Source organism: Lolium perenne, chromosome 6 (assembly GCF_019359855.2).
Source record: "Lolium perenne isolate Kyuss_39 chromosome 6, Kyuss_2.0, whole genome shotgun sequence".
Classification (NCBI taxonomy): Eukaryota; Viridiplantae; Streptophyta; class Magnoliopsida; order Poales; family Poaceae; genus Lolium; species Lolium perenne.
The window spans coordinates 69797749-69869837 of record NC_067249.2 but is presented as its reverse complement, the minus strand read 5'-3'; the positions used below and the strand labels follow the sequence as shown (position 1 = coordinate 69869837).

The 72089-nt window shown below is 41.5% G+C and overlaps 3 protein-coding genes and 1 long non-coding RNA gene across 5 annotated transcripts; 1 reads left to right on the top strand and 3 right to left on the bottom strand.

Annotated features, from left to right (window-relative positions):
- Nucleotides 1-33351: 33351 nt before the first annotated feature.
- LOC127307623 (uncharacterized) lies at nt 33352-35384 on the top strand. Its single transcript, XM_051338364.2, has 2 exons — nt 33352-33506; nt 34415-35384. The coding sequence occupies exon 2, from the start codon at nt 34482-34484 to the stop codon at nt 35058-35060; it is 579 nt and encodes a 192-aa protein (XP_051194324.1). The 5' UTR covers nt 33352-33506; nt 34415-34481; the 3' UTR covers nt 35061-35384.
- Nucleotides 35385-35486: 102 nt separating this feature from the next.
- On the bottom strand, nt 35487-37287 carry LOC127307622 (uncharacterized). Its single transcript, XM_051338363.2, has 2 exons — nt 36837-37287; nt 35487-36657 (listed from the first exon to the last, which is right to left on the bottom strand). The coding sequence occupies exon 2, from the start codon at nt 36517-36519 to the stop codon at nt 35584-35586; it is 936 nt and encodes a 311-aa protein (XP_051194323.1). The 5' UTR covers nt 36520-36657; nt 36837-37287; the 3' UTR covers nt 35487-35583.
- Nucleotides 37288-39597: 2310 nt separating this feature from the next.
- On the bottom strand, nt 39598-45285 carry LOC127307621 (subtilisin-like protease SBT5.3). The gene is made up of 8 exons (XM_051338362.1): nt 44997-45285; nt 44773-44870; nt 44517-44681; nt 43682-43790; nt 41281-41821; nt 41092-41189; nt 40747-40992; nt 39598-40638 (listed from the first exon to the last, which is right to left on the bottom strand). The coding sequence occupies exons 1-8, from the start codon at nt 45218-45220 to the stop codon at nt 39765-39767; spliced, it is 2355 nt and encodes a 784-aa protein (XP_051194322.1). The 5' UTR covers nt 45221-45285; the 3' UTR covers nt 39598-39764.
- A 17290-nt stretch (nt 45286-62575) lies between these two features.
- Nucleotides 62576-67476, bottom strand: LOC127307620 (uncharacterized). 2 transcript variants are annotated; one of them, XR_011746915.1, is made up of 4 exons: nt 66283-67476; nt 64004-64105; nt 63087-63267; nt 62576-63000 (listed from the first exon to the last, which is right to left on the bottom strand). It is a non-coding gene; the product is annotated as an uncharacterized lncRNA (long non-coding RNA). The 2 variants fall into 2 exon arrangements; XR_011746914.1 differs by having other exon boundaries at nt 64004-67471.
- Nucleotides 67477-72089: the final 4613 nt, after the last annotated feature.

Genomic DNA, 72089 nt, shown 5'->3' with positions numbered 1-72089 from the left:
GATTAAACTCACTCATACTCTAGCACCAAATATGTATTGGGGATAATTGGGGATTTGAAGTTTGGAGCGGATTATCCCCGCTAATCCCCACTAAAACTCTAGTACCAAACAAGCCCTTAGTGGAACAGAGGAAGGTCGGATTATTGAAATGAGAATCGTTAGTGAGCTTTCTCGAATTATTTTTTGATAGGCCAATTCAGATTATCCGAAAACCTTTTTATTTGTTTGTTTGTTGCCCAGAAAAACCCTTTGGTTTTGGATGCTCATTGCCATTCTAAAATGATTTGTTTTTTAGAATCGTGACCCCTTCTGAGTGGGTGCATGCCAAAGCAAAAGTACGTTACTCTATGTTAGAACATGGGTACTGAAATGGTGTATTCAGTGGAAGGGTCAGATGCTTCTACACATGACTCCTGCAAAGAGTATGTTTTCAAGAACCTCATCATATGTGTTATCTTGTGATTTATATTATTTGTTTAATGGTAAATAAAATATCGAGAAACATTGGCACATATTTTCTTGGGATTTCTATTTTCGTGCCCTCGGTTCCTTAGTTGTGCTCAGTTTTTCCCAGCTCCTTAGTTTTTCCTCAGTTTTCCCCAAGACCTTGTCTGAAACCATCACAGATGCTGTAACGGCCGGTTGCCCGACGGTTGACCGTTATCTTCTGACTAGTGGGGCCACGTAGAGCCCGCAAAGACACGTCAGACCATCCATCTTTGTTTGACCGTAAGCATCGATGTATCCCTGACCAAAACACGCACGAGTGGGGCTTCGGTATATCGAATGACAAGTGGGCCATGGCGCTGATACAAGGGGCAATACACGGGTAGGAATAGATTTTTAAACGGAGCTCTACAGCGATGGCACGGAGGAGGTGGCCTGCGGAGTGCCGAGATGAGATCGACGTCCACAAAGAACTGCATGAGGCGAGACCAGACGCATTAGATAGATATGAACTAGACGCGTTTAACCATGCAAAGAAGAGAAGAAATGGTCAACGACATCGACGACTACCTCAAAACTTTGACTGACCGTGTCCGACACGAACGCGAGCGATGTAGAGAAAACTAGTGTCTCTCCTTTCTGGCGTGTATAGATGGGTGCTAGAAGAGTGTGGTGGCGAAGGGAAAGACCTCGCAGTGGTCTGTGGCGTCCAACATAGCGGGGCGGCGTGGCCGTGCCCACATCGGCGTGGATGCATGTTCGGCATTGGCATCAGCATGTACGTTCGGCATTGGCCTCGGTGGTATCTCTGGTGTGTCAGTGATCGAATGAGGGGACGGGATTGAGGGTGCATCCCGACTGTGACCTAGCAGTGGCGTCGAGCATAGCCGTTCTGACCATGCCGATATCGGCATCGGCAAAGTTTGGAGACTGTGGTGCTCGAATCAAGGAGGGATTTGTTTCTTGTACGCCAAAAGTGATTTGAAACAAGTTTCGTGTTGAAGGTTAGGTAACGAAAGTTTGTAACTAAGCCCAAAATTATACTAGCGCCATGGTGAGGTTCTTTTTGATAGAGCTATACGGTTGGGCAAACTTTTTTGACACTTTTTAGATAGGGTTCCTTGTTGTTACACGTATGGTATCATGTATGGCAAATTTGGGATCATTTGGAGATGTTCGAAAAAATCACTTTGCTTAAACGCATGCCGTTTCGTCTCACTGAAACCAGCTTTTCTAACAAGGTGATTTATTCTACCTCCTCTAAATGACCTCAAATTTCATACAGCTGATCTTCTATACATAGATAGATAGATTGTTTCGTTTTTATATTTTTCGAACTTTTTATTTCCCTTTATAATATCTAATTGATTTTCAGGTCAAAACCTCGAAAAACAGCATCATGTATGGCATCATTTTCTCCATAAATTTCAAATTTTGTGAAACTTTCCCTTTTAGATATTCCTTGTTGTTATAGATATGGCATAATGTATGCCAAATTTGGTTAGGTCTCACTGAAACCAGCTTTTGTAACAAGTTAGGTTTTTTCGACCTTCTCAAAAGGGATTTTTTCTACCTTCTCTAAATGACCTCAAAAATCATACAGACGATCTTCTATACAAAGATAGGTAGATTGTTTCGTTTTTACATTTTTTGAACTTTTATTTCCCTTTATAATACCCATTTGTTTTCAGGTCAAAACCTCGAAAGTTAACATAACTAGATGGTGAACCCTTCCAAACTTCAAATACAGAGATAGATAGATTGGTTCGTTTATCATTTTTACCGTGAATAGTAATGACTACAAGAAATCGGTGATGGTCTATCATTTTTTGCGTGAAAAGTAATGGATACAACAAATCGGTGATGGTTTATCATTTTTTGCGTGAAAATTAATGGCTACAACAAATCGGTGATAGTTTATCATTTGGGATTTTCGTGAAAATTAATGGCTACAACAAATCGGTGACGGTTTATCATTTTTTGCGTGAAAATTTATGGCTACAACAAATCGGTGATGGTTTATCATTTTTTGCGTGAAAAGTAATGCCTAAAAAAGTTTATAATTTTTAGCGCGTGAAAATAAATACAGAAAACCGCCCTTTAGCATACTTAGAGAGTGGAAGGTAACCGCCGACAGAGAGAGAGAGAGAGGGGTTATCCTGCCCGTTAGATCATACGATCAACGGTCGGCGGGCACGATCCGCGTGACATGGGCTAGACCAATCAGGGCAATGTTGCACGTGTGAGAGAATTTGTGGAGGGAGAGGGCAAAACTGAGTAGTATCAAGAAACCAAGGGCACCTATGTAATAAACAGACTAAGGGATTCAAATATGAGATTTAAAAAATGGAAAATGTGTGTTTTGTAGAATAAAACCCATCTTGGCCTATCTCAAACTATTTGCAATACAAATATACATGAGTGTGAGAATTGTGGCCTCATTTAGACAAAGTATGTTTTGGGGAAAGCTGTTTTGGGAAGGGCTTATTGTGGAAAACCATGCACCTTCATAGCTACTAGGTGATTTGAGAAGGCCTTTGAGAAGTGGCAATTTGTGGTAAAACTTGATTTATCTATGACTTATCTATGTTTTGAGAACTGGCAATTTGTGGTGAAGACTCCATGAGTATGTGCCACTATTTTTCGGAATTTTTGCACATTAAATGACTCATTTAACTAGTTAATCCCATTTGTTGACTGTCTGTTGACCAGCTACTTGAGGGTAAAACTGAGCATATTGCACTAGCCAGTATTAGCACTCAAGGGGAAAACTGAGCACACAAAAAATGCTAGTATAATGCTCGAGGTTATACCTGAGTATATCTAAATTTCCAGGGTTAGACTCGAGGACGCGTGTTGCGGTGCAGAAATGAAAGACGTGCAATATTTGACGCGTAGACGCCGGTCGCGGTGCTTTAGTCGAAGACGTGCAATCGTGGACGCGTGGCGCATTGCAGAAGTCCAAGACGTGCAGACGTGCAGCGGTGGATGCGTAGGACGCGGGTCGCATTAACCACCCCTTGCCTTTATAGACGCCTCCTCCCACTATCTCTGTCACTCTCACTCGCCTACGCAACGCCGCCTCTCTCACATCCCATCATCTTCTCCAAAGCAAAAAACCCTCTCCCTCTCCCTCTCCTCTGCCGGCGAGATGGACAAGGAGAATGCCAATCCCATCGTCCACGGCGCCGTCGGCTCCAAGCACGACGCCTCCCTCTTCGACGCCGTCCCCTCAACGGACGTCGCCGCCGTCCCCTCAACGGACGTCGCCGCCGCCTCCGCCGGTGCATCGGAGGCTGCTGCCGCCGGTCGCGGTCAGATCCCGCCGGGATGGGACCCCTACGAGCCGGTGCCGTACGTCCCGCCCCCGAACCGCTACGACACCTCCATAGAGGACCCATGGAACGAGGTAACTACGGTTTGCTTCCTTTTTTGTTCCCCATTCCTTTTTGAACCCTATTTGTGCTGGTGTAGATGGATCTGTGGATGGATGAGTATTGGGCTAATATTTGCGCCGATTTTATTCCATTTTGCTTTGATCCCTCCTTGATTTCGTTCAAGATTTGGGTTTCGGCCGTTCGGTTAATTTATGCAAGTAATAATGGGATCTCAATCAGTTAATTTATGCAAGTAATCATAGGATCTCAATCAGTTATTTTATGCACGAATCAAAAGATATCAACCGTTTAATTTTGCAAATAATCTGGAATGTGTTCAAGTTCAGATCTGGAATCTGTTTCTTTGCCTATGATGAATCGGTGTGCACAGATTTTTACAGGGAGGGTTCAGCGAACCATTTCTGTGTACAAATCTGTTGTGCATGAGCTTTGGTTCGCTTACACCGTCCATGTAGACATATAATCGTGTCCACTCTAACTGAGGCTGCCTCTATTTTTCCTAACTTTGTTATCATGCACGTTTGCAACTCATTCACTAATAAATTCCCGTTTGATATGGATCAGCTGTCTGGCAGCGACGTCGGCAGCGACGAGCACCATGACGTCAAGACTCGCCAAAGTCGCGGAGGCTGCAGTCGGCCAAGATATGTCTCCTACCTCGACGTCGCCAAGGGTGTCTACAGGTGCCCCTTCTGCACTAGGAGGCTCGGCGGCACTGACTTCAACTGCGTCCTCACGCATTCCGAGAACATCGGCCACACCAACCCCAAGGTCGGCGCGTCGGTGAACCCCAACTCCTTCCGCGCCAAGCACTTGGCGCTCGGCATGCACCTCCGCAGCATCCAGCGGGTGGAGATCTTCGGCGGGCGCATGCCTCCGCTCAAGCCCAAGGCTCCCAAGGGGAGCAACAAGTGGAGGCAGAGGCAGATGGGGTAGGCGGAGTCCTGGACGTGTGCTGCTGCTGCCTCCTCCATTTTGTTGTTGGGATCCCTTTGTTGTTAGCTAGGGATCCCTCGTTGTTATGTTGTTAGTATGATGGTGCTGTACTGCTGTGAAGAACCTCGAACCCTACTATGTTTGGCTGCTGAATGCAGCTTATTATCTATATTATCTATCCCTATTCTACTATATGATCTTGTGAATTTATCGTACATTCCCTGTAGATTTGCTTCTAGATTTAACTACATACATATGGACCAGATGGAGTACTAGATTGAGCTCCTTACTAGATTTGATGCCATATTGGGAAAACAACCAGGGCCAAAAGGCACAAATAATAATTGAAGAAAGACAGAAATGCAAGCTTCTCTAGATTTGATACTAATTATGTGAAAAAAGGCAGAGAGAAGGAGGCAGAAAAGGTACTCTTAAAAGGGAAATGCCAATGGCCGAGAGAGACAAAACCCAGCTCCTGCTCACGTGCAACCAAACGCTATCTCGTCCTGTCCCACGCGGTCCCTTTCTACCAGCCCCACGCGACGCGGGCCCACACGACGTGGCCCCACACGTCAGCACGGAGCGGTCAACTTAACGGGAATCCTGCCGTCTGGGCTGCCTTCTGCGGGTTTGAAACAAGCACTTGGGGAAAACTGAGGAAAAACTAAGAAGCTGGGGAAAACTGAGCACAACTAAGGAACGGAGGGCACGAAAATAGAAATCCCTATTTTCTTTGCTATGAGATTTACAAGAGCCATATCTCCAGGGAGCCTTCGAACTGCAGACTTTGTGGTCAGCTTGAAGAGAAAACCGTCCAAAAACTTCCTGATATTTATTAATTTGGCGTTCATGTAATTTCTGTGATTGTCAGCAATGTAACTTGTGCGCATGTTTTTTTGTGTGTGCGTTGCCAGCATGTACTGCATAACCAAGTAGGGATCATTGATTCCTAGGTGATATTTGTTCCTACTTCCTGGTATAACAGTTTTCTTTATTATATATAAGCATCATTGTGCTTACATACTACATCAGTCTTGATAGCTCCACAACTGCTACGTGTTCTCTTTTCTACAAACTTTTGTAATTCTGAGATTTTGTGTCAATTTCTAAACTCGACTTGCCGGATTAAGAACATAACTTTTCATGTAATCAGTAGTATAGCCTCTGTATGCACCCACCAACTTCCTGACTGAATCTGACAATAGCGTTGCCTTAGTTGTTTCTTTGCATTTGGTAGTTTCAGTCCCTTCCTGATATTGTTCTTCATACGCCAGTGCTTTACCCCTGTTATACTGGCACCACTTATTAGTTTTAAAGCACATTGTGTGAGGGGTTTAGAAGCAAAGTCGTCATTATCATTTTGTCCGCCAATGAATATAACAATGCCAACCGCTAACAGTGAAGGCATGGGAACACTGAGACCACCCGCCTTAGCATGCTAATTTTTTTATTCACGCTAATTAGTTGATGTATACAGGTTCAGGTGGTACTTCTTAGGCAAGTCAATTTTATCACTTGTGTAATGAGACAAAATGTATATATGTTAGTGTCTCTAGCCAATGCTCCCTACGATGGATCTATCTTACCAACCATGCACTAAACTAGGAGTACATATATTGGTAAAAAGTTCAAGATTAGCCTGTTGAAGCTTTTTCGTAGTACATGAATTTTCCTCATTCATTCAGTATGTTTGAGATAAGGATATCACATAAATAAGCTTCATGTTCATAATCACCACCGTTGTACCACATCGTATATATCAGATGTAGACATGTAGATTCCCTAAAAGTGTTCACCGTTCATCGCCGCTGACTTCATCTCCCATGCGGTGAGCTCCGCCACCTTGACCGGTGCCTTCCCGTTGTTGAAGACGTGGAGGCGTGCTTTGTCGCCTCTGGCGAGGGAAGGGTAGACCCGGGAGAGGATACAAGTCCTCCCCCCCGGCCCCAAAGCTCTCGATGACCGAGCGGTCGATCTAGAGAGGAAGAAGAAAAAAACATGAAATTCCCCATCCATAGCTCCCTCCCACCGACGCTCTGCCCCCATTGCTCTCTGGCCCCATGCGTCGCCGCCGTCCTCTCTCGGCGGAGCGCCCGCCATCACTCTCTGGGACGGAGCCAGGAATGAAGAATACGTAGAGCAATCTTAGTATGAGGGGGCAGAACTAGCTAAAATCACAGAAATAAGGAGCTGCCATGGCTTCTGTTCAAAGGAAAATCATGAGCATGGGGGGGGGGGGGGGGGGCAGCCCCCCTCGTCCCCCCTTGTTTGAAGTATGGTGCAATCCATGATTCTTTTGTATGGAGATTTATGGGTAACACTCCTGCTGGTGTGCTCCTCGTATTTAAAAATTTCAATTACATCTTATTTTGAACTTAATTAACTTGAGCACATGTTGAACAAGCATAGAATTTTGTAAGTATGGTTTGCAACAAAGGAAAGATCCATGCAAGCAATACTAAGAATTGTAAGAAAAGCAAAAATACCTTGAAGTTGTGTTGGAGATGTGGTCTTGGAGAACAAATTAAGTATCAGTATAACTCAACCACCTACGTCTTACCACAGCGATTTCACGTTCCGAGCCGTCCGATCGACCTGTTGAACGGTCCAGATCGTCTGCTCCTTTACGCAGCATTGCGCACTTGTTGGCTTCGTCAAATCGCGTTCGTTAATCGGGCCGTGTAAGTTTTGTACGGGCCCTGAGGCCCAGATGAATAGACAACATCTTGTTCCTTTCCTTCCACTCTCTGCGCTGCACCGTCCTTTCGCCTCCGCTGCGGCTCGCCTGAGCGTGAGCGGCACCATGCTCCGTGTGCGGATGGAGCCGGCTAAAAAACCACTGACACCACGATCGTACAGGTGGATCCCTACTGGATACCGAGTTCGGTCGATTTGGTGAGAATTTCCAAGGCCACCTAATTGATACCCTCTTCTCAACCAGCGGCACCACTGAAGATCATTTGTAGTGTTTTTCACTGCAGATTTCACCAGGTCCAACCTCTTCACGTCAAACATTATCCATGCTCCTCCTATGAGACCTACACCTAGCCACCTCAACTGCAAGAAGAAATCAGGTTTGCCCGATCCAACAATGCACAGATTTGTCCTACTCACTTCCCTTCTGATCTTGGTCTGATTAGTCTATGATATTCAATTTTCTCTGATCTGTTGTTGCATGATTACGTCAATAATGCCCTGGATTTTGTGCCCTATTTTAATACTGATGGGTATGTCATTTAAATTTTCTCCAGCCCTATTGCCTATGACCTTCCTTATGATGTGATTCCTTTTGAGTTTCTCATATGCATCACAGTCTCAATATTTTACATGCTTATTCATATTACTTTATTCGATTGTATTAAGAATTTTAATATAGTTTACTTCAGCAGGGGAAAGGCAGAGTAGGTTACAGTGGGTCGCTGAGCCGGGTCAATCATCAGCACATCTCAGATGAACACCAGCATGTTTATGCAATACTTTGCACAAAATATTACATTGTATTTGTTGCGTTCACAATTACTTTTCTAACTGTGTACATAATTTTACTAAGAAGAAATATGTGGATTCTTATTTCCACTATACTTTCAGAGAATGAAAATCCTAATTACTTTTCTAGCTGTGTATATAACTTTAATCAATTAAATTTTCACACGTGTATGATTAGTTTGCATAATACATGATTGTAAGGTAAACCGTCAAGTACAATCTACTGGGACCTACAAGCATCTAGCTTTGCTATTGCAGTCTATATCAGAATAAGTTGAGTACTTCTGTTAATACTACAGATCGTGTTCTTCTAAACCATGTTATGTATTTTCAGGTATTAATATTCCTACTTGAAGATAGCATACTGTTGTTTCTCTCTAATTTCTGCGTGTGTGAAGTATCCACGGTTGTTGAAGCTCAACATTGAATTTTCATGCAGCGGCATCACAACTAGCTCATGACAATGTTACTGAACATTAACTGTTGTTTAAACACACAGGTTTATGTGCTTTCTTTCCTCTGTATCTTATATTACAAATTGATGCTTCTTATACACATTTATAACAGTGCTCATATTATCATCTTTTAATTCTCTACATGTGCTATTTACAGATTGCTCTAATCCTAGATGATACTGTTCAAGTATTCTCGATAAACGAATGTCATCTTTAGAACATCACATTTTGTATGGTTGGCAAAAGGCTGTGTACAATTAATGTTCCCCCTTTTTCTGATTAGTCTCACAAAGTTGAGAGGAGAGGAAGAGGAGAAGACACACATTCAACTGTTTCATGGTAACAAATTATGGCCGTAGAATGTCGCCCTATATTGTATAAAACCATAAGAGAAAAAGACATGGCAAGCAGCATCCAAGGACCTAGCTAGCACACATTTAAGTAACCCAGTTAGGGAGAGGTTATATGAAGGTGTGTGTTGCTGGAAGCTTAGCATGTAACACACTATCATATTTATCTTATACATTTAGTATTATTTTTAAGCAATTTTTTTGGCTTGAATTTCGTAGCAACGCGCAGGGTATCATTTGTGCACCCTCACTGTGCACCATTGGATAGGGTTGTTTGACACTCCCGATTTCCACAAGTTGCTGAAACATCACATGAATGGTGGAACCTGTTTCCGTGGGTGATTCATGTTAAATGGACATGCCACCGTTACAGGTTGCTACTCCGCGGCTCGAGTTTGGCATCTGTTTCTTAATTGGGCCGAGAATAATGCAAATGGGTCTATCCCTCTCTCCCAACAATGTAGCGCCGTTCCCGTTGACCCTCTACATTTATGCATGTACTTTCTTGGATGGGTGCTGAATTGACTTCAGCGCGCTGCCTCCGGCCTGAAAGCGGAGATCCTCTCTGCTGCGCCATCAAGGGAAAATACAAGACGGATCTGTCGTTCCACCTGGAAGGAACGGGGCGGTGTGCGGCACATGTAGGGTTCTCCGGTTCTTGGCGAGAGAGGAAATGTCGCGTTGGGAAATTGAGGGAGAGGGGATACAAAATCTGCAGGGAAGGTGAGGAGGACCCGCTGTAACACTGCATCCACGGGACGAAAGATAGTGATTTCGTCTTCGCCCAGCCACGGATGCTTCCCTCCTTCAATCCTTCTCCTGCCATTCCACCTGCTGGGCCACGAGTTCGTGGAGGTTCGTCATGTCCTTGCCACATGAACCTCTCGTCTCCTCTTCCCCTCGCTCTCACCGCTGTGGTGACCCGGCATACCACTGCATGGTGTAGTATGCAAGTCTGATACAACACCAATGAAACACCGTTCCACTGGTATTATATCGCTCAGAGTGGTACAACAGAAACATATGCGGGTCCAAGGCATGTCTATAGAATTACAACACTGACTCTGTTACATAAGATCATCACAGCCTCCTACTTTACAATGAGGTAAATCTGCAAATAAACTCCAAAAGAACGACTCGTAGTCTAATCCTATCACGAACTCTATTTGTAGAATATTTGACTAACTATAGAGGCTATGAATAGATTCTAGCTAAGTAGGAGCTAGGTATAGGAAGCTAGTTCCCTTCTATGGCTAAACTAGGTTTTCTCCTTGTTGGATGTGTAACTGACTCCTCTGACAGGGTCCTGTCTCTTGAAGTAGTTGTTGACTCCTCGGTCTTCGAGTTGCACTGTAGATCCTCCTTCGATGCCTCCATATCTAAGCAGGGGATTTAAGAGTGGGATGAGTACGAGCGTACTCAACAAGTTCATTATAGGAAAGAGGTGTTTAATGCACTAGCTACGGCATTAGACCAGAAAGTCTAATACCAATGCAGGTTTTCATAATCATTTCTTCAAAAGGTTACTTTTATTCAGAAGAACTATGTCCATCAGCCTTCACCGGTTTACTAGAACTTCATGGAGCTCCTTTCCGGCCGCGTTCGCAGTTCCATATCCCGGAACAGGGAGTGACAGGTCACGGTTCTTTACACTCTGCAGAGGTGTGTTGCTTTACCCATAAGAGATCTTAACCTTGGTGCCAACCGAGCCACGTGCTCGTCCACACTTCCTTTGGTGTGAGGCCCGGTATAAGGTCATAGCCAATCATATTCCTCCGCTGCCTCATACACCCACCCTTTGCTGCAAACTCCGACCCTGGGTCCTCGCCGGTGCTCTTATACCAATTAAGGACGGCCCCCGACCACGACAACAGTTCAGGTCTCTTCCATGAACTCCTTCGCCGGCAGCTGCAACCCATCATAGACCGCAATTACCGTGGGGACTTCATCGGGACCCCCACCCTACCACTTGTCCTCTCTTGGATCAAGGGTACCACTTGTCCTCTCTTGGATCAAGGGTCTACGGTAAAGCGCATCCGTTGATGTACAAGAGGTGGAAATACAATTGACTATTCCGTCCCACTCCAGATCTTATGGTTAACACGGGTATTACGGCACAAGAATCACTGGTGACATTTGTTGTTTAATCCTAGATGGATATAAACCCTTGCAATGGAACCTCCACCATATCAACACAATCCATGGTTCCATTGCCCACCACATAGTCATATTCATAGTTATGAAAATAGTGGTTTTGGTTTTTATGCAATAGTGATAATCATAGTACTTTGCAAGTAATTTGATAAAAGTACTCAAATGACATGAGCAAGTGATGAACTTGCCTTTCTTGGCTGCAAGATTATGCAGACAAGGTCTTCGATGCGTAATAACTCCAAATTCTGAAATAGCATCATCGTCCGGTAAGGACGATGTTTAAAAGATTGGCAAGGATGCAATAATGCATAAGAATGAGATGCAATCGCTCTAAGCGTGACCTAACCCCGATGATTTAGAATTAGTGAGTGGTAATGATTAGTTCAGGGTGTGTTGCCCTTTTAGAATGATTCTCATACAAGGTTCTTATTCAGGTGTGGTTACATGGTATCATAAACAAGTGCTACAATGTATTATAATAATAACACTAATAGCATACAACAATAGCATTGAGTATAATCCTAACATGTAATAAATGGTGGTTGGTTTTAGCACTATATGGCATGGTTAATGATTAATTATCATATACTTCAAAATAATAACTTTTGAAGAACATGTTCTTTAATAAAGAACAGGTATGATAATTAGGTTGGTGGGTTTCTATGGTTTAATATGGTTTCAACTAGTTCTGGAGTAAGTATTAGATGGATCACAACATAGTTGGATTCATCAGCAACTAGGCTTGATTGTTGAATTAAGCCTAAACATTTTATTTACCAATAGTTGCTATCAAGGTGGTATACCTTGTTGGTGATAGCTGGCTAGGGTTTATAGGTCCTTATAAGCAGGGTTGATGTTGGTTCCTTATTTTCTTCAAAAGAATAACTTTTGAAGAACATACTTCTTAAATATTAAGAAGTATTGCAATTAGGGTTGAGGTTGTCTAGGGTTTGGCTATTGGATCTACTAAGTAAGGAATGGTGATTTCCTAAATAGGATGGTTCATAGGTATCTCACACTAGTAGGGTTTAGTGGAACAGGGTTATGTAAAGTAAGATAGTAGGTATGGTTGCTGTTAGGGTTCATCACAATGGTGTGATGCTAGGCATGGATAATTAAAGATGAGGGTCTTGGTAATGGAAGCTAGGGTTTAGATTTGTTTGATCCTACTTGATCAACTAGGTTGAGTAGGTATGCATATATTAAATTATTGATAATAGGACTCCTAGATTATATGTGAACATACTAAGTATTAATTTGCTAATTATGGTTCTATGGATCAGAGGAAAAATATCATGATCACTTATCCTAACCTAGGGTTTAGGTTAGAAACAAATTAGAGTTCATATGAATAAATGGAGCTAGGTTGCCTAATGGTATTAGGGTTTTAGGGATCACATGAAATGATGAGGTTATCACTTTATTTATAATGGAACTAGGGTTTCCTAATTACCCTATAATTATTGGATTAATAACTTCATTATAAAGTTGAAGTTATTAATAACTTAGAAATAAAAATAATACTGAACTTGGCTTTTTATTATTTTTGTAATGGATTAATAATTAAGATAATTATTAATTAGGGTTTAAATCCGTCTAATAAGGATTTAATAAAATAAATAAAGAAAATTAGTTTTAATGTTTTCTTTATTTATTTACTGGCTTTTTAATTTTGGAGAATTTTCCTAATTATTGAATTTTAATTCAATAAAGAATAAAAGAAAAAGGCTTAATTATTAAGTATTAAATAATTAAATTTTTATTAAAAATAAAAATTTCATATTATATTTTTATTGGATAGAGTTTACTTTTCTAAGAATTTTGATATCCTATTTATAATTTTCTGAGTTATAATGGAATTTCTACATTTATTTAAAGTTGCAGCAATTAATTAGTATTTGAATTAAAGCAGAAATAACTATATACACCCGGTCAGTTCTACCCTTAGCCACTGACTAGTGGGCCAGTGGTCCATGTCAGCAGCCACGCGGACACGACATAGGCAGAGTTGACTGTGAGGTTTGACCCTACCGGCGTTTAAACGCCGGCGAGGGAACGCGCGGCGGCGCCGCCGATTTACGGCGCCCCAGGACGCGCGGCTAGGCTCTACCGAACCTCCGCGACACGCTGAGTACCGTGGTGGTGGTGGTTTTCCAAAACGGGCACCGGAGCATGGTCGGCGACAAACTTCCGCGGTGGCGCACTCCGGCCATCTAGCTACTGCTAGCTATGCGCATCTATAAATCGAAAGGATGAGCTCCAGCGATGCATCAGCTCACCGGGATGCTCCGTAGATGGTTGCCGTTGCTGATTGAGGGCGGAGGCGACCACAGTTTCGCCGATTCCGGCGATGGCCGGTGTCACAAATTCGGTTGATTGCGACGAGCTAAGGATCCCCTGCTCGATTCCTTTCGTTGGAAGGTTGCAGGCGACCAGGCGAAGCTCCACGGCTGCTTGTCGGAGCAAGGGAAGATCTTCTCTGATGATTTTCGAAAAAAATCCCCCCGGCAGTGACCGCCGGTCTGAGGAGAGAACAGAGAGAGTGGAAGACTGCTAGGGTGTGTAGATAAGGACGACGAAGGTAAAGGACTCTACGGCGCTCCTCTCTGCATTTTTATAGGGCGAGGGAAGGTTTGGGGACGATGCCAACTCGCCGGAGATGGCCGAGAGGCATTGGCGATGTCGGCACGACATCTGGGCGCGAATCTTGGCGTGAATAGGATGAGGACGGATGCGAGGTTGATAGGGCGAGGTTTAGAACGTCTCATTGACGTCCGGCTTGCACTTATCTCCGACGAGGAGGTGGCAGATGGTTGGCGTCGCGTTGTCGAGCTCCAGGAAGAAGAAGAAGACGGTTTTCTTCTATTTAATCGAACCGGTTCTGGGTCGAGCTGAGCTGGTGTTCGTGGGCTGCTGTTGGGCTTCGCGTGGGCTACGGTGGCTGGAAAAGTAAGCCAGGTAAGCCCCTTTCTCTCTCTCTTTTCTTTTCTATTTTCTTTTCTGTTTTTATTTCCTGGTTTCTATTTGTTATTTGGATTCAAATTTTGAATTCTATTTTGCTTTGCAGGTGCTAAAATATTCTATTATCAATATAATTTGAACATGAGGCTCACAACATAGTTGTGTTATTTAATAAACATTTAATATTGGATTAGATTGGGGTTTTAATGAGGTATAATTAAAATAGACATGGGTTTAAGTGTTAATCTCAATTCTTTTTATTTGAGAACCAAATCCATTTTAAGTGGTTTGAAATATCTTCATGAGGAACATGTTATTAAGGTTAGCTAGTGTTTTGTAGCAATATTGAGGTTCAAATTCATTTTATTATGACTAGTATTTAAAGTAGTAGTGAAAACAAGGATGGAAATGGGATCATGATTTTATGTGAAACATTATTCCTAAGGGTTCAAAAAAAGTGGTTGGATCAACACTATATTCACTAATCTTGCTTAGCAAATTCTGGCTTGAATTACTTAGGATAATTCCCATGCTTATCTTGGTTAATTCAATTGCTAAGGTGATGGTCCAAACTATAACATATTATTCCTATTGGTCAACTAATCAATTATTTGGAACATCAAGTAGGATTGGATATTGGTTTTACTCTACTCACAAAATGACATTTGGGCCCTAGGTATATATAGATTGGTTGATACTTGTGATCTATGATACACAAGTTAGGAGTAATATTTTATGTAGCTTAGTTCCATATGACAAGGTTTATGGTTTTGGGAATACTTCACTAAGTTTAAGTATAAATAGGCATGAGGTATGGTAGGGTTCTACTTATGTTCCCAAGTGGTACTTGGATTGAAATTCCAATGTGATCTAGGGTTTTAGTGGTGATCACCTGTGTGATACACAACTAGGATTAAGATATGGTATAAGCTTTGATCATGTTTTAGTGGCTAGGTTTGTCTCAAGTGTTTGGATAGGAAAGGTTTAAATACCATATCAATACTACACAAGGCATGAGTATTGGTCTGGATTAACTACGATTGATATATTTATCCTTTCATGTGAAGATGGAGATCTATTGATCACATATATAAGTTTAACTTATCATCTCAATTTATAAGGTAAGATCATGCCTTAGACATGATCCACTTATTCCTCACTAGTCTCCCTTCTTTAATACTTCTCTCAACACACTCACTTAGATTCTTAGGGTTTATGATCCTCACCCAATTTGTAATGATCAAAGTATTGGCCTCATAACAATTCATTGGGGAATTATGGTTCTCTCTCCAAGTTCAAGTATAAGTCCATATACTTGAGTATACCTCTTTAGGTTGAGCTCTATTGAGTAGGTAGGGTTTATGATCATTACCAAGTTGTAATGAATACAACACTTGCCTCTTTATAATTACTAGAAGAATAGGTTCTTACTTCCCATCAAGTGTGAGCTAGGTCAAGTAAGGTTTAACACTTGACTTTTATCTCTTGTGTCATTGGTTAGTATCAACAAGTACCTCACTTGGATAAGGTTAAATATTAAACTAGGTTCTATTGAATGCATAATATAAGCATATGAATGGTGTTCTCCTTTCTCTAAGGTTTAATGGAATAATTGGGAAACAAGGTTGGAATGGTTAAGGTTAATGAAGGATGAATATGAGTGTTCTTGACTTGGTTCAAGTATTATAGTTGAAAAGATATACCATGTGACTCATGGTAGGAACATTTATTTAGTAGAAGACATGGATAAGATAAGTGAAGAATAGTTTCTCCAATTATTGTTACTTGATTTCCAAATAAATGGATGTTCATATGTTATGGCAATGAATTCCATATTATGATCTTTTATAAGATCAAGCAATTGATCATTGAGTAAAGTGTTGTTGTGTTGATTATTAGTTCCATTTGATCTAACCCCTTAGATCAAATCATCTTTACCCAAAATAAGGTTTTAACAAAGTCACATTGAGGTTTATAGCGCTTGACTTGATGAGCTACTTCAATTCCACCAAGGTCAAGTGAAACTTCGCCATCGTGGACTGTTTTACTTTAAAGCGCGAAAATTCCCCAGATTTTCTATGCATGAATGCAATGCACACATCTGTTTCCTCTATTTTTGTAACCCCAATACCTGGGATATTACAGTCTCTACCCCTTAAACTAAACTTCGTCCTCGAAGTTTGATCTCTCTCACGTTTCGGAATGTGGATCTGGCTTGTGCAGACTACTTCTTTTCTCGAACTCCGTGGTGATCTTATTGGATATAATTGAATATATCCCTTGTTCAGATTCTTCCTGGAATCCATTATGGTTTGTCTTTGAACATTAGTTTCTAACTCCAGTTCTATGATTTTCTTCCGGGAATCTAATAATACCTGTCTCTGAGCCATGGCTTCTAACTTGAATTATTTGATTTCTTTCAATATCATAATCTTGTTTCCTTTCTCATTGAAGAATCAATGATTGGGACTTCTTCTTGTCCTGACAGTCTTAATGGAGGATTAATTGGATAACATTCTCCTATTTGATAAAATAGGTCTTTGTTTTTCCCTTGCTAACAAATCTGCAATAATGGTACTTGGTAAGGTACTAATCATGGAATGATCGTGATGGTTTATTTTCCTAAGGATGGATTATAATCATTTAGTCCATCCAATCATGGTTTATAGTTGATACCTATAACTATTTTGGGTTATTTAGGTTCCATGAAAGGAATCATTCTATTAGTCTGTGGTTCTGGTATGGTCAATTTCCTTCGGTCTTTGGCTTTCTAGGGCTGTATTTTATCTACGGTATTTCCTTCGTCCAACTTCATTATGCTTGACTTACTTGAGCTTTCGTACTTCTGAGTAAATATTACTTACTTGCTCAAGTTATAATCCACTTCTTACGTCCTCGAGGTATGAACCTCGGCTTCTTGTCTGACCTCCTTCTGAAGGTATTGTTCAACAATCTTATGAAAATAAGATCGAACATCCTCTCAATTCAGACCTTCTTCTTCTATCTTGCTTAAAGTATTGAGTCATTGTACAGTCAACTCAATCTTTACTCTACCCCTTAGAGTTTTCTTATGGTCTTCAATTCCTTTCCCTACCAACTATTGAACTTATGGTTGGATTATGGGTCTTGTTCTAACTTATGGGTTTTACTTCTCCTAAGGTCTCGCGAAGAATGTTCGTGGTATATCCACTCAGTTGTGGACATCCAATGTGAATCCTTTGACTAAATGTTTATAAATCTAGCTATTTGGCTGACAAGATTTTTATTTGTTCACAAACTTTTATTACAACTAATTAAATCATGGACTATTTGTAATACCAACTGATACCAGCTGTGGTTATTATACCAACTGTGGCTATTTGATATCTAAAAATGGATTCTATTATAGGTTCTGATTAACTGGACGAGACATCCTTTACTTTATCTCGCAGTATTGATCCTATACCAATTGTGGTCTTCTGATATCAACTATGGTCTTCTTATATCTTCTATGGTTTCATAAGTCATCTTCCTTTTTCGAGGGTTTATTGTTGCAAGAAAACCACTAGCTAGTTGACACTATGATTATAGTATTCGAAGTGATTTCCCATGCATTCCCTCTTCTATGTGGACTATGGATCTGCTTCAGCTTCACCATAATCACCAGATTTCTCACCTTCATGCTTCTTATGTACTAAAGTACTCCTCTGTTGAGGTAAAGCATGAGTTTTGATTGGTACTTCCTTCTGAATATTGTGGTTGCTTCCCACAACTTTACTTCTTTCTTCTGATGAACCTTCATCTTGTCTTCAGAATCTTCAGAATTCGTCACTTCCTCACACGAATACCATTACCCTCTAGATCCATAGCATCAAGAAAGGACTTGATATAGCAACATGCATTTGCATATCAAAGTCAAACTTCATGTATGGATCTAGTCAAACAATGAAAATCCAATAAAATTCAAGAAGATTCAGCTTTGTGCTTATAATACACACCATCGTAGGCCTGAATATACTAGTTGAGTAAGACATCTCTAAACATCAGGCTCTGATGTGTAGTATATAACACCACATAAGATAGGTTTATATCGTGATACTTAGCACGAATATAGGGATTTCTACTATTTATCTCTACATTTACCGTAATTGCACATTTGCAATGTGATAAACTTGAAATAAAGTGGTTTGGGATGGTTAAGGTTAACCTAATTTTCTTTGGGAAGTACTAACTTAGCTTCCATTGTGTTGAGGACTACTTCATATGGTATAACTGGATTCTAACATCACTACTCTAAATACATAACTATTGGAATATAGCTCCTATACTTCCAAGTGTTTGTACTTATCATGAGACTATGGTCATGATGTGCTTAGCACACTTCCCATATTTTTTTGGAACACAGCTCTTGCACTATTTGTTTAGCACTTGGCTTCTTATTGTTCTTTTCCTAAATACTTAAGATGTTTATCACATAATGATTCTCAGGTGAATCATATATGATTAGCAACTCTACCATGTAAGTAGACATATATTATTCCTATCACTCTTCCTTATTTCCCGTGATTGACTCGTCATGGTCTATACTACCTCATATCACTTGTTTTTTATCACTTACTATCAGTTGTTTTACAAGTTTGGATAATTTACTTACTCATTACTTAACTTAGTCTACATTTTCTATTAGGATTTCTTAATTATCTTCATCACTTGATTTACTCCTATTACATGTCTGAATAATTCTTACTTAATCATAACTTGAGTTGGTACACATCTTCCAATAGGATAGTTTCCTTATGGTTGTATCCTCTCTTTGGACTAACATGTATTGTATACCAACTGTGATCTACTCATCTATTGTTTTAAGGACTTAATGGTATACTACATATTTGGGATTAGCTGACTAACTTTACTTTGGAAAGATAGGTAGGAAATGTTGACTCAAGTGTGTCAGGATTATTCTCAAGTGAATATCCATCTCAAGTCATAAGAATATTTGGTCTAACTAAGACAACTTCCTATAAACACTACCAATCCTATAGGTCTCCTTTAAAGGGTTTTAATCCTAGGGTCAAAGCATTTGCTCTGATACCAACTGTGGTGACCCGGCATACCACTGCATGGTGTAGTATGCAAGTCTGATACAACACCAATGAAACACCGTTCCACTGGTATTATATCGCTCAGAGTGGTACAACAGAAACATATGCGGGTCCAAGGCATGTCTATAGAATTACAACACTGACTCTGTTACATAAGATCATCACAGCCTCCTACTTTACAATGAGGTAAATCTGCAAATAAACTCCAAAAGAACAACTCGTAGTCTAATCCTATCACGAACTCTATTTGTAGAATATTTGACTAACTATAGAGGGTATGAATAGATTCTAGCTAAGTAGGAGCTAGGTATAGGAAGCTAGTTCCCTTCTATGGCTAAACTAGGTTTTCTCCTTGTTGGATGTGTAACTGACTCCTCTGACAGGGTCCTGTCTCTTGAAGTAGTTGTTGACTCCTCGGTCTTCGAGTTGCACTGTAGATCCTCCTTCGATGCCTCCATATCTAAGCAGGGGATTTAAGAGTGGGATGAGTACGAGCGTACTCAACAAGTTCATTATAGGAAAGAGGTGTTTAATGCACTAGCTACGGCATTAGACCAGAAAGTCTAATACCAATGCAGGTTTTCATAATCATTTCTTCAAAAGGTTACTTTTATTCAGAAGAACTATGTCCATCAGCCTTCACCGGTTTACTAGAACTTCATGGAGCTCCTTTCCGCCGCGTCATAGCCCATATCCCGGAACAGGGAGTGACAGGTCACGGTTCTTTACACTCTGCAGAGGTGTGTTGCTTTACCCATAAGAGATCTTAACCTTGGTGCCAACCGAGCCACGTGCTCGTCCACACTTCCTTTGGTGTGAGGCCCGGTATAAGGTCATAGCCAATCATATTCCTCCGCTGCCTCATACACCCACCCTTTGCTGCAAACTCCGACCCTGGGTCCTCGCCGGTGCTCTTATACCAATTAAGGACGGCCCCCGACCACGACAACAGTTCAGGTCTCTTCCATGAACTCCTTCACCGGCAGCTGCAACCCATCATAGACCGCAATTACCGTGGGGACTTCATCGGGACCCCCACCCTACCACTTGTCCTCTCTTGGATCAAGGGTACCACTTGTCCTCTCTTGGATCAAGGGTCTACGGTAAAGCGCATCCGTTGATGTACAAGAGGTGGAAATACAATTGACTATTCCGTCCCACTCCAGATCTTATGGTTAACACGGGTATTACGGCACAAGAATCACTGGCGACATTTGTTGTTTAATCCTAGATGGATATAAACCCTTGCAATGGAACCTCCACCATATCAACACAATCCATGGTTCCATTGCCCACCACATAGTCATATTCATAGTTATGAAAATAGTGGTTTTGGTTTTTATGCAATAGTGATAATCATAGTACTTTGCAAGTAATTTGATAAAAGTACTCAAATGACATGAGCAAGTGATGAACTTGCCTTTCTTGGCTGCAAGATTATGCAGACAAGGTCTTCGATGCGTAATAACTCCAAATTCTGAAATAGCATCATCGTCCGGTAAGGACGATGTTTAAAAGATTGGCAAGGATGCAATAATGCATAAGAATGAGATGCAATCGCTCTAAGCGTGACCTAACCCCGATGATTTAGAATTAGTGAGTGGTAATGATTAGTTCAGGGTGTGTTGCCCTTTTAGAATGATTCTCATACAAGGTTCTTATTCAGGTGTGGTTACATGGTATCATAAACAAGTGCTACAATGTATTATAATAATAACACTAATAGCATACAACAATAACATTGAGTATAATCCTAACATGTAATAAATGGTGGTTGGTTTTAGCACTATATGGCATGGTTAATGATTAATTATCATATACTTCAAAATAATAACTTTTGAAGAACATGTTCTTTAATAAAGAACAGGTATGATAATTAGGTTGGTGGGTTTCTATGGTTTGATATGGTTTCAACTAGTTCTGGAGTAAGTATTAGATGGATCACAACATAGTTGGATTCATCAGCAACTAGGCTTGATTGTTGAATTAAGCCTAAACATTTTATTTACCAATAGTTGCTATCAAGGTGGTATACCTTGTTGGTGATAGCTGGCTAGGGTTTATAGGTCCTTATAAGCAGGGTTGATGTTGGTTCCTTATTTTCTTCAAAAGAATAACTTTTGAAGAACATACTTCTTAAATATTAAGAAGTATTGCAATTTAGGGTTGAGGTTGTCTAGGGTTTGGCTATTGGATCTACTAAGTAAGGAATGGTGATTTCCTAAATAGGATGGTTCATAGGTATCTCACACTAGTAGGGTTTAGTGGAACAGGGTTATGTAAAGTAAGATAGTAGGTATGGTTGCTGTTAGGGTTCATCACAATGGTGTGATGCTAGGCATGGATAATTAAAGATGAGGGTCTTGGTAATGGAAGCTAGGGTTTAGATTTGTTTGATCCTACTTGATCAACTAGGTTGAGTAGGTATGCATATATTAAATTATTGATAATAGGACTCCTAGATTATATGTGAACATAGCAAGTATTAATTTGCTAATTATGGTTCTATGGATCAGAGGAAAAATATCATGATCACTTATCCTAACCTAGGGTTTAGGTTAGAAACAAATTAGAGTTCATATGAATAAATGGAGCTAGGTTGCCTAATGGTATTAGGGTTTTAGGGATCACATGAAATGATGAGGTTATCACTTTATTTATAATGGAACTAGGGTTTCCTAATTACCCTATAATTATTGGATTAATAACTTCATTATAAAGTTGAAGTTATTAATAACTTAGAAATAAAAATAATACTGAACTTGGCTTTTTATTATTTTTGTAATGGATTAATAATTAAGATAATTATTAATTAGGGTTTAAATCCGTCTAATAAGGATTTAATAAAATAAATAAAGAAAATTAGTTTTAATGTTTTCTTTATTTATTTACTGGCTTTTTAATTTTGGAGAATTTTCCTAATTATTGAATTTTAATTCAATAAAGAATAAAAGAAAAAGGCTTAATTATTAAGTATTAAATAATTAAATTTTTATTAAAAATAAAAATTTCATATTATATTTTTATTGGATAGAGTTTACTTTTCTAAGAATTTTGATATCCTATTTATAATTTTCTGAGTTATAATGGAATTTCTACATTTATTTAAAGTTGCAGCAATTAATTAGTATTTGAATTAAAGCAGAAATAACTATATACACCCGGTCAGTTCTACCCTTAGCCACTGACTAGTGGGCCAGTGGTCCATGTCAGCAGCCACGCGGACACGACATAGGTAGAGTTGACTGTGAGGTTTGACCCTACCGGCGTTTAAACGCCGGCGAGGGAACGCGCGGCGGCGCCGCCGATTTACGGCGCCCCAGGACGCGCGGCTAGGCTCTACCGAACCTCCGCGACACGCTGAGTACCGTGGTGGTGGTGGTTTTCCAAAACGGGCACCGGAGCATGGCCGGCGACAAACTTCCGCGGTGGCGCACTCCGGCCATCTAGCTACTGCTAGCTATGCGCATCTATAAATCGAAAGGATGAGCTCCAGCGATGCATCAGCTCACCGGGATGCTCCGTAGATGGTTGCCGTTGCTGATTGAGGGCGGAGGCGACCACAGTTTCGCCGATTCCGGCGATGGCCGGTGTCACAAATTCGGTTGATTGCGACGAGCTAAGGATCCCCTGCTCGATTCCTTTCGTTGGAAGGTTGCAGGCGACCAGGCGAAGCTCCACGGCTGCTTGTCGGAGCAAGGGAAGATCTTCTCTGATGATTTTCGAAAAAAATCCCCCCGGCAGTGACCGCCGGTCTGAGGAGAGAACAGAGAGAGTGGAAGACTGCTAGGGTGTGTAGATAAGGACGACGAAGGTAAAGGACTCTACGGCGCTCCTCTCTGCATTTTTATAGGGCGAGGGAAGGTTTGGGGACGATGCCAACTCGCCGGAGATGGCCGAGATGCATTGGCGATGTCGGCACGACATCTGGGCGCGAATCTTGGCGTGAATAGGATGAGGACGGATGCGAGGTTGATAGGGCGAGGTTTAGAACGTCTCATTGACGTCCGGCTTGCACTTATCTCCGACGAGGAGGTGGCAGATGGTTGGCGTCGCGTTGTCGAGCTCCAGGAAGAAGAAGAAGACGGTTTTCTTCTATTTAATCGAACCGGTTCTGGGTCGAGCTGAGCTGGTGTTCGTGGGCTGCTGTTGGGCTTCGCGTGGGCTACGGTGGCTGGAAAAGTAAGCCAGGTAAGCCCCTTTCTCTCTCTCTTTTCTTTTCTATTTTCTTTTCTGTTTTTATTTCCTGGTTTCTATTTGTTATTTGGATTCAAATTTTGAATTCTATTTTGCTTTGCAGGTGCTAAAATATTCTATTATCAATATAATTTGAACATGAGGCTCACAACATAGTTGTGTTATTTAATAAACATTTAATATTGGATTAGATTGGGGTTTTAATGAGGTATAATTAAAATAGACATGGGTTTAAGTGTTAATCTCAATTCTTTTTATTTGAGAACCAAATCCATTTTAAGTGGTTTGAAATATCTTCATGAGGAACATGTTATTAAGTTTAGCTAGTGTTTTGTAGCAATTTTGAGGTTCAAATTCATTTTATTATGACTAGTATTTAAAGTAGTAGTGAAAACAAGGATGGAAATGGGATCATGATTTTATGTGAAACATTATTCCTAAGGGTTCAAGAAAAGTGGTTGGATCAACACTATATTCACTAATCTTGCTTAGCAAATTCTGGCTTGAATTACTTAGGATAATTCCCATGCTTATCTTGGTTAATTCAATTGCTAAGGTGATGGTCCAAACTATAACATATTATTCCTATTGGTCAACTAATCAATTATTTGGAACATCAAGTAGGATTGGATATTGGTTTTACTCTACTCACAAAATGACATTTGGGCCCTAGGTATATATAGATTGGTTGATACTTGTGATCTATGATACACAAGTTAGGAGTAATATTTTATGTAGCTTAGTTCCATATGACAAGGTTTATGGTTTTGGGAATACTTCACTAAGTTTAAGTATAAATAGGCATGAGGTATGGTAGGGTTCTACTTATGTTCCCAAGTGGTACTTGGATTGAAATTCCAATGTGATCTAGGGTTTTAGTGGTGATCACCTGTGTGATACACAACTAGGATTAAGATATGGTATAAGCTTTGATCATGTTTTAGTGGCTAGGTTTGTCTCAAGTGTTTGGATAGGAAAGGTTTAAATACCATATCAATACTACACAAGGCATGAGTATTGGTCTGGATTAACTACGATTGATATATTTATCCTTTCATGTGAAGATGGAGATCTATTGATCACATATATAAGTTTAACTTATCATCTCAATTTATAAGGTAAGATCATGCCTTAGACATGATCCACTTATTCCTCACTAGTCTCCCTTCTTTAATACTTCTCTCAACACACTCACTTAGATTCTTAGGGTTTATGATCCTCACCCAATTTGTAATGATCAAAGTATTGGCCTCATAACAATTCATTGGGGAATTATGGTTCTCTCTCCAAGTTCAAGTATAAGTCCATATACTTGAGTATACCTCTTTAGGTTGAGCTCTATTGAGTAGGTAGGGTTTATGATCATTACCAAGTTGTAATGAACACAACACTTGCCTCTTTATAATTACTAGAAGAATAGGTTCTTACTTCCCATCAAGTGTGAGCTAGGTCAAGTAAGGTTTAACACTTGACTTTTATCTCTTGTGTCATTGGTTAGTATCAACAAGTACCTCACTTGGATAAGGTTAAATATTAAACTAGGTTCTATTGAATGCATAATATAAGCATATGAATGGTGTTCTCCTTTCTCTAAGGTTTAATGGAATAATTGGGAAACAAGGTTGGAATGGTTAAGGTTAATGAAGAATGAATATGAGTGTTCTTGACTTGGTTCAAGTATTATAGTTGAAAAGATATACCATGTGACTCATGGTAGGAACATTTATTTAGTAGAAGACATGGATAAGATAAGTGAAGAATAGTTTCTCCAATTATTGTTACTTGATTTCCAAATAAATGGATGTTCATATGTTATGGCAAGGAATTCCATATTATGATCTTTTATAAGATCAAGCAATTGATCATTGAGTAAAGTGTTGTTGTGTTGATTATTAGTTCCATTTGATCTAACCCCTTAGATCAAATCATCTTTACCCAAAATAAGGTTTTAACAAAGTCACATTGAGGTTTATAGCGCTTGACTTGATGAGCTACTTCAATTCCACCAAGGTCAAGTGAAACTTCAGTTACTGTGACTGTTTTACTTTAAAGCGCGAAAATTCCCCAGATTTTCTATGCATGAATGCAATGCACATATCTGTTTCCTCTATTTTTGTAACCCCAATACCTGGGATATTACAACCGCCCTCCCATTTCAAACCCTAACATAATCGCCTCATGTAGTTCTTGCTGACAGGGACAGAAGGGCAGCCATTCATCTCATCATTAAGTCTTCACCTTAATAGTCAATGGCACAATCAGTTATTATGGAGAGTTTGAGAAAATACCAAAAAGGTTTGCTTTAAACAATATTTTGGATGGACGCACTAGCACCGAGTGCAATGTTAGTATTGATTGTTGCATACCATGGAATTTGTGTGTCGGGTAACTCCTAGATCAAAGCCAATTCGCATGTATTTTTATGTTTATGTGTTAGTTAAATTTCTTCAACAGTTTTCAGATGCTGGTGATTATTGCTGATTAATATTCTTCTCATGAACTCTCACTGTAACTGGTTTCTTCTTTTTTGGCAATCGCTTCTTTTAATACTAACCCTTAGATATGTCCACATGCTACCTCTCTTACTTTAATTATGTTTTACAATTTGCTGATGTTTTTAATTTAGTCAATATAATAGATTTAGACCAATTCATATTACGCATACGGAGACTACATTACATTGGTTAAGTACTTATGATAATAATTTTATTAATTGGCACCAATATGAAGTTACACTGTATATATTGATTAAATTTACATCTTGCATCCCATGAAAAAAGACAACTCGATGGCATCTATAAATATAACATAGCATATGCGGCAGTAAGATTGGTGCCATCTAACAACGTCGTTCACTCCTCTGTTAATGACTCCTCTTTGTGTCCCCAAGGCAGTGTATGATTTCCTTATAATTATACACCTCACATCACTATATACTGATCAGGTGAATGTAGGTGCCTAACATTTGACCTGCTTGCTAGTTAATGTATTTAGTAGTCTCGGACAATGAACAGAGCTTGTTTTGATGATTTTGATAAACCCCTCGGTGATGCATGATACACATGCTTTAGCTACTTCTGAGTTGAGTTGGTTATGTGCATTTGAGAGAAAATATATCTTTTTGACCTCAGTTCTGTCTAAAGGTCCCCTATTCATCACAAAGTTATCATCCTTACTTGATTTTTTCTGAATAAGCGCTTTTTCATGTGGGTTATTTTACTGTGCAGATAGGAACATGAAAACCAATGAGGTCACGATTCAACTTGTGAGTTTCCTCAGTTTTCTTTGTCCTGTTTGTTTTTATTAGCTTGGTAATGTACGGAGGTGAGTTATCGAATTAATCTCAAGTGTCGGATAAGCAAATATAACTGACTTCCCTTGTACACCTACATTGGTAATGCATGGAGGTGAGTTATCCGATTGATTTGATAATGTTGCTATGATGCTTTTCTGTGTTATACACTTTCTTTCCATAGGATGCTGACAACTGTAATGCAAATAATGTGATGTGGACAAGAAAATGATGTCCATTTTGTTGGTCTAACTTCAATTGTTTAAGTTGAAAGGGTCATCTTATATGAATGCTAATTTATAATCTTACATTACGTATATCTTAAATAACTTCGCTCCTACAATCACAGGCTGTGTTTTGGGTATCAACCTATCACGTCAATTAAGGTACTCCTCCAACAATTATTAGTTGTCTGCATAAGTACTGTTTGCAGATTTGCTTGATTTTGCTGCTATGCATACAAAGGTAATATGGTTGTTGCTTTATTTTATTGAAGTAAAGGATTTTCTGAACCAATAATGTTAAATATGCCAAATAATTTGCTTAATGATCAATCATCAATTACTAGGTATGATTCATCCGACAAGTGGCTGGTGCTATTGGAAAAGCATCTGCTCCTCCATAGTTATGGTCGTCATGATCTTCTCTTAATAATTATGGTCATAGAAGGCTTTAGAAGGAGACATTGTGTCATTGGTGCTTTTATTATGTGTTTCTATAATATTTATGAGCTTTATTTTCACATATCAATATGTTAGGTACTTCGCGGTAAGCCTAAACTGGTTATAAATTTTGTTTCACTTGTAGTTATAAACAGTCTCGGCTTCCCCTGGCTAGGTTACTACCAATGAGGCATCATCCACCTTCATGTATTTCGCCTAGAAGGAAAGTTGTTCTGGTGTCATTCTTAGCATCATGTTTTTCTTTTGAGTCATTCCAATGTATCTAGGATTTGATTTATGATTTATTTTTCCATGGTTCTTTCTACATAAAGTGGATTTAAAGTTTGAAATCTGAACACGAGTGCTGGTCATAATTTGTGCTCAATATGGTTTATTCATATTCTTGCATACTATAAGTTTTATGCAATTTGTAAATAGTGACTTGTTTTCACCGCAGTGATGTAAGGAAGTAAATAATGGGTCATGCTTCTGGTCCAGAATAAGAAAACATGATAGGTGATGTCATAAATGGTGTTCTCTATTTAGAGGCTACTGTAAATTGTCAAAATAGCATGGCACACATACGAGTAAACTGTATATGGTTTGATAGTTTGTCTTTGTTATAAAAAATCAATACTGCCCATGTTATATAAAAAAGTTTGAGATTTAACTTAATTTAGAAGTATCTAGACACTGTTTACTATTTACATCCGAATTTTGACAAATCCAAGACATCTTTTATGGAGCGGAGGGAGTAGTTAGAATTTCCAAGTGTGTCTGCTGGCATCCACTTTCATCCACTTTCTACATTGCAATTTTTATTGTTCAAACTTTAAATCATTTTCCATTGAGATGGACGGGCGCGGCAATGCACGTATTCATGATCTAGTAGTTAAGAAGAGGAGATGACAAGGAGGGATGAGACACTCTTATGTGCTACTTGGTAATTAATGGGTAAACTGATTCTCATGGATATTTCAATACATATGCTCAAAAAAGTTTGTGAATGAAAAGATCGGCACCCGAGGATTCGGTTAGCCATGGAAAGTGAAAGGCAAAGATGGATGTAGAGCATATGACATGATTGAAAGATCCATGAATAAGGTTTATACTGGTTACTAGGGGGCAATACTATTAACTGATCCCATCAAGAAAATGGCAAAGTGTTCGGTAAACATCAAACTTCATGTTAATCTTGTCATTTAAGAATTTCTCTACTTGTAACTAGTTGCTCTATGAAAGTTTATCTTCAGTACAAAGGCAAAGTAAAAGAGAAAATAAAGCTGGTAAAAATCCAAGCATAGAAGTGATCTATACTTATAGACACATCAAACATTGTTCAATTGTCCAACATGCAATGGTTAGTCTTGTTTAAATGGTAAGAGGTAATTGCTAGATTTCTATTATAAGAAGTTCATGTTTGTATGATTGTTGGTTCAGAGATTTGACATTACAATTGAATATTCATAAGTTGATGATGTCATGATCGTATTTCTTTTATCAACCATAAGCTCATTGATACATGATATGATCTAGTCGCTTATTTTCTCGAGGACGAGCAAATGTTTAAACTTGGGGGAGTTCATGCATGCATTTTACAACATCATTATTTCTACATATATGTTTAGTTTTCATTGTTATATCCAATCATACACCTTTATTTATGAATTTTTAGTTGTTTTCCGAGACTTTCCTACAAAGTCCCATTCATTGGTATTTAATTCCTGGGAGACAAAAAACCTTTTTTCGTATTTTATTTGTTTTAGGGCCTTCTAGATCGCTAAAAATTGAGGCAAAAAATACATGATCAGTTTTTTTACCCGGAGAAGAACCATGAGCGAAAGAAGCACGCGAGGGGAGCCACAGAGGCCAAACAGCACCAAGTGGCGCACCCTACATTTCTAGGCTCGCCACCTAGGTCTGTTTGCACCTCGGGTATATCCTCGGGCCCCCTTTATACCGGAGCCTACGTTTCGCCTAAAAACCTAAGCCATATTTTTCCGAGATTTATTGAGGCAGCGGCGGAGGCGAAAGTCCGCTCCTACTTCGGGAGAGGGCAGATCCTGCTGCACCGGTGCCTCCGGTGAAGGGGAAATCGACATCCCCACTCCTCCTTGGCTTGGGAGGAGGCATCTCCATCAACATCTTCACTAGAACCATCATCACCACCATCTCCATCTACGAGATCGACGTAATCCCCCTCATAGTTTGTGTTAAATTGAACCCCGAATATTATTTTTAATGATATTGCATGTTTGTGATTGGTACTGTGTCGTTATTTGGTCGGGAGATTATATATTCAGATTGTGTTGTAATCATTATGCCTCTGGTCCATATCATGTTTGACACTTGTGAATACTTGTCCATGATCCTGAGGGCATAGGATGATTTGACTATGATTTTATATGATGTGCAGTGAGTATTTGGTCAAGTTTTTTATCTTTTATGTTGTTCTATGATGGTTTTATGCAAACTTCGACTACATATTACTTCACCTATATGGGCTCATAGGACTGCACTTTAATGTAATGCATTAGTGTTGACAGAAATCGTTTTCCAATACTATGTGTTGCATTAGAGGAATTTATGTCGGGAATCAATGATCTTATTGCTATGGTGGGACATTTATGTCTTAATGATTTCTATAATTGCACATGAAAATGACTCTAGGGCCCATCATAAGGGGTGTGTTTGCACATATCTATGGTTGCACCTAATTTAGGCTCCGCCCCTAACTGAATAAAGTTTGACAAAATATTTACCATGTTGTGTATAACTCAGTTGCTAGTAAATTCATGCCGCCCTCGAGAAATTTAGCCTCGTATAAGCACGCACACTTAAGCTTGTCCTCTTGTTGCATAGAGGATTGAGCTTTTCTCTCATCGAGAGCTTTTACTTATTTGCTATTTACTTTCTGCAGTTTAAAAACTATACACCCAAAATACCAAAACCGGTACTTTATTATTATTATTATTATTATTATTATTGTTGTTGTTGTTGTTATTATTATTTTCTTATCAATTCTGCTAACCAATACCTTCAGCTCCTCGTGGGTTCGACACCCTTTCTTATTAAAAAGTACTACAATTGATCTCCTACACTTGGGAGCCATCAAACACCCCTCTCTATTTTTGTTGTTTTCCATCACTATCTTTTCCCTTCCGTTTTTTTCGAAGACAGAGGCTGCTCTTTTCCGCCCACTCCAACCGATGTCACCTCCTCCCCTAGAGCACGATGGAACGCCACATCGAGTTGTATTAAAGCCCCTCCACCTCACCATCCGCCGGCGCAATGCCTGGAGAGGGCGGACGACATCGTGCGGTCCGCGGGGGAAACATACCGGGATGGGAAGGAGGCGCGGCGTCCGCCGTTGGCCGGGATGGGGGAGGGAGCTCCGTGCTCGACCTTGGTCGGGAGGAGAGGGAGCGTGGCGCCCGATACTGTACGGAACGGGGAGGTAGCGTCGACTTCCAACATGGGTAGGCGGTAGTGCTCACGCCCTGTTGGGAGAGATGTCTGGGTGTGTAGGGGCGATGGGGATTTTTGGGTCATGGGCCTCTTTGTGTTTCCGTGGGTGGAGGGATGAGGGCACTTAGGTTTTCTTTTCTCAATTCATTTTTTTCATGTATTAATGTAGCACGATGTAATCTTTTAATAAAAAGATCAAGTTACTTTAGCTTTTTTTACAATGCCCTTTCTGCGCCATTGTTATTCTATTTTATAAATTCCCTTTCTTTTGTTATTTGGTATACAAATTCATGTTTTTTTTGGACTAATTGTTATAATTCCCTTTATCGGGCTAGTGGTTTTTTAGGGGGGAAATAACTGGTGGGGGAATCACTTGCAACTCATAAGAACTACCACTTGCTAATTAAATTAAATATTATTTTTATCAAGGTTTCTCATGTTCTTGGGGAAATAACGGCCATATGGTTGATATTTTAGAGTCAGTAAATTTTCATATTTTTACCACTGATAAATAGTGCAGAGGGTTCATAACTTATGAGCTAAAACAAGTCGCCAGAAATTCTAAAAGAAATTAATCTTTTAGGTCGGTAACTTTTCATATTTATGGTTGATAAAATCTGGCAGTTGATTTGATAAATTATGAGCTAAAAAAGACCCTAAATTATTTTAAATGAAATTGGCTTCTCGGGTCGGCAACTTTTCAAATTTACCATTTATAAACAACACGGTAGAGCGTTGATATATTTGTGAGCTAGAAAAGTTACCAAAATATTGAAAATAAATTAGCTTCTCGGGCAGGTAATTTTTCACATTTACCGTTGATAAAAAACGAACAAGTTGTTTGATAAATTATGAGTTAAAAAATTCTCTAAAATATTCTAAATTAAATTTCCTTTTTTGATTGGTAAGTTTACACATTTACTATTGATAAATAACATGACAGATGGTTGATAAATTATTGAAAATAAAATTAGATTCGCGGGTAGGGAAATTTTATAACGGGAAGATGGTTGATAACTTATGAGTTAAATAAGTCACCAAAATATGTTAAATGAAAATAATTTTTTAGGTTGGAAACTTTTTATATTTATCGTTAATAAATAACAGACACATGGTTGATAAATTATGAGCTAAAAAATTTGGCATATAATTTTGAATGAATTTATCTTTTTCGAGTTAGTAAATTTTCATATTTACCATTCATGAATAATGGGGCAAAGGGTTGTTAAATTTTGTGTGCTAAAAAAGTTGTCAAAATATTGTACATGAAATTAGCTTTTTTTGGGTTGATACCTTTTCGCTTTTACTGTTGATAAATAACGGGCAAATGGGTTGATAAATTGTGAGCCAAAAAGGTTCCTAAAATACTCTAAATAAAATTGGGGCCGATAACCTTTTCACATTTACCATTGATAAATAACGGACATAGAGTTGATAACATCAGAGCTGAAATAGGCCACCACAATATTCTAAATGAAATTAGCTTTTTCAGATTGGTAATTTTTCGCATTTACCGTTGATAATTAATGAGCATTAGGGTTGATAAATTTGGAGCTAATAAAATTACCAAAATATTATAAATAAAATTAGCTTTTTCGAGCCGATAACTTTTCGCATTTATCGTTGATAAATACCAGGTAGAAGGTTGATAACTACAGAGATAAAAAAAAGTCGCTAAAATATTCTAAATGAATTAGCTTTTTCGGATCGATAAATTTTCGTACTCACCGTTAGTAAATAACGAGAAGAGGGTTGATAACTTGTGACTTAAAAAGTTCCCCAAATATTCTAGTAAATAAAATTAGCTTTTGCCATCGATAACTTTTCGCATTTACGGATGATAAATAACGAGCAGAGGGTTCATAACTTGTGAGAAAAAATTGTCAAAATATTACATATGAATTAAGTTTTCGACATGGGTAAAAATGAACCTTGAGAGTTGATAGCTTTCAGCTAAAAGAAAAGTTATTAGGACATATCAATATGGGTACTAGTTTTAAAGATCGTGTCGAGACCGATTTATTGGTAAAAATAGATCTTAAATCAGAATTGTCGTTTAAAAGATAAAAATAATATAAATTTTTATCCAAACAAAATTTCATATTTTTGGTCTAAAATTTCCCATTTTCGTGTCCACTAATCTGTCGGGACCGGTGACTCGGTGACGAGTCATTCAGATTCATATGGTTTGTTTTGCTAGGTTTTCTTAAAGGGTGCATTAAATATCTGGCGGACCCAGTTCAGTTTGTAATTAAAAAATTCATATTTTTACCTTTATAACATGTAAATTATATAATACAAAATATTAGTTCTCCAGTTGTCGAGATTGACCGCTTCAGCGATCGACCGCCTAACAGGGGCGCCCTCTACTCCCTGTCTTTTGTTTGCCAGAATTTCGTTCAGTATATGCATATATCTCGGATACCCCGTCCGGCCCAAAAGCGCATTCCGAGCCCATACTTGAACAGCCCAACAAGCAACGCACACCCCGTTTCTTCTCCCCTCCGTTCTCCGTCTCGCCCGAGCGAGCGGCCGCCAGGACCAGCCGCCACAGACCTCCTCTTCTCTTCGTCTCCGCCGCTAGGCAGATCTCGTACCGCTTCTCCGGCGGCCGGCGCGGTGAGCTCTCTCCCCCTTCTCCCGTTACCGCCCTCTGCATCCTCCTCTCCTCCGGCTTGCCGCCCGCGCGGCGAGCTCCAGCCGGAGATCCCCCGTCGATGTCCTCGTTGCGGGGTATCAGTCCATTCCGTTTGTTGCTAGTTAGTTTGCTGCGTGGTGGAGTAGTAATACCGAAATCAGTTCATTTTCCAGAATTTTGGTTTCGTACGCCTCTGGGTTAACTGATTGAGACTTTCGGAGTGTGAGGTAGATGCGATGATTGACACTGGATGAAGTTGTAGTTGAGGTGGTTTAAGAGATGTCCCGCTGCCTAGGGCCATGCCTCGGGTTAGGATTTTAGAGCTGAATAGAGGGGCATGTGTTGCTCTGCCCCCTATTGTTTCAAGTCATTTGATTAGCAGATGGATTGTTTTGTTGATCTGGTTCATGAACTTGATCTGTGAGACTCATCTAGCGATTTACAAAGGATGAGCAATTAGTGTTTCGCCTTATAGGAACTGCCTGCTTAGAAGAGTTCTTGTACCTCGCTAATAGATTTATAGATCTTTGAAGCACTGATCCCCTTCTCAAAGAATAGAGAAACTTATGTTGCTTGCCCTTGCCTATTGCTATGCGGGCATTTTAGAACTTGGAGAAACTAAGCAATGTAGTTCTGTGGATAATGGGAAAGGATTTTTTGGGGGGAAAGCAACCATCTTTTTGGCAGCTGAGTTATGCTGCACTCCAGTGTCCATTTTCTCTAAATCGTTGTAACAGTGCCTTCTAAATTTTGATAGTTACCATGAATTGTCCACTTTCCTATAGCTGGTGCATGTTTCTTGTGTACTAGGGGTTATTTATTGATTCAAAATGCATTTAGTCACACAGGATGGCAGGAGATATTCACGGTTATTTCTGTTCTTGTGCAGGTTAGATCATCTTTAGAGTCTTCTCCTTCCCTGGTTATTCCTGCCAACTCAGGTAGCTGGCAGTAGGATGAGTCTGTCTACCGTAGCAAGACGACTATGTTCTTCGAGATCATCATCCACAAGTCGACTTTCAGTCGTTTCGGCACGTCTGTACAGCGCTGAGCCTGCGAAAGATACGGGTGCTAAGAGATACAAGTATCCTGAAGTCTATGATCCATATGGTCCTATGCCACCACCATCAGAGAAAGTTGTGGGTCTAGCTGACCGCATTGCTGCTCTCCCTCCTGAAGAGATCAAACAGATCGCTCCAGCTCTCCTTCTCAGACTGAACCAGCCAGCACCACAGGCAATTTCTGGCCAGGGTTTCAGTGTTGGTTCTCAAGGTGGTGCTGGGGCTGGTGCCGGTAAGTCTGAAGAGAAGAAGGCCGAGAAGACAGTATTCGATGTCAAGCTGGAGAAATTTGAGGCTGCTGCGAAGATCAAGATTATCAAGGAGATCAGAACATTTACGGATTTGGGTCTGAAGGAAGCAAAGGAGCTGGTGGAGAAGGCCCCTGTCATTCTGAAGCAGTCACTCACGAAGGAGGAAGCAGAGGCGATCATAGCGAAGATAAAGACAGCAGGTGGTGTTGCTGTGATGGAGTGAATGATCAAAGCCTGTACACAGCCAACCTTTTTATTCTTCTGATTTTGTTACCATGGTCGGGCATTTGAGGTCAGAGGATCTCTTCACTGATGGAGGAAATGGTTCACCTGACAGGTAACCAGAGTGGGATGCGAACTAGATATTTAGTTGCTATGATGGCGCCTTTATTATTTGTCCTAGAATAAGCCTTTCTTTGTGCATCACATATCTTTTCTGATGGAACACTGGCATTGGGTGTAAGAAATGTCGACACCATTGTTATGAATGTGATGCTGATACCTTTTGTTTGCCTTGTTGGTATCTATTCTGTATCACTTTTAACCACGCCATTTTGATATTTGATTTGAAATGCTTTCCAATCGCACAGTGAAACCAACTGCAAGGAAATGTTCTTACCATATTCTCGTTCATCCTGTGATGATACTAGTGATTAGAAGTTCCTGTTGAACAATCTATCAATTCCATATATACGAATCAATGTTGTTCTTACATGAAAACAAGAAGATGAAATGTCCCAGCCGCGTCACTCCGTCTTCCATGCGTGAAGAAAGAAACTGTAATCAGCCGGGTCGCCATGAATACCACTGCCGTGCTCCCACCCAGTGGTGCTGTCATCGACCCCTGGCGGAGCACCTGGCTTGAAGATGAAGACCGCCTGCGCTCCCGGCCCGGCGAAGATCCAATCGTGCACGTCCCAGAGCACCTGCACCGGCGCCTCCTCCACGAGCACCGTCTCGTTGCCCCGGAACTTCCACTGCAGGTTCTTGACCTGCACCAGGACGCGGCCGTCCACCGCGATGGACATCTCCGGCTCCCTGGGACCGGCCAGCATGCTCTCGATTACGATGTCGTGGTTTGGCTTCCCGGCGTCCAGCCACGCCCGCGCCGTGAAGCTGCGCCTGCCGAGGACGACCTCACGGCGGCACACCGGCATGGCCTCCTCCAGCGTCGGCCGGCACTTGGTCCGCTTGTACGCGTCCTTCTTGAGGTCGCCGAGCGTGAGCACGACCTCGTCCTGGCTCACCAGCGCGACGTAGTACCCGCAGGCGGGCTCCGGGCTGCTCGTCGCAAACTTGGCCGACCGGAGGTCCCAGAAGACGTCGAGGCGGTGGCCGTCGAGGAAGAGGCTCTTCAGGCCCTTCTTGCTCCAGAACGGCCACGGCTTCAGCTCCACCTTGAGGCTGAGCGTCTCGTCGTCGCTGCCGTCGCCGGGGCGGTCGATGGAGATGGTGAAGGACTGGTTGATGATGCTCTTGTGCCACACGACGGTGACGAGGCGCTGGACGCCATTGATCTTGGTGAGGTACACCGTCACCGTGGAGCACTGCGCCGTCGCCGAGGAAGACGATGCCGCTTTGCCCGTGATGGAGTCGTCGGAGGCCGTGACCCCATTGATGCCGGCGCGCTGCTCGTCCATCTGTCTGGACGGCTCGCAGGATTTGGATCGCTTATGAATCATGGCGAATCAGATCAGGTCGATCTCTTTCCCTATACTACAAGAAGACGAAACACATCGGCGTGGAACAAGCCGCTCGTCGCGTCAACAACAATGGCGATTGATCAAGAAGTAGACTCCGCCATGCTCGATCGTCATGGGCTGCATGCATGTATGCGACGCATGATGAGCATGGAACAAATTAAAACAAAGAGAAAAATCAAGAGGTAACAAAATACTAGAATCCGGTGATCGATTCTTATGGGTCGTATGCAAGAACAATCGACAAAGGCACATTCTAAATCGAACAAAACAAGAACAAAATCTGCCTTGACGCTTACAATCGGATGCGCGCGCCAATAGTCTCTTCGCGAGAATATGCAAATAATCGATCGTGTGGGAAATACAAACTCCGGTATAGAGAAAGGATGTTGACGGGAACGAAGATTAATTGGACGGTTTTGCCGAAAAAGATAAGAAGCCCAACGATCGCGCGATGTTGTCAGCTGAGTGCTATTTATGTCCACCAGAAAGGAGGTGGCATGCCATGCACTATATCCGCCATGAAAATAGATCAGGAAGCGAACACGAGCTAAGAAAAGGACGATGTCCATATAGTCATGCAGAGGGAGTAAGAGATCCATCGTCTCCTACGCGAGTGTCATTTGAAAGAAGTGTGCGTTTGCAACACATTTTCTTCTCGTGGTATGGAAAATATATAGAAAAATATTGTAACATCTGGAACACACCAATTTTTGTTTGGTTTTGCAGCAAATGCCCCATTTGCTGCAGAAGTTCACGGAGAAAATCATCGCACATATGCAACATGGAAACTAGTATTTGCACCATTAAAACAATATTTAAAACATGCGCCCAAGATAATCACAGCATGTCACCCATACGTGTGCAACAAATAGAAACAATCTTGTATCATGTTAAATGGATGTTTGCAAACATATATGTATTCACAAATGTGTTAGGCCCCTCACCGCCAGCATTAGGTGACCGTGGACCCAGTCCCGTCTACCCGATGTCCAACGGAGCACACTGGTATGAACATGAGCTCCACCGTGACACATCGACAGAGCTGTATGTTTCACAATTGAGTTTGATACATACATTTTGCAGCATAAATTTAGATGGTAAACATGTTTTCCTAAGTTATTTTTTTCATCTTTATTGGCCATATTTTATCAACAATTTACATTTTACTATAGAATTGCATCCGGCTGGGTTGTTGCACCCTCGAAAATGATCCATAATTAGGCATTCCCTAGAATGAGTAAACATACAAGATACATAAGATACGAATTTTATACGAAGACAGAGCCAACACCAAAAGGGTGTCAGCCACAAAAGGATTGTTAGCCATGCGTGGCCAGGTGGTGTGCTAGACCCCAAGGAGGTCACCGGCGGTAGCCCTTTCTACCAGATGGTCACTCGTGTTGACATACACAGAGTTTTGAGTGTTTTTTTAGGCGACGGAAAATTGAGGAACCCTTCCTTCGCCAAAGAGGGTGGCTGGATTCTGTTGTTCTCATAATTCCTCCCCGAAAAAATGAAACACCATCGTCATCACCGACACCATGGGGCGTCCTCTTCACCACCACCATCATGAACAACACTATCTCCATATTCGATGTCTCCATGAAATTATTTAGATTGAAGCTTCTAATGAATTTTTGATGTTGTCTCTTTATTACTGATCGGCGCCACGTGTTTGTCAATGGATTATTTATACATTCAAATTGTAGACTATGTAATTATGTCCCTACACATACCTATATTTGTGATTTTTAAGTAGTCCATTATGTTCTTGATAATATATATTTATAGTAGATCCCTAGTTATTGCAATAAATTTGTTTAATTCTCTTGCTATAATCCCTAGTAGTAATATTTTTTCGAAATGGAGGATGAGACCCCCGGCCTCTACATCGAAAACGACCTTCTTTATTAATTTATTCAACAAAGAACAGCCAAAGAGCATACATAAAAAAATTCGAAGTCACCACACAATGCCTCGAGACCCTACCATGGGTGAAGATCATGTCAACATGGCCTTATGACCAGAATACAACGAAATCTCCCCATCGGCTAGGATCCAGTAACATATCCATAACCCGAGACATCCTCTAAGAAAAACAGGAGCGTCGAACAATCTTTATGGTAATTATCTGAATATACTTCGATATTCCTGCCGTCGATGCCACCACGACGTCAGACATCACCAACTCCCTATGTGTGTCCATCGTCACACGCCCGCCGTCAAGACCCCGCTGCACCATGCCACCAAGACTCCTCGTTGTAGAAGGTAGATGCCACACCGCTCCACCTTGCTCCCCATGCGATGGACATTCGGATCTTACTTCGTCAGATTGATTTTGGACCTTTTCTCATGGTTGCCGTGAGGAGGATTATCCTTGCAGCTTTTGCCCCCTTCTACGTCCTCGACAATGGTGATTCGTACATACGTCGACAAAGTTGGTCGGTTTTTATCCACTGACATACGTATTGATTCTCTTGCCCATAGTGGTTGACTACTTTAATGGTTATACACGTGCACGCAGCCTTGGCATAGCGGCTCAAATTAAAATTATAGGAGAACCTTCGCTGGTATTTATAGATCTATGATTTCTTATCTATCTTTGGATACCTTCACGAAAGTATAAAATAGTATCTTGGAAGAAAAGGAGTTTAAAAACCTCGAAAATTTGTTAGTATCTTTAGACTTTATTTTGTAATCGTTGGAGAGAGCTCATGTATCTCTACCATGTACTATTTGTTACTACTATAAATGTACATATATTTGGTATTTTGTAAAAGAAGGCTTTAAATATTTTATTTTTTAAGAAACACTCAGGCTTTAAATATTTGTCGCAGGTTCTATAAACGAGACAGGTTTTAGCAAAAATATTTTCTCTAAATTTAAGCTAAATATTTAAGGCCGGAGGGGGTATAATGTTCGATAGTTCTAGTGATTGTTTCGCTAGTTTGCAGTGAGATGGAATAGCTTCAGTTCGTGAAGTACGGTAGCGTGAACCAACTGAGAGAGCTGCGTTATACAGTACTCTAGCTGTTAAAAAGAAAAGAGGTGGTGACAGAGCGGCGTTACTATTGGGTTTTGGATTAACGATGTATTTGTGGACAAGTACTAGATTCACTTATTAATCCAGATGCACCATACCAACAAAACGTTTCTGTTTCTCTCTACAATCGCGTAATTAATTCCTACACTAACCTGCGTCGATTCTATCCCCAGTTGCTCGATCATGCCGCCGTCTGCACAACGATGGGGCTCTTGACAAACTGCTTCCCGTTGGTCCAGACGAGCGAGCCGAACGCGTAGTGCTTTGCAAGTTTGGCACTCTTGACCTCAAACCTGACCTCGAACGTCTTCTCCTCCCCCTTCTTCTTGAACTCCATCACGTCTGGGCTCACGGTCACGTGCATTCCGGCCGGCTGGTGGACCAACGACTTGTATATCCCCGGCCACCCTACGTTCTTCACTGTGCGCTTCACCGTCGTACCAGTGGCAGTGACATTGACGACGGTGATGGATGGGTAGTTCAGGTCTTGGAGCTTGGGCAGCTTCTCAGGGCACTTGTATGGCACGCCGTTGAACATCGCCAGGACGCTAGCGTTGTACTTGAGGGAACAGAGGAAGTCAAGGTATTGCTCTGGGCCGAGGTCGTAGACTAGGCCCGGGTTCATGGCGCGGCTGGGCCACACATGCCCGGCGCCATGGCCGAAGGGTCCCGCCGGCACAAAGGAAGCATTGAGGATGGACTCTCCCTTGTTATCCACGTCGATGGCCGTCGTCATAATCGCTGATTTTACCGCGGCAGGGCTCCACCCAGGGTGCAGTGCCTTGATGAGTCCCACGATGCCGGACACGTGCGGGCATGACATTGATGTGCCAGACTGCGTGGCATAGGCCACGCGGCGCTCGTCGAAGGTGAGCTCTGTGGGCGACACGGCGCGCGTCCAAGCCGCGATCACACTCACCCCGGGCGCCGTGATGTCCGGCTTTAGAATCTCTGGGTTCACCGGGTTGGGACCTTGGGATGAGAAGGCGGCCATGTAGGGTGCCGGCTTCGTCAACAAGCTGGTCACCGGCTTCTCCACGAAGCCTACCGGAGACCTTCATCACACAATTCATATGTCAATATATGTTCATCATTACATGATATGAGCTGAATAACATTGACGAAATTAAAATGTAGTTTTTTGGATGGTTTGGGTTGCTTACTTGGTAGAATTGAGGTAGGAGTATAGGAGAAGGCCGTCGCTGAACTTGATGTGCGTGGCCGGGAGCACGTGCGCGTCGGCGATAACTTCGTTTCCAGAGCTGGCGTCGTTGGCGAGCACCATCCCGGCGCCACCGGCAAGCAGCACCGTCGCGCCCTTGGCCACACGCGCGTTCGACCCTCTTAGGCACACCACGATCTTCCCCTTCACCTTCTTCGGATCCAGAGACCCCTGCAAGCAAATCTGCCTGCACTCGCATAAACACACACATGCATTAATCATCATCACCATATAGCCTACAGTAGTAGTCATCTAATTTAGATTCTGGAGATGGAGATGCACGTACGCCTCCTCTTGCGACTTTCCGGGAGCTGCGGCTTGGGCGGAGTCGATCAAGGGGTAAGGTTTCTTCCCACTGAGCGCCGTCTCCGAAAGGCTCTGGCCCTGCATTGATCGAAACAATTTGTTGGTTAATTAATTTCCAGAAAGAATAGTTCTACATAATACCGTTTTATTGAGGACTGAAGATACGGGCCTCGATCCTTTTGCCATTGAAGACAACGTAAGACGGGAACTCGCGGTCCATTGTGCTGGCGCCGACGGTGAACATCCACGGCGCGACGTTGGAAATGGATCCAGGCTTGGGCCCTGAGTTGCCGGCAGAGAGAACGACGGAGATGTTGCGCCGAACGGCATGGAAAGATCCGATGGCAATGCCATCCTCAAAATAGTCATAGGCACCACCATCGCCACCAAGTGAGACAGACAGGATGTGCACACCGTCGTGGATGGCAGCGTCGAAGGCCGCAAGGATGTCCGCGTCGTAGCATGAGCTGCCGTTCACTGGCTTGTAGCACACGCGGTATGCCGCCACGTGCGCACGGGGTGAGCCACCAGTGGCTGTGCCGTTGCCGTAGCCAAACACACTTGCGCCGGGCGCGGGGGAGCCCCCAGCCGTGGATAGCGTGTGCGTGCCATGGCCCTCGCTGTCTCGTGGAGTGTAGTACTCTTGGCCATCAAGCTCGCCACCGCCCGATATGTACCCCTTGTTGAAGAAGCGCGCGCCGATCAGCTTCCTGCATGTTCGCCAAAATTTGAAAATTTATATATACGAAACTGAAAGTATGCATAATAAACATAAACATTTTAGAAAAAAACATGTGCTAAATAGTGACTCGGTTTGACGACAGGAAGACTGTCCATTAATAACAGAAAGGTTTCAAAAGCAAAATGGATTTATATGAGTAAATTTGGATGTGTCTATTCCTAGAATTTTGGACAAACCGCAACATGTCTAAGGAGAGCTCTAATGGACCAACATATGTTCAGTATGAGAAGAAACCTCCCTTTTCCTTCCAAAAAGAAGATACCCTTATGAGGAATGTGTAACTATATATCCCTTTCACAAATCATTGAGCATATTAACAAAAAATCATTTTCTTTTCATTTTTCGATGGGCACTAGCTAACTACATTTACTCTCTTCAGTAAAATAAGAAACTTCAGATAATTCAGCATCGTGTTTGATGTCTAGATGATCCATGTTATTTATGACCCTGGTATTTGCAACTTATCAGAAAAAACATATGCATATAGGATAAGTAGTTACATGTACATGTGAAATTTTCATTCCAGGTCCGTGGTTACCGTGGCTTTAGAATTTATTCTTACAAGTTATGCTGAACAACAGCTAAATTTGTACTTCAGAGGACAGAGACTAAGGCCATGCTTAGAACGTAGTGATGTTGACTTGATTTGAGGCATTGTTTCTCCTACACAAGTTTTCTTGATGTTTGTGGACTTATTTTGGTTTGTATAAACTGTTGTGATTCCAGTGTAGCAAATGGGAGAGTGACCTTCCATTTCTACACAAGCGTATTTAATTATGTCCGAAAATTTTGATAAAAATGACTAAACCGTACTATCCGTTCCAATGAATGAGACGAATATTTTTTTTGAAAGGTCAAACTATTTAAACTTCGAAAAATTATTTGTAAAAACCTATGAAAAACTTAATATTATATATATCATATGAAAATATATGCATTTCATTTTTATTTTGTGTTTCCCAATACCTCGTTGGTAAGAGCATCAGACTATAAGTGTACACAGATATTATTCATACTAAGGTACGCAACTTTAGTTTATTTTCTTCCATAATTAAATGAATTTGATCAGTAGACATGTGTTCCAAAAATTGGAATACTCAATCACATGAATTATGGAAATGGGAAAGTGACCTTCCATTTTCTACAAGAATGTATTTATGTCTAAAATTTTAGATTAAGTGATAAAGCCTATTTTTTGTAGGAAGATACCTGAATTTCATTTTCCTTTTGTGCTGCTTCTTGCCTCATTGGTAGACAGGGACATCAGACTATTAAGTGTACTCGGATATCATTCATACTAAGACATACAACTTTAATTTGTTTTCGTCAGTAAATGAATTTGACCAGAACATGTGTGTTTGAAAAATATCTGAATTAATTTTTCTTGATCATTGCCTCAAGCACATCATACTATTAAGTGAGCCCTGATATTATTTCAGACTGAAATATAAGTTTTAATTTTATTTCTCTGGCTGTTCTTTTTTCCCGGAAGCCTTGTGTCGCTGTTGAGTGGGGCCAAGAGTTCAATATCCATCATCATGCAATGCAGGCATGCCTATCTATTATTGCCACGATGCGACATTGTAAGCATCAGCTGGTGGTGGTCTCGGCTCCCAACCGACTTGCTAGTGCTACACTACACAAAAGCACATCAACTTTTTGGCATTGAACACACACACGCACTACATATGCATCAAACATAAACACGCCTAGCATGGCTCTGAAATTACACATGCATTACTCAAAAATGAACAAAGTTAAATGATTAATTATTAGCAGAACAATGCATGCGTTTAGAATATAACTTCATGTTAGTTCGTTAAATTACCCGTTGCAGTGGAATTTATCATCTTTGCCTTTGTCGCATGTTCCTTTCCAGTTCTTGGGGACAGGTCCTAGTCCATGATCCCGAAAGCTCTCTGATTCTGGCCACACACCTTCACATCCATACAGCACAAAGAGTACACATCATATCGGCATCAGGCATAAAATCCGAGTCAATTAGAACGACAAACTCCAAGACAAACAAATAAACCATCAACAGTATGTGGTCCACCAAATAGTTCATCGATGCCCTCTTTTTGAGGGCAGGAATTTCAAGAAAATAATTGTTCATTCCTTGCGTGAGAATAGTAAGAAAAATCCGGCGCTCTAAAGAGAAATTCCTGCTTGGAGACAATGATCGTTTGGCTGCATCTGAACTGTCAAGACCATGTCAAGGGAAGTATGGAGAAATGCAGGGTAGGATAGGATAGCATCTAGCATGGTTGCACTTCATGTGTACAGACGGGAAGCCACTATCGAATCATTGGATGGTCCTTCGATCTATCAACGACCAGCCATACATGCATGGACATAATGGGCTGATCAGTGCATTGGCAAAGTCAACAGCACACTGCGATATAGCATCCTCCACGTTTCCTATAATCAGTTGGAGGTATATACTTGTGTAATCAAGTTTGTGGCCAGCGACAGTCTCGTAAGAAAATAGTTTAGGATAAAGAGCTAATATTTATTTTGTTGACTGTATATGTATTTATCTCGTGTAGGATAGGGTAAGTTACTATACAAGAAATATTAATTGCATGTACAAACTGTACTGGTTACCGCTAATACAGCGCGAAGATATTCTTAAATACTGTATTTGTGCACCTGGTACATACCTGTATCGAGGTTGCCGATGATGACGCCCTCCCCGAACTTGGCCTTCCGCCACGACGCGCCGCGCGGGACTCCGCCGGGGCCGGCGAGGCCGAGGAACTGCCACGACCGCGTCGTGTGCAGCTTGTGCCCTCTGTTCGGGAACACAGACACTACCTCAGGAAGCCCTGGAGATCAGATCACAGCATGCATGCGGTTAATTAATCGGCAACATTCAGGATCCACGAATTGAGCGGCCGCGTAGGGATCGGAACTCACTGGCGATCTCGGCGGCCTCGGCGGCGTCGAGGTTGGCGGCGAAGCCGTTGATGTGCTTGGTGTATGAGTAGAAGATCGCGTCCTGCGCCTTCGCCTTGCTGCATTGCGACAAGGAAAACAGATCGATCACACGTACGTTCTCAGCCCAACTATCATTTCCTTCGAACCGATCGCGTACGCATCTACACATGCAGTTCAAGAAACGGCGGCGATCAGTAGCTTACTCTCCGAGGACGGTGGCGAGGAGTTCGGAGTGCGAGTCGGCGGCCTTCTCCTCGAGCGCCGCCAGGTCGACGGCGGCGAGGTCGTGCAGCTGCGAGCCATGGGCGTGGTCGCCGAGGTACACGACGTAGGACCGCTTCTCGGCCGCGGAGGGCTGGACGAGCAGCAGCGCGCAGAGGAGGAAGGGGACGACGCCCAAGGAAGCCATGGATCTCACGGCCGCCATGGATCGATCCTCGCTCGCGATCTGTCTAGGGAATTCTGGTAGCGGGTGGACTGAGGGAGGGAGGGGCGCGTATTTATATGCGGCGATGGCCACGGCGGGTTTAGCAGTCCACGAGACGAGGACTCGTCCCTCGATCTGTGGCTGTGATGGAGGCGCCGCCGTAAACGTCGCAGATACTGTTTAAAACCTTGGATCTGGTATGAGTATGAGTTAGTTACCGGCCCGCCGATGAATATTGTATCCACGGATCGAAAGGATTTATCACGTCGAAGATCGGTTTTTAGATAAAAGGCGTCCCCGCCCCGTTCCATTTCATTGAAATAAACCAAGTTCGCAGAGGTTTTAAAGCTCCAACTTATTATAAAATCCCTAAAGAGGCAAAATCTGTCCAGAAAATGAAACTACCAACAATAGAGTATGTATCAGGGCTAAAGAAGCTAAAGAATCTTCATGCGGATTTCATTGCATGCCTTAGGTGTACCAACAAATGAGTATGTAAAACATGCAAAGAAGCTAAAGAATCTTCATGCGGATTTCATTGCATGGTGTACCAGGCCCCTCCAGCAACTTCCTTGTCTTCATCGCCATCTTAGATGGGGAGTTTCGGAGGCTCTTGTTGAGTCTAGCGCTATGACCCAACCTTCCACCATTGATTTTGCCTCGGAAGGGCACAACGGCATCCACTTCGATCCGGAGCAGATGAGCTATCCGCCTCCATAGAATCTGTAAACCACTCCAAATTAGTCTTCCAAAGTATTTCATTTCTCATTTTCCATGAATTGCACATAATAGGAAAATTCAACATATTATTCCACAATTTTTTTATAACTATAATCCATAATCTAGCCACAATTTCATATGAGTCACCAGTTTAAACTTTAGTGGTGACAACAATTCCTGCCAAATCAACTAAATAATATCACATGGAAAACATAGATGTTTTGCACTTCCATTCTCAACACAAGAAAAGACATCTTACGTCCTGCAAGTATTGTCGTTTCGTTAGGTTATCTCTAGTAAGCAATTTATTATGAGACACCAACCATAGGAAAACTTGCACCCTAGGAGGCAAATTTAACTTGCATACAACATGCACAAACACTAGGGTAATCCCTATGTAATTGATCACTCCATATAACTATAGACCCCTAAGCTATTCAATTTACAGACCATCTGATCATCCTTATCAAACAACACCCGGTCTTGGACAATTACTACCAAATCTTCCCACATCCAAAACATCCTTTGATTAAAATTTCTCTTAAAGGAAAGTTTAAGCTCTCCATCAACCCAAAATGTCACTAATTGGTTTATTTTGTTTATTGCAAATAATATATAGTTCCTAGAAGTGGATGACAAGGCTAGTGCCTCGAAACCACCGATCCTCCAAAAATTTCACACTTCTCCCATTACCAACCATCCATAGATAGCTAAATTTGGCAACTTTAAACGTCCACATCACGTATTTCCAAATAGGAGATGCCTATGTATCCCTACAAGCTAAAAATATTTGAATTTTGTGTATTATACTTGTGTTGAATAGTACTCTTCCACATTTTATGATTATCCAAATTATACATCTTTATCCAAGAGCATAATAAGGAAATGTTTAGATCTCTAATATTGAGAGTACCTAAACCACCAAACATGTTTATACTCAAAATATCCCAATTTGCCAGGTGGTATTTGTGGTGACTGATACGTCCATTTTGCATCACTATTTTATATCATAATTTACTGTTATTCATTGATATATTTCATATTTAGAGATGATACTTATGTTATTTCATCTATTTTGCATGTTTCATGATTATTGGAGAATCGCGCACCGGAGTCAGGATTCTGCTGGAAAAAGCACCGTCAGAATGCAATATTTCGGAAGATCAGAAATTGACGGAAATTATACGAAAAATCCTATTTTTCCAGAAGACGAAGGGAGCCAGAAGGGGGAGCCGAGGAGGGCCGCCATGGGCCCACCTCATAGGCCGGCGCGGGCCCTTCCCTGGCCGCGCCGCCCTATGAGGAGGGGGCCCACAGCCCCCTCTGGCCGCCTCTCTTTCGCGTACTTCTTCGCCCCGAAAACCTAAGCCCCAGGAGATAGTCGCGAAGAGTCACAGCCGCCTCTGCGGGGCGGAAAACACCAGAGAGAAAAGAGCTCTCCGGCGGACAGGAATCCGCCGGGGAAATTCCCTCCCGGAGGGGGAAATCGACGCCATCGTCACCGTCATCGAGCTGGACATCATCTCCATCACCATCGTCATCATCTCCATCATCATCACCGCCATCTCCACCGCTGCACCTCGTCACCGCTGTAACAATTCGGGTTGGATCTTGATTGTTTGATAGGGGAAACTCTCCCGGTGTTGATTTCTACTTGTTATTGATGCTATTGAGTGAAACCGTTGAACCAAGATTTATGTTCAGATTGTTATTCATCATCATATCACCTCTGATCATGTTCCATATGATGTCTCGTGAGTAGTTCGTTTAGTTCTGGAGGACATGGGTGAAGTCTAAATGTTAGTAGTGAATTATGGTTGAGTAATATTCAATGTTATGATATTTAAGTTGTGGTGTTATTCTTCTAGTGGTGTCATGTGAACGTCGACTACATGATACTTCACCTTTATGGGCCTAGGGGAATACATCTTGTACTCGTTTGCCAATTGCGGGGTTGCCGGAGTGACAGAAACCTAAACCCCCGTTGGTATATCGATGCAGGAGGGATAGCAGGATCTTAGAGTTTAAGGCTGTGGTTAGATTTATCTTAATTACTTTCTTGTATTTGCGGATGCTTGCAAGGGGTATAATCACAAGTATGTATTAGTCCTAGGAAGGGCGGTGCATTAGCATAGGTTCACCCACACAACACTTATCAAAACAATGAAGATTAATCAGCTGTATGAAGCGAAAGCACTAGACTAAATTCCCGTGTGTCCTCAAGAACGTTTGGTCATTATAAGTAAACAAACCGGCTTGTCCTTTGTGCTAAAAAGGATTGGGCCACTCGCTGCAATTATTTCTCTCGCATTTTACTTACTCGTATTTTATTTATCTGCTACATCAAAACCCCCTGAATACTTGTCTGTGAGCATTTACAGTGAATCCTTCATCAAAACTGCTTGTCAACACCTTCTGCTCCTCGTTGGGTTCGATACTCTTATTTATCGAAAGTACTACGATACACCCCCTATACTTGTGGGTCATCAAGACTATTTTCTGGCGCCGTTGCCGGGGAGTGAAGCGCTATTGGTAAGTGGAATTGGTAAGGAAAACCTTTACTGTTTGTGCTGATTTTATTTCTGCCTGCTGCTATAAGTCATTATGGAGAGCTCTTCTCTTGAATTTCTATTTGGGAAATCTACTACTACTGCAACGGTAGTGGATGAGGCGCCAGGTGAGGAAGTAATATCATATAAAATACCTATGAAAATTATTGAACGTGTTATGGATAACCGCTATGAAGGGGATGGAACTGTCCATCCTGGTGATCATTTACTGTTTTTACATGAATTATGCGGGTTATTCAAATGTGCAGGTATTGCTATGGATGAAGTTAGAAAGAAACTATTCTCTATATCGCTGTCTGGTAAAGCGGCACATTGGTATAAATTGCTGAAGAATGGTGATTCTCTTGATTGGGAGGACATTGTGCCCTTATTTTATTCTAAATTCTATCCTCCAAGTGAAATTCACAGAGATCGGAACCGCATATATAATTTTTGGCCTCATGATGGAGAGAGTATTGCCCAAGCATGGGGGAGATTGAAGTCTTTAATGCTCAAATACCCCATTCATGAGCTTCCTGGTAATATTATTATTGATAATTTCTATGCAAGACTTTCTTTTCAAGACAAGACCGATTGCTGGATACTTCTTGTTCTGGATCGTTTACACGCAACAAAGAAGAGTTTAAAAGGGATCTTCTTAATCGGATTCAGGAGAATACTGAAGGATGGGAGAACGACAAAGATAGAGAGTCAGGTATAAATTATGATTATAAATGCATTGAAGCTTTTATGGATACTGATAAATTTCGTAATATGAGTGCTACTTATGGTCTTGATTCTCAAGTTGTTGCAAATCTTTATAAAGCTTTTGCTTCTCATTATGAATTGCCTAAGAAGAATTTTGATAAGTATCATGAACCGTATAAAGATAAAATTGATTCATCTATAAACAAATGTGTTGTAATTGAAACTGTTGATCATGTTATTCCTGAAGCTTATATTGAAAAAACTCCTTTCCCTGCTAAAATGAAGGAGTACTCTGTTATATCTAGTGCGGTTAAGAAAAGTGCAAAGAAACCTATAGAACCTGCAGAACAAATTAAGGTTGAACCTGCTGTTGCAATAGTTAAAGATCTTGTGACTGAAAATGTGGAAGATGGTCATATTATTTTCTGTGAAGATGCTTCTAATATTGTTTCGCATCCTAATAAGTCTAGAAAAACTAGTGTTCCTATGCTATCTGTTGGAATTGGTGATCATTGTTATTATGGTTTATGTGATATTGGTGCAAGTATTAGTGCTATTCCTTATGAGCTTTACAAAGAGATTATGCACGAAATTGGTTCTTGTGAACTTGAAGATATTGATGTGGTTATTCAGCTAGCTAATAGAGAAACTATCTCTCCAATTGGTATTGTTCGAGATGTGGAAGTTTTATGTGGTAAGATTAAATATCCTGCTGACTTTTTGGTACTTGGTTCTGCTGCTAGTAAGTATTGTCCTATCATTTTTGGTAGACCTTTTCTAAATACTTGTGGAGCTGTTATAGATTGCAAGAAGGAGAAAATTTTGACTAAATTTGCTGGTGAATCTTATGAGTTTAATTTCTCTAAATTTGCCAAAACCCCTTATAAAGCTAATTCGCCTAATAATGATTTTAGAGTTGAACAGTGTGCGTCTATTGCTCTTGCTCCTAATAATCCTTTGCAGCAACATTTGGAGAATAGTGAGAGCGAAGTCTTTAGGGAAGAAAGAAATGAGCTTGATGAAATTTTCCTTCATCAACCTATTCTTAAGCATGATTTACCGGTAGAAGATCTAGGTACAACACCACCACCAAAGGAAGATCTTGTTTTCGATTTAAAACCATTGCCTGATAATCTTAAATATGCTCATATTAATGATAAGAAAATATACCCTGTTATTATTAGCTCTAAGCTTTCAGAAATTGAGGAAGAAAGGTTATTGGAAATATTGAAAAAACACCGAGGAGCTATTGGCTACACTCTTGATGATTTGAAGGGGATTTCTCCCTCTATTTGCCAACATGCTATCAATATGGAAGATGATGCAAAGCTTGTTGTTGAACATCAGCGTCGTCTAATTCCGAAGATGAAGGATGTGGTAAGGAATGAGGTATTAAAACTTCTTGAAGCTGGTATTATATATCCTATTGCTGATAGTAGATGGGTTAGTCATGTGCATTGTGTTCCTAAGAAAGGAGGAATGACTGTTGTGCCTAATGATAATGATGAGATCATCCCTCAAAGAATAGTTGTAGGGTATAGAATGTGCATCGATTTTCGAAAGGTTAATAAAGTTACTAAGAAAGATCATTACCCTTTGCCGTTTATTGATCAAATGTTAGAAAGGTTGTCTAAAAATTCTCATTTTTTCTTTCTTGATGGTTATTCTGGGTTTTCACAAATTGCTGTTAAAACTAAAGATCAAGAGAAAACCACTTTCACTTGTCCCTATGGAACTTATGCTTATAGACGTATGCCTTTTGGTTTATGTAATGCTCCTGCTACTTTTCAAAGATGCATGTCTGCTATTTTTCATGGCTTTTGCGAGAGTATTGTAGAGGTATTCATGGATGATTTTTCTGTCTATGGGAATTCTTTTGATAATTGCTTGCGAAACCTCGATAAAGTTTTGCAGAGATGTGAAGAAACTAACCTTGTTCTTAATTGAGAGAAATGCCACTTTATGGTTAATGAAGGAATTGTATTGGGACATAAAATTTCCGAGAGAGGTATTGAAGTTGATAGAGCTAAAGTTGAAGCAATTGAGAAGATGCCCTATCCGAGGGATGTTAAAGGTATTCGTAGTGTTCTTGGTCATGCTGGGTTTTATAGGAGATTTATTAAAGATTTCTCCAAGATTTCAAAGCCTCTTACTAATCTTCTTCAAAAATATGTACCTTTTGTTTTTGATGATGATTGTAAGGAAGCTTTTGAAACTCTAAAGAAAGCCTTAACAACTGCTCCTGTAGTTGAACCTCCTGATTGGAACTTACCTTTTGAAATTATGTGTGATGCTAGTGATTTTGCTGTAGGCGCTGTTCTTGGACAACGAGTAAATAAAAAATTAAATGTTATTCATTATGCTAGCAAGACTCTTGATGTGCTCAAAGAAATTATGCTACAACTGAAAAAGAATTGTTAGCTGTAGTCTTTGCTTGTGACAAGTTTAGATCCTATATTGTTGATTCAAAAGTCACAATTCATACTGATCATGCTGCAATTAGATACCTTATGACAAAGAAAGATGCCAAGCCAAGGCTTATTAGATGGGTACTTCTTTTGCAAGAATTTGATTTACTTATTATAGATAGGAAAGGTGCTGATAATCCTGTTGCTGATAATTTATCTAGATTGGAAAATATTACTTATGATCCTGTTCCTGTTAATGATAGTTTTCCAAATGAACAATTGGCTGTAATAAAGGTGAACTCGCGAGATAGCCCTTGGTACGCTGATTATGCTAACTTTATTGTATCCAAGTACTTGCCTCCAACCTTTTCAGCTCAGCAAAGGAGAAAATTCTTTTATGACTTGAGGCATTATTTTTGGGATGACCCACACTTATATAAAGAAGGAGTGGATGGTATTATGCGAAGATGTGTTCCTGAATATGAACAACAAGAGATATTGAGTAAATGTCATGGTAGTGCTTATGGAGGACATCACGCCGGAGATAGAACTGCACAAAAGGTTCTACAATCAGGTTTTTATTGGCCAACTCTCTTCAAAGATGCAAGGAAGTTTATTTTATCTTGTGATGAATGTCAAAGGGTTGGTAATATCTCCAGACGCAATGAAATGCCTATGAATTATACTCTTGTTATTGAACCATTCGATTGTTGGGGATTTGACTTCATGGGTCCTTTCCCTTCTTCAGAAGGTAACACTCATATACTTGTCGCTGTTGATTATGTTACTAAATGGGTGGAAGCTATACCCACAAAAAGTGCTGATGGTGAGACTTCTTTAAAAATGCTTATAGATATTATTTTTCCTAGATTTGGAGTACCTAGATATATTATGACTGATGGAGGTTCTCATTTTATTCATGGAGGTTTTAGAAAAACTCTTGCTAAGTATGGTATTAATCATAGAATTGCTTCCGCTTATCATCCTCAAACTAGCGGTCAAGTAGAATTATCAAATAGAGAGATTAAATCTATTTTGGGAAAGACTGTTAATAAATCTAGAAAGAACTGGGCTATTAAATTGAAGGACGCATTATGGGCTTATAGAACTGCTTATAAAAATCCTATGGGTATGTCACCTTATAAAATGGTTTATGGAAAAGCTTGTCATTTACCTTTAGAATTAGAGCACAAAGCTTATTGGGCTGTAAGAGAACTAAATAAAGATCATAAACTTGCCGGTAAGAAGAGATTGCTACAATTGAGTTCTCTAGATGAATGGAGAAGTGAAGCTTATGAAAATGCTAAACTCTTTAAAGAGAAAGTTAAGAAATGGCATGATAGAAAAATTATCAAAAGAGAATTTAATGTTGGGGATAAAGTCCTATTGTATCGGTCTCGTCTCAGATTCTTTGCAGGGAAATTGCTCTCAAAATGGGAAGGACCATATGTCATTGATGAGGTTTATCGATCAGGAGCAATTAAAATTAGCTCTCTGCAAGGTAATGCCACACAAGTAGTGAATGGACAAAGACTCAAGCATTATATCTCTGGAGATTCTTATAATGAAGATGTTGATATTATCCAAGTGGTAACTCCGGAAGCTTTCATCAAAGGTCAAGTTGACAGTCCTGCAAAGTTCGACTTTGAATAGGTAACAGTACTGGTAATAAAAAGTCCGCGATTTACTTTCGGAACAATGTTTTTGCTGTTTTTGGAAAATATGAAAAATTACGAGATCGAAACGGAGTGGAGGAGACGCACGAGGGCGTGCCCCCATAGGCCGGCGCGGGCCCCAGCCTGGCCGCGCCGCCCTATGAGGACACCGCCTCGTTGTCCCTCTCCGACTCTTGTTCGATCTGGTACTTTCCTTCTGTCGTAAAAATTACTGCTATATAATCCCCTGGACCCCTGGAGGTCCGTATATCGTTTTCTCGCCGTGTTTTGTTTCGAGCTGTTTTCTGTCAGGATCTGCATCGGATCTAGATCCACCATGTCTTCGTCAGGAACTTCGAAGGACAGCTTCTTTGAGGACGTCGTCAACCCGTACATGAACGAGCTGAAGATGCACCCCAAGGAATTGCTGCTCGTAGATGGAGAGTTGCAGATCAAAGATGTCCAGGGTCCTAAAGGAGAAGGAAGCTTGGAAGACAGGGTGGAGACACTAGAACAAGAGGTCTTCAACTACAAGAAGATGGCTGAGCGTGAGGTGGACATCTTTCACAAGATTGTGTCTGAACTTATTGATGGACACAAGAAGGAGACTGCACAGTTGTGGGACGATATCTTCTCGCTTCACGACACCACCAACAAACTCCAAGCTCAACTCTATGATGTTCAGAATCAAAATTGTGAGTATAAAAACAGGTTTAAACGCATAAGTTATGCTGCTAGTTTCAGGATTCCGGAGACCAAGATGTCTTTTGTTGATGGAGAGCCTCCTCCTTGGAAGTCTGATGATGGCAAGGATTCACCATCATCACCGAAGGAGTAATTCATCATCGGTATTGGCATCCCCTTGGTTTGTTCCAAGCTTGGGGGAGTGCCGCGGTATCACATAATCACTATCTTTTACTTTTTATTATCAAGTAGTGTCATATCATGAGTAGGGAAGTTATCATATAAGATGTGCTGCGGTATGGAAGTATCTCTCTTTAGTTGGTTATCTATGTATCCCTTGGTGTGAGTTATCGTTATGGAATATTAATGAGAAGTTTTATCATTTACATATTGCACATCTTATTTTAGTTTGCAATCTCTATTATGTGATCGATCTTGTTGTTAGTATTGGCATCACTTTGGGAGCATTGAGTAAATCTATTTGGTTTTGGCAAACTTAGCATTGGTCAATAGCAACAACACTTTGAGTTTAAGAAGAATAGAGAAGAAATACATGTAGATATGTTAGTTCATTGTACTACTTTCTTGATTAATTATGAGCTTGGTATTCTGAAGTTAAAATTGTTTGTGTTTACAAGTAAGATGCATGATTGTTTCTATCACATGTATATTTGTTTGTTTACCTCAACTCTTATACTTGCTAATCAACCTTGCTAGCCAAAGACCTGTACTGAGAGGGAATGTTTTTCGTGCATCCAAACCTTTAAACCAAAACCCATGCCATGTGTGTCCACTATAACTACCTATTATGTGGTATTTCCTGCCACTGCAAGTAAATACTTCATGTGCTACCTTTAAACAATTCAAAACTTTATTACTCCTTATTTGTGTCAATGTTTTATAGCTCATGAGGAAGTATGTGGTGTCTTATCTTTCAATCTTGTTGGGCAACTTTCACCAATGGACTAGTGGCTTCATCCACTTATCCAATAACTTTGCAAAAGAGCTGGCAATGGGGTTCCCAGTCCCAAGTTAATAAACTGTTGTAATTTTACAAATAGACACTCCTCCATGGTATGTGATTGTTGGACGGCACCCGAGGATTCGGTTAGCCATGGCTTGAGAAAGCAAAGGTGGGGAGGAGTGTCATCTAAATAAAACTAAAATAAAAAAAAGACACTCCTTCATGGTATGAGATTGTTGGCAGGCACCCGAGGATTCGGTTAGCCATGGTGTGTGAAAGCAAAGGTTGGAAGGAGTGTCAACCAAAAATAAAACCTTATGGGAGCCGCTCTTTGAGAGTTTGTCTGGCAAGGGGGTTAGAGTACCCACTACCGGTCGTTGACAACAACAAACACCTCTCAAAACTTTACTTTTATGCTCTCTATATGATTTCAAAACTTGAAAAGCTCTAGCACATGATTTAATCCCTGCTTCCCTCTGTGAAGGGCCTATCTTTTACTTTATGTTGAGTCAGTAAACCTATTTCCCTCCATCTTAAGCAAGCATTTGAGTTGTTGTGATCCAACCATCTATATTGTGATATATTTAATCATGCCTTTTATTCTTCCTTGTTTAGTACAAGTTTTATCTGATGAATATAGCTTTGAAGATTATCAATGATTATGAGGAGATTATTATGATTGAGTATGCAAGTTGTGCTATATAAGCTTTAATACAAGAGCTCCGCTCGATAGATAAATATAATCTGTTAACTGTTCTTTGACCAAGAACGAAGTTTGCCATCACCAATTATGATTTCCTATGCACCTTTATTTGTGATCTCCTTTTACTTGTTTCAAGTTGAATCATATTGGGAAGTTATTCACTAGAATGCCTTGTGTGAATTAATATGATGCTTCTTGTCCGTATTTTATTTATCGACTCTTCACTCCATAAACATGTGTCTTGTTTACTGAGCTCAGTTTCGCTTGGGGACAAGCGAAGTCTAAGCTTGGGGGGAGTTGATACGTCCATTTTGCATCACTATTTTATATCATAATTTACTGTTATTCATTGATATATTTCATATTTAGAGATGATACTTATGTTATTTCATCTATTTTGCATGTTTCATGATTATTGGAGAATCGCGCACCGGAGTCAGGATTCTGCTGGAAAAAGCACCGTCAGAATGCAATATTTCGGAAGATCAGAAATTGACGGAAATTATACGAAAAATCCTATTTTTCCAGAAGACGAAGGGAGCCAGAAGGGGGAGCCGAGGAGGGCCGCCATGGGCCCACCTAATAGGCCGGCGCGGGCCCTTCCCTGGCCGCGCCGCCCTGTGAGGAGGGGGCCCACAGCCCCCTCTGGCCGCCTCTCTTTCGCGTACTTCTTCGCCCCAAAAACCTAAGCCCCAGGGGATAGTCGCGAAGAGTCACAGCCGCCTCTGCGGGGCGGAGAACACCAGAGAGAAAAGAGCTCTCCGGCGGGCAGGAATCCGCCGGGGAAATTCCCTCCCGGAGGGGGAAATCGACGCCATCGTCACCATCATCGAGCTGGACATCATCTCCATCACCATCGTCATCATCTCCATCATCATCACCGCCATCTCCACCGCTGCACCTCGTCACCGCTGTAACAATTCGGGTTGTATCTTGATTGTTTGATAGGGGAAACTCTCCCGGTGTTGATTTCCACTTGTTATTGATGCTATTGAGTGAAACCGTTGAACCAAGGTTTATGTTCAGATTGTTATTCATCATCATATCACCTCTGATCATGTTCCATATGATGTCTCGTGAGTAGTTCGTTTAGTTCTTGAGGACATGGGTGAAGTCTAAATGTTAGTAGTGAATTATGGTTGAGTAATATTCAATATTATGATATTTAAGTTGTGGTGTTATTGTTCTAGTGGTGTCATGTGAACGTCGACTACATGATACTTCACCTTTATGGGCCTAGGGGAATACATCTTGTACTCGTTTGCCAATTGCGGGGTTGCCGGAGTGACAGAAACCTAAACCCCCGTTGGTATATCGATGCAGGAGGGATAGCAGGATCTTAGAGTTTAAGGCTGTGGTTAGATTTATCTTAATTACTTTCTTGTATTTGCGGATGCTTGCAAAGGGTATAATCACAAGTATGTATTAGTCCTAGGAAGGACGGTGCATTAGCATAGGTTCACCCACACAACACTTATCAAAACAATGAAGATTAATCAGCTGTATGAATCGAAAGCACTAGACTAAATTCCCGTGTGTCCTCAAGAACGTTTGGTCATTATAAGTAAACAAACCGGCTTGTCCTTTGTGCTAAAAAGGATTGGGCCACTCGCTGCAATTATTTCTCTCGCATTTTACTTACTCGTATTTTATTTATCTGCTACATCAAAACCCCCTGAATACTTGTCTGTGAGCATTTACAGTGAATCCTTCATCAAAACTGCTTGTCAACACCTTCTGCTCCTCGTTGGGTTCGACACTCTTATTTATCGAAAGTACTACGATACACCCCGTATACTTATGGGTCATCAGTGACCCTAGTTATCCCAGAGGCAATGAGCAATCTGGAAATTAATTTCTTTAATGGCCCATTTAGAAAAATTTAGGATAGCCAGTAAATACACTGAAACATTTGCGAGAATTAAAACCAGCCAGCTGCCATGGGATAAAAGTCTCCCCCTCCAACAAGCAATTATTTTAATAATTGCATCAATAATTGGTTGGAGATCCTCTTTTCTCATTTTACCAAAATGTAATGGCACACGAGATATTTTATAGGCAACTCACAACCTTGCACGCAAAAACCTAAGCAGGGATATTACTATCACACGTAGACACATTAATTGGAATTAAGTCACTTTTATTTAAATCTTTATTATTATATTGCAGTTGGGGATGATGTGCACTTTGACATCAAACATTGGAGCAATCACAACCGTGCAATTTTTCATCAATGGATGAGATCTTCCGCATGTTTAATAGCCAAAAGTAGTGACACATCGTCCATATTCCGCCTGCAAATCACGCAATCGATTAATTAGGAAAGATATGTTTTCTTGCTAAAAAAACAAAGTCCCACAATCTTCTTTATTACGTCATCAAAATGTTTGATGTCAAACATCGGAGAAATCATGCCATTGGATGTCCTATGCTATCCGTGCGAGTCAACCATTATGGAAGTATATTATGTAGTACCAATAATCAGGGATCACCAGAATCACGAGAACCTGAGAAAACATGGAAGGGAAATAACTCCCCCTGACATAGAAAAACATGGAATACGTCCTCCTTTTCCTTCATCCATAATAGGGAATTTAAAGAAACATGGAAAGTAACTAAAAATATCGCTGGCTTGTGTCCTGAAGACAAATCTATCAAATCAGATATGTTCTTCCCTTGTTATCAGAGGAGGGGCAGACCATACTAATCGCCACTGCCCTCGCCAACTCACGCCACAGATTTTCCACCCGCTCGGATGGCCTGACGATTCCCCTGCTTCAATTCTAAAAAAAGTGACCTATGTAGTGTTTTCTACCCCCACTACCACTTAGAGAGGTAGGCCATGCAAGGTGAGGTATATTCGTGGGTGCATGTGGCATCGGCGATGGCGCGTACTCGACAACTCAGTCGTATCGTTTCTGATTTGGTGGTTCATGATCGTTGTCAGGCTAGCAGACCAGCCCAAGCCTCGAGACCCACTTCAAGTTCTTCCACGGAGTAGGTCATGCAGGATGGCAATGTTTCCATCGCGCCACCTCCGCGCCTGAGGTGAGTAGATAGATCATAGACGATCAACTTGTGTTGTACTGGAGGCTAAGAGGAGGCTCTCCCATAGAATCTACGAGCTTTACCTGTGCCTGATGAAATTAGGAATGTGATGCAACTGGTTAGTTACGTCCATCTTTTCCTACATATAATAAAGAAGGCCCTTATTATGTGAATGAAACTATTGCCGAAGTTGAGGAACAGTAGTATTTCTCGCGAATTATAGGCTGCATTTTTTTAGGGCTTTTGGCAACTATTGATTTGAATCATGAATACTAATTTGGTATAGCACATTTCTTCCTTAGTGCATCTTTCTCAGCTGTACATGCTGTATTCTTCTAATTATTTAGTCCAATCTTGTCCATAATTTCAGATCGGACGTCGGTCGGAGTTTCTGGTAGCCGACGTGCACCGGCGGCTATGAGAGACGAAGATATTAGAGGCACCCTTTATGGAGCGAAAGTTCAGGGAGGCTCGCTGTGAGTGTATCTTAGAGGCGACAACGTGATGTCGTGGAGAAGATGGATCAAAGAAGTTGTGGACCAGTCACGATTAGTTTAATCCTTAATTTGTCGCTGATGCACTTCCACTTCTTCTACTACGATATGATCCAGGTTAAAAGGACCTCTCACCTCTCACCTCTCTGGTAGTTGTTGTGTGAACAAATTCGAAAAACTACACATACTATGTTTCTGAATTTGCAGGGAAGCGAAGAAAAAAATGGTTGTGGTCCATATTGACTAAATTTCCCCATTCAGTTTTCCAATCCATAAGGTCTTTGAGTTTTCCTCTTTTATGTTCAAGTCCTAATGAATCCTTTCTCTAATGATTTCCAAATTCTCCTTGATGATATTTTTAGTTAAAGGTATAATTAGTTATTGACTATTTAATACTTATGGTGGCTCAATATTAAGACTGAAAATTGGCGAACTTTGGTAGTCATTGGGTATTACACATAGGTTTACAAACTACATTAAAAGAGATAATTATGTTGCAAGTTCATTCTCGTGCATGTGTAGAATTTGGTGTTGCGAAACCTCCAAATATTTCACATACATTATTAAAAGGGTGCGTCCTAGATGTCTTCCATAAGTAGGATATATGATAATTTATTTCATACTGAAATAAGGATATGTTATTTCAGTGTATACCCAGAATGTTAGCATTTATTCTACGTTATTTATTTTGATGCAGACGACGTCTTTTCCAACTTTGTGTAGTGTAGCTAGACCCTTGTGGCTCCGTTTGTCGGTGCCGTCACCGCAGCTGCCATCCTTCCCGATTACATGCAGTGTAGCTGGGTAGTTACCGCGCATAGGGATTATTGTGCTAGCGGCCGCCGGTGGAGAAAGAAGAGGACGAGCAGTGATAGTGTACCATGGCTAACAGAGAAGCGAGAGGAGGCTAAGCACTGGCAATGGTTCGAAGTAGGAGAAATGGCACCGGGGTGGTCACTCCCTCAGACCCTAAGTCTAACAGTGCCCCAATCCGCTCGAAAAAACAATTGCAAGTTCAGTTTTATTAACATTTGTATTTACTTGTGTTTACTTTCAGTTTTGTTAACATTTGTTGAGATTGCATATTGAAGCGCAACGATTGATTTTTTTTTGTAAGGATTGATTGTATGCATGATCAAGGCCGTGAGATTTCATTGCTAAAGTTCTTTTAGAGTAATTTTTATTTACATTGCAGAACTTCTCTATTACCTCCGTTAGCATACCAAGATGTCTTATATTGTGCAACAAAGGTATTAATATTCAAGGTTCTCTTCCACCAAGCTTCTAAAACTTGTAGTTAGATGGTTCATTTTATTGTTGTTCTTTCTCTCAGTATTTGTGCACCGGTCGGTCAGAAATTCATAGTAGAAATCAAAAGTATAAACCTTGAAAATTATTAATGCATATTTGATATGTTTTACGGGCTGTTCCTACTGACATATTACAGAAGAGAGTACATGACATGCACAATTTAATGTTGGACCCTATCAAATTAAATAAAAAATAGCGTCCATGGAAATGTAAGGCATGGAAAAGATAGAATAGAGGTGGAGTAGATATATAATATCTTATTCACACAAACAAAATAATAGATTTGATCCGGAACATGGGCCTAGAAATCATTGGGTTCATAAGAATATGACCTAATTAGGTTTGATTCAGATTAATTTTAGTTAATCATTAAATTAGCAAAATTACTCCCTATAAGAACATTATGTTTCATCTCTAAAGTTCCCAAAAGTATAGCTACCTAAAATTATGCCTAACAGTAGTGAAACAGAAAAATCCACACATGGGTGTACTCTCATAATCAAGTGTGAAATGGCATAGTTTAAACAAGGTGGAATCTTAACGTTATTATTAAGATATTATGTGCTACTATGTTTTTACATGTGCATGCTTACATTATTTATTGTATTATATGTGTGCTGAGTAAAAACGAGAAGCCGTAGCAACGCACGGGCATTCAACTAGTTAATCCTAATACCAGAGACCTGCTCAAAATGAGGCAGGATCCACTTCAGGATCCACTTCAACTAGTTATGAAGAAGACCAGAAATCAAGTTTGTTTTGTTGAACCACTTTAATAAGCATACAAGTGAAAACATCCGCCACGAAATTAAACAGTACCAGCGACAAAGGATCGCCCTGTATGTTAGGAAAAAGTGACTCTCATAGACATTGATCCTTACACCCGCACGACCCCCATGCACCAAATTTTTTATTTTATTTCTTCACTCTTGGCTAAATCCTCTTTACAAAAAGAACATTTTACCCAAGAAGGACCAGTCCACACTATAGTAAAGCCCTTTTATAATTAAGTTTTAGCACTAAACCATATTTATTTTTACTATGCACATCATGGATGATTTTGTGTGCATACACCACGCTCTCTAATATAAACCTTTTCCTTTCTGCCACTGGCGGAACCTGTTAGTATAAACTTTTGCACAAAAAAAGGCCTACAATTTGTTGAAACGATAGGCCTATATTTCTTCCGAGAAGTCGCATCGTCCCCTTTAGGAATCAAAGTCAACATTGCAAAGTCGAGTCTAAATAAATCTGCTTCATCATTATCAAAATAATGAAAAATATTCATCAGATCAGTTAAGCCTCTCTCACCTCTACCTCTGAAATAACATGATCTACGAAATCATTCTCTTCATCTGAAACTTTTTCCTCCTTTTCCAAAAAATATTTTACTAAATCAATATTCATTATTTCCTCCTTACCAAAGAGATATTTGTAGAAATCTATAGCAACCTCAGGCATATCTTGTATATCATTAATTTCAGAACCGTCATTTTTAGGACAAATAAAATTTTGTCTTCCTTCTCCTTTGATTTGTAACTGCATTGCATGGAAGTATGCAGTACTTGAATCACGCTCTACAATACTACCTTTTTTTCCCTTGACCTTTGTCTCGCTTTACACAGCTCACGGCAGTCAGGATCTCAATATTACCCATCATGGATGAATCAAATACTGCTTCTATCCAAAAACAAGTGTGTCAACTTTTTTTAGATACAGATGTATCTAGACACTTATTTTTAACTGAGGAAATTTGTGGACAGAAACCGGATCAAATCAAGATTGAACTAGTAGTAGTGTTACGGAGTAATTCACACCAAGAAATTACGGTCGTAAACTTCACAAATCCAATGCTCATTTAATATTCTCGCTTAGGATCAAATACTGTTGCAGGCCTATGAAATTCGCCAGTATACACTGTTACTGGCTTTCTTAATCAAAAATCCCCACATGAACAATGACCAACTCCGTCTTGAAAACCACAAACACTTAATATGTATCGGAGGGAGAAACAGAAATGACGTATGTGTTCCAAATGACCATTGGCCTGGCCTTTGGTCAGAATTTGATCAAATAAAAAGCGATTAGGCAACTTCAGAGTACAAGTAAGAAGCCAAGTTAATGCAAAGTACTTCAAGAGCAGTCTGCTTAACATTTCTGTATATAATATCAGTTGCAGGATCCAAAAATGGTGGCTTCAGTTGGTTCTTTGCAGAGAAAAAAAGTCAGACGGCTCCAGTCTCCTGAATGGTATAAGAGGGAGATGCAATAGTGTGCTCTCAGGATAGAACATAAGACAACTTCCAGTTTACCCACATAATAGAAGATAACTTGTAAAAAGGAGACCGACTAATCTCCTGAATGTCTAAAATGAAACAAGCTGCCTTTTTTGTTCGCTTTGTTGTTCCAGAGCTCAGAGACAACGTAGCATCGGCATTGTACTCATTAATCTCCAGCAGCGCCATGGTTACGGCCCGGTACACCTCTTCTGCTCCTTCAAGTCCACCAGCCTTTCGCCGCATTCACTGATGATTAGCTGGACAAAAATCATGTTAGTGGTATGTACTCGTCAGCAAGTGTTTAAGACAATGTAGAAGATTCAGTTCGTTGAGAGTTGCGTACCTTGGCTGCTTCACCTGTGGCCACTATCTTGAAAGGATGCATAATTAGCATCCCTAAGATTATCATGATATATAGAAGGACCATTTCCTCGTGGAGCACATGGTAGTGGAAGAACCTATAGCAAACAAGCCAATTCTGAATCTCAGCCACCGAAAACTAGCTCATGGCATACACCTACAATCTGCATAGCATCCAATGGCACCAGTCAAACCGATTTGTAATATTCATTCAGGAAAAGCAACTAAACATCTCACAGCTTTTGTATGATTCAAACAGTAAATATTAGCTTTGCTCCAAATAGACAACTTTGTTTTACTCTGCACACTATCACAAACAAAACGTTTGCTAATCATGAAGAAACCCGTGGTAAATATGAATCTAGTCATGTCATTTTAATCACCCCGTCGGTATGTAAACACGTATATAATGGACAAAATCGAAGAAATTAGACTGGACACAAAGAACCGCAACAACCAACATGTAGTTTGGATCAGACAAACTATATTGGAGGTTAAGCAAGTTAGAATGACTAAAGAAATGGTGTAAGAATAGTTAACCAAAGTACCAAACAACCTAAGCATAGCATAACTGTAACAATTGCTGCAAGAGAGCAGTAGGTGTTAAATGATGATGAATGAGCAATAATGTGAAACGTTTTCCATAAAGAAGCAATAATGTGAAACACGAAGCCCATACTGATAAAGGAAAAGTTTGAAGCAAAATACTAAGGTGTCATAATTTATCAATTATTTGCATTAATATAACAACAAATAAATCGTCCTCAAGCTTGATAGACAGTTAAATGAAACTACAGAAAAAAATCACTGAATATAAAAACCAACAAAAGCATAAAAAAATACCCACAGAGGAAAGGAATGGGAGAACAAATCAGTATGTTACTACCAACAGACAGTTACCTGCTCAATCAATCCATCACAGCATGTCTGCCTAGAAAAAAAAAACATCTTATATATTTTGCAAAAGTTCAGCTCCACCTTGTCCACCACCATTGCCCGTGGCTTACAAGAATAAGAAGTCAAGGATCAATGACATTCCAAGAAAGAGTAAAACGAGGGAGTGAGGCATTAACGAGATATTGAGATGAACAAACATCGGCAATTTGAGAAACACAATTCAGGTTTGATGAAACATTAGGAATAGAAAAATAAAACCAACTCTACTAATTAATATAAGGAACATTACTACATTTTATACTCTTTTCTGGTGAAAAAGAATATAGTCACTAATATGATAAGATTAAAAAAAACAAGAACACGCTATTAGCCAATAGGAAGGGAGGTATCTAAATTACTCTTCTCGGTTCTTGCCATATTGGATAAAATAAAATATATTCATAACAACAAATTCTACAAACGGAAGTGATCCTGAATATTATCTTACATAAATTTAGCCTCTCTGGCACAAATGGACTGTAGGACTCTTCTAAAGGCCAAAAGCTATAGCATAAATATCAAACCATGTGCATTGACATTTGAATTGGTTCAATCAAGTTCTTAATGTAATTGTCTCCAGTTTCCAACAATTGAGTATCTCATCGTGAGAAACATCTGAGTTGCAGTTATGCACTAATACAATCTAAATTATACAACTCTTAAGCACTGAAGATCACGGAAGAAAATATAGACCCAAGAATAAGAAAAAGTCAGAGGATTATTTGGAAATGGAACTAATGGATGGAATGAAGAGCTTATCCAATCGATGTTCCTACCACATGATGCTGAAGAGATCATGAAAATAAAAGTTCCAACAAATGGAACCAAAGATACCATTGCCTGTCACTATGAAAAAAAATGGGAATTTACTGTCAAGAGTGCTTACAAACTGGATGAAAATTTAAAGAATGAGCAACCATCTGCAAATAGCAAAGCTCCAAATGGTGAAAGGAAGATGTGGAGAAGTATCTGGAAGCTCCAGTTTCGAACAAAGTATGTGTCTTCAGTTGGCGTCTGGCCTACAACGACCTTCCAACACAAAAAATAAATAAGTGGAGAAGAACACTTGAGCTTCGGAGCACTTGCAGCATCTGTCTAGTGGAAACCAAAGATAGTCACCATGCCACTGTTCAATGCACCAAGGCTAGAGCTCTACGATCTAGAATGGGAGAATTCTGGGACCTCTCAAAGGATTTGTTCACTAAATCTGGTGGGGACTGGCTGCTGATCCTCCTGGAGAACACGTAAAGGGAGATGCACCAGGGGATTCGACTAACTCTATGGAGATCCTGGCATCTTAGAAATGACAATGTGCATGCTAAAGGAAAAGCCACAATTGACCAATCGGTAAACTTGCTTACCTCATATGCAGCCACTATAAATTCTACCTGTCATATTAACGCTGCAGCTGAAGGGGATGCATTCCTAGATGACAGGACAGATTACAAAGGGAAGAAAACGGTGATGAATATAGAACCAGCCAGCAGGGAACAAAATGGCGGACATATCAACTTCACTGATCAAAGTGGTTGAGAACCACCACCGCCTGGGTGGTTAAAAACTAATGTTGTTAATGGAACCGGTATGCCTGCAGTGGGAGCCGTAATTCAAGATCACTGCAGAGAAACAATTGTGGCCGCAGCTAAAGTACTTAAAAACTGCTGTAGCGCGTAGGAGATTGAAGCTATTGCATTATTGGAAGGTGCAAAGCTAGCCGTTAACTGGACCAGAAGCTCAGTGATTTTTTAGAGCGACTGCCACCTGATCATCAAAGAAATCAATGAAACTGAAGCCTCACTTAGTCCCTGGAGAATTTCTATACACGATTTTATGTCTCTTGCTTCTTTACAAAATGACTGGAAATGTTGTTTTGCCAAATGTTCTCAAACCTGTGTAACCCATGAGTTGGCCACTTATATTAGGAAAACTCGAGTAGACTCTGTCTGGGACAGTGTTTTCACCGTAAGCGTGATCAAGGCCCTAGCTCATGATTGTAACAATGACTCTGTGATTATATAATGAATTGTTTGGCTCTCAAAAAAAAAGGAGACATGCATTACTAAAATTTAGTTCCATTATTATTCAATGAATTTGCAATTTGCCCTCAAGTATTTTTTTTAACAATCATAGTGTTCACTTTTATTTTAAGCATACCCATAGATTAAACAGCTAAAGCGTTTGCTACCTCTGACTTGAACTGACAATAATAATACGAGAATATCAGATAACTTGATTTCGTATACCTGCAGTATAGACACCTTCAAATGGATAATAGCGATGCCAGAAGTTGGAATGCGAAAGTTTCTTGAACTGCAACGATTCAAGCTGGACGGTGAAGATGCCGATAGATGTCCGCAGTAACACCACATTATTCTCCTGAGCAAACCCAAGAATGAATGAGTTCTCTCTCTTGTTCTTTGAATTCATGGAAAGTAGCTTGTCAAGTGCAATAGTTCTTCCGATCACCCATGAAGCACCACCATCACAATCCGTCTCCCTCTTCCATAATTGGGCGCTGAATCCCGACACGAAGAGGAAACCGAGTCCACCACCCTCTGTCAGTACCGAAATATCGCGATAGCCCGTGCCACCAGAAAGAGTCTCTTTCCCCGGCATAGGTATGAAACCTAGGCTCTGCCTATCCAAATCAAATTCAAGCATTCCAAAGGAAGAATTCCCAGTAACCAACCAGTATAGGGAATCCCCAACCATCACAGGGGGTATGGCCAGATAAACCTAGTTGGGTACATAACCGCTAAAATCCTCGGATGTGATGAGATTGCCCCATACAACGGTCTCCGACGAGTAAACGGAGGCGGCCGCCTGTGTATGTTGCATTCCGCTATTGCCTACCAAGACCACCTGGAAGTGGTGGACTTCTCCAGCAGCGCGAAGCACCGCCGCGCTGAATGGGTTTTCCGTGTCGAACCACGGGGGGATGTCTAGGCGGTGCTGGTCGCCTGTGATGGTCGCCTGTGCTGGTTCTCCGATGAGTGCTGGAAGAGCATGAGGCCATGGCGGCACCCAATGGGCAGGAAGCCGTCAGCGACTTCGATGGGTAAGGAAAAGCGGTCCTGCGGGACGCGATTGGGGGCATCCAGGAGAGGTTAAAAGACGAGGTTGTGATAACCTCCGATGAAGAAGCCGAGGAGGGGATGGTTGCGGCGGTGGTGTGCACGGAAGCGGGGGTCGGAGACGAGGCCGCGCCAGCGCTTGCAGACGGCAGAGGCGCGCGGGAGGGAGGAGGGTAGCGGAGGGAGGCGGAGGAGGATTTTGTCGAGGAGGTCGTCGTTCTCCAGGGGCGGAGGCTCCACCGCCGGCGAGCTGGGGCGGCGGCGGAGGCTGGGCTTCATCTCGCGGCCCTAGCTGGATGCAGTGGATCTCGACTGGAACAGCAGTCACGACCTAAAAGACCAAAGCACAGGGGAGAAAGCTAGTAGAAACCAGTCCGCGAGGGAGTGCCACTGAAGCCCAGATAACGGGAGAAGAGAAAGCCCATACACTACACATATCATCAGGTTTCACCTGTGTCATTTTCATTTCACCCCTAAACCCTATGTAAATAAAAAATGTGTTATTAGGCTGTTACTTTTTTTTGAGAAACACACTACAACGCAGATGCTCACATACACGCGTATACACTCACCCTATGAACGCACACACGCACACCCTACCCCTATGAGCACCTCTGAAAGACTGAGTCGGCGGGGATCTTGAAATTGACGAAGTCACCACTGGCGCCTCGCTGTCGACGGGAACGTTGCCTCCCACTAAATGAATATTCCGCCTTAATGAGACACACGGATGTCAAACCTAGGATTTGAACTCTGGTAGGCTGGGGGTACAACCACCCTCCTAACCACCCAACCTCAAATTGGTTACTTGTGCTTGAGGTTCAGCACAAACTAGAAAAATCAGGGGAGGAGTTTGCAATACACCATGGTTACTGCTTCACTGAAGTTTGCTGGAGAAGTCTATTACTACAAGATTTTATTGCTTGATTGAAGTTCTGTTTGCTGAAGGTAGCATTCGAGTTCTGAATTCAGGACTGCATGCATCTTCCAATTCATAACGAGTTAATTCAGATATTAACCAATGCACCGAAAGAATTTCCCATATCCCAAAGAAAGAATAAAAACTGTCGCAGAAGCGGGAATTACCACGCAGTAGGTGCAATTTGTTCTACCCACAGAAGCATCCCAGGTGCAGCCGAATTACTTTGAAACTTGAAATACAAATTCAACACACGCGCAAGAAAGAGAGGTTTGTGGGACATGGGTAAACAATACTGAAAAAGGAATGTGTGCACACACAAAATACATGCAATGCAAAGCAAATGAGCTGCAAGATATAGTGACATGGCCAATGCAGTGGCATTAACCGATGCAAGTTAATCTCTCTTCATTCCAGTTAGTGTTATAACTGGCCATTTGCGTGGTTTTTGGTCACAATTTAGTCAAAATTAAAAGTGCTTAGACAACTTTAGAGTACAAGTAAAATGAAAATGTATGCAAATACTTGAAGACCAGTCTACTAAACATATTCTGTATACCATATCAGTTGCAGGATCCAAAAATGGTTGCTTCAGTAAGCTCTTTGCAAAAACAAAAAAATGACAGCTCCAGAATGGTTTTTTTTTTGAACGGGAGAATGGTATGAGAGGGAGATGCACCAGTGTGCTCTCGGAATTGTAGATAACTTGCAATTACCCGCACCTCAAATGCCTCTTCAGGCTCTGCTCCTATCGCGTCACCCCTCCAGGCGACCGAGAGGACAAACCCTAGCCCAACACCGCCCCGTCCTCCCTCCCCTCTCCCCCTCCTCGTCGCACCCAGAGGCGCTGCCGGCCAAAGGCCACGGCGCCGGTGAAGGGGCCATCGTGGATCTAGCTCTTGGCTGCGGCCCCTAGCTCCCTGCACGGCCACATGGAGGAAGGTCACCGTGTTGGCTTGCCAGGGCTAAGGACGACGCCCGACGGCGCTCGCCTCCCACGTTGCGCCTCTCCTCCGGCCGACGAATCCGGCAGCCGCCCTCCATCCGTGGTGGTGGGTGGCTCTCGAGATATGGCGGCTTGGCGTAGTGGCCTGCGATGGTGGAGGTGTTGTTGGTGGTGCTCTCGGCGGGGGTCCTGGACACCGGAGCGGCGGCTCCGGATGGCGGTGGCAGCGCCGTCTTCTTCGCGGTGAGCAGTGTTCGAGAGTGCTTGCTTGCGTCCTTGGCCGTGCGAGCGGCAGGGCTGCGGAGGGCGGATGACGTGGCGTCTTGGCCTCTCTGTCGACCATCGGCGTTAGATCCGAGAGATCTTCGTCCCCAAACGTGAAGCTCTCATTCCTCGGCGGGATCTCCGGTCTTGCCGGGTGGATGGTGGTAGGGTGCTTGGGACCGGGGGGGAGGGGCTGGCTAGCTGTGGCCATGACATTGTCGATGCCCTTGGCGTCGGTTTCCTCCTTCGGCGCTTCGTTGAGGTCCCTTTTCACCCACCCCCTTCCTTGGGGTGAAAACCCAGACCCCCATGTGGACGGCGGTGGCGTCATGGCGTCGGTCCCCTTCTTGAAGGCACTGTACGGGGCTGCTGGGATGGCTCGTGTGAAAGGACACGAATGTCGCCTAGAGGGGGGGTGAATAGGCGATTTAAAACTTTTACGAGATGGGCTTAACAAATGCGGAATAAAACTAGCGTTTACTTTGTCAAGCCCAAAGCCTATAAACTATGGTTCACCTATGTGCACCAACAACTTATTCTAAGCAATGGTTCACCTATGTGTACCAACAACTTATGCTAAGCAAGACAAGCAACTTATGTGATAGCACGATATTGTTATCACCAGAATTTGACCGAGTCAAAGGTGGGCCGCGATCAAGATGGGCTTGAAGAATATACATGGAAGAATATACGTGAATCGGCCTTATATGCAAAGTTTGGGCTAGTTTGCCCGTGTATCTGTAATATAGTAGATTATGTGTCGGTTAGTTAGAGTTTGGCTCGTGCACGGTTGGGATTATTCCCACGATAGAAAGTCTACGGACTATAAATATGTATCTAGGGTTTATAAAATAAACAACAATCACGTTCACCACAAATCAATCTAGGCGCATCGCCAACTCCCTTGTCTCGAGGGTTTCTTCCGGGTAAGCATCATGCTGCCTAGATCGCATCTTGCGATCTAGGCAGTACAAGTTTATTCGTTGTTCATGTGTTGCTCGTACTGAAGCCTTTTTGATGGCGAGCAACGTAGTTATCTTAGATGTGTTAGGGTTAGCATTGTTCTTCATATCATATGCTGTCGTCGTGCGACCCTTAGACATCTAGCCGCCCTTACACCTATCTTAGGTGTAGGGGCGGCACCCCGCTTGATCATTATTTAGTAGATCCGATCCGTTATGGTTGCTCCTTGTTCTTCAAGGATTAGTTTAATATCTGCATAGTTAGGCCTTACAAAGGGTTGAAGGATCCAGCGGCGCGTAGGGTGTAGTTTGCTAGCCCTAGACAGGATGTTCCGGGGATCAACCTCGTGTTGGTTTTTAGGCCTTGTCTAGGATCGGCTTACGATCACCGTGCGCGGCCGCGAGGCTCAATCACGAGTAGGATGTTCCGATTATGCGGTGAAAACCCTAAATCATCGTAGATCGTTTTAGCTTTATCTTGATCAAGCAGGACCACCATATATTCGTACACCTCGTGCAAATCATGGGTGGATCGGCTCTTTGAGCCGATTCACAGGACAACCTGAGAGCCGATCGAGGCTCGTATTTAATGTTTACGTGTATGCCATGCAGGAAACTAAGCGAGGCATCTCCATCACCTTCCTGACCAGGTATAGGTCAGGTGGCACGCCCTTGCACCAGCATCGGACGTGCGTGCCGGAATCTTTGCGGGCCGTCGCTCAGAGGGACCAGGGCCAGCCGCAGCCCTAAGTTGTTCCCGGCTCTCCTGTGTTGCCTGTCGCTGCTCGCCGGTGGGTTTCTGGCCGCAACACATTCTGGCACGCCCGGTGGGACAATCTTCGACATCAACCACATCGCCATCTACATCTGAGATGGCGGACGGCACCCCCGTCACGTACGAGGATCTGACCGAGGAGCTCAAGAAGAAGTATGACGAGGTCAAAGCGATCCTCGAAGCCGACCTCATCGGCTCCTTTCACAGAACCCGCTCACATGGCATCAGGTGGAAAGGGTTCTCACCTGAAGGCGCGCTCGATGGAGTGGACCTGTCCGCCCCGTCCGAAGAACGCACCAGGTCCCTGCGTCAGGAGATTAACTTCATGGTAGCTCATTCGCTACACCGCCACTCTGAGAACCTGGTGAACACTTTGGAGCGTGTCGCTCTTCGGGTGATCCAGGAAATCATGAGGCACCAGTACTCTCCGTCAGGACCAGCTCTCGGGACATACCAAGGAGAGATGCCACTCCAGTCCCGTCCACCGCTGCCATTCGCGTTGGCAGCACCAGAAGTGCCGAATTCACCGGCATACATCGTCTACAAGATCGGTGGTGACCCTAGTGACTACCAGTTCTTGCACGAGGCGCCTAAGGAGATCCCTCACGGGTACACGTGCACATACGTGCCAGACTGCGGTAACTGGGCGCTCACAAACCAGGCCGCAACAGCAGGGACTTCTGGAACAACAGGAGGAACTTCGGGAACAGATCTTGAGAAGCAGACGTGGCTAGCTAAGTATGCCACTCCGACAAACCTCCAGAGCTCAGCTCCTGCAGTTGGCTCAGAGCTGGAAAAGCAAGCATGGCTGGCTAAGTACGCCACTCCGGCGAATCTTCAGAGTTCGACTCCTGCGGCCAGCACCGCGGATCAGATCAGTACCATCCTGAGAGACCAGTTCGGCATGGTGCCGAAAAGGAGGACGATCGGCTATTCCAAGCCGTACCCCAACGAGTACGAGTTGATCCCGCTACCACCCAAGTATCGGCTCCCTGACTTCTCCAAATTTAATGGATCAGATGGTGCCAGCTCCATCGAGCATGTGAGCCGATATTTGGCACAGCTAGGAATGGTCTCAGCATCGGATCCACTACGCGTGAGGTTCTTCGC

Bases quoted from the DNA above. Each gene is read 5' to 3' on its own strand.
- LOC127307623 (XM_051338364.2), top strand. From the start codon at position 34,482: ATGAGTCTGTCTACCGTAGCAAGACGACTATGTTCTTCGAGATCATCA.
- LOC127307621 (XM_051338362.1), bottom strand. From the start codon at position 45,220: ATGGCGGCCGTGAGATCCATGGCTTCCTTGGGCGTCGTCCCCTTCCTC. The intron at 44,871-44,996 runs GTAAGCTACTGA...GTCGCAATGCAG, and splicing joins CTCGCCACCGTCCTCGGAGA to CAAGGCGAAGGCGCAGGACG. The intron at 40,639-40,746 runs GTAAGCAACCCA...TGTGTGATGAAG, and splicing joins TCCTACCTCAATTCTACCAA to GTCTCCGGTAGGCTTCGTGG.
- LOC127307622 (XM_051338363.2), bottom strand. From the start codon at position 36,519: ATGATTCATAAGCGATCCAAATCCTGCGAGCCGTCCAGACAGATGGAC.